The sequence below is a fragment of the Lathyrus oleraceus genome, unplaced genomic scaffold (genome assembly GCF_024323335.1).
Source record: "Lathyrus oleraceus cultivar Zhongwan6 unplaced genomic scaffold, CAAS_Psat_ZW6_1.0 chrUn0412, whole genome shotgun sequence".
Lineage (NCBI taxonomy): Eukaryota > Viridiplantae > Streptophyta > Magnoliopsida > Fabales > Fabaceae > Lathyrus > Lathyrus oleraceus.
This window is the reverse complement of record NW_026112803.1, coordinates 1-61,519: the sequence shown is the minus strand read 5'-3', so window position 1 is coordinate 61,519 and position 61,519 is coordinate 1. Positions and strand designations below refer to the sequence as shown.

The following is a 61,519-nucleotide window of genomic DNA, read 5'->3' as shown; positions in this document are numbered from 1 at the left end:
TTTTTTAAATCTACAACACTTTAAAGATTTAAATTTATTCTTATACAAAAAGACTTAATTTCATCAATCATTGACTTTGTATATATTTTCAAAAAAAAACTAATATCTCTGTAAATATATTAGGATGTCATAAGTGCCAAATAAGACAAAATAAATGTATCAACATGTATCATCTTTTTATTATTATATTTCTCCTAATTTTATACAAATAAACTTATTTATAGTAACTAACTATATTTTATTGTAGTAGCTAAACATAAATTTTACTTAATCATATAAGTAAAAAGATAACTTTTGGAGAACGATTTCTCAACATGTACTTTTATTTTATTTTAATGTGTTAATATTTCCCTTCCATGGTATTTTAATGTGCTAAGAACCCCTTCCATGATATTTATCTCTCAAGTATAATATTTCCCTATTTTGGGCTTTTGACTTGAATCCAACTTTTCAACATTAAGCATTCAAACAAGGCTTAAAAGGCAACATATTTTTGCCATAAAAAAATTTTGTTAATAAAATTGAGGTGTGACTTTCAACAATAACAGTGACTTGTGAGTTGTCGTTGTAACATTGAGCTTCAGACAACTAAATTGATCTAAATCCGTTGCGTTTTACACAAAATATGACACCAACTTCAATTTAAATAACCCTTTTCAAAATTTTAATTTATCAATTTACACAAAGTGAAACATTAGTTAATTATGGTTTCTTCATATGCTAATAACTCTGTGTTTCTCTTACTTTGCTTATGCTTAACCTTTAGTACAATTGCATTTGGAGGAAATTTCAACACTGATTTTAACATTCTATTTGGAGATAAAAGGGCTAACATACAAGATGGTGGCAATTGTATGACACTTACAATGGATAAATATTCTGGCTCTGGCATTGGTACTCAGAATGAATATTTGTTTGGACGATTTGATATGCAAATCAAACTTGTGCCAGGAAACTCTGCAGGCACTGTCACTGCATATTATGTATGTACTTTGTTACAAAACTACACTCATATATGCAAACTTTAATTCACATTTGTTATAGTTTTAAATGACAATTGCATATATATTCCAAATTTTAATATTTCGGTAAATGTGATGATGTGGCAAAATTCGTTGTGATGTTGTTAAAGAGACTAATAAAACCATTATATTGCATATTACAACTTCCTATAATTAAAAATTCACACAATTGGCACATCGGTGACGCTTAGATCGAGGTCAAACAATGCATGAATCAAGTAGATTTGGATATTTTAAATTCTAAAAATATTGAGTTTGAAATATATTGTTTGATCTTGATTCAACTTGTCATCGATGAGCTAGCCACTTGAATGTGTAAGATTTATGACATTAGCCAATTCAAATCGTTATATGTGGCAAAACTTATAGATATGGAAAACAAGTTATTACTATTATGGTTGCGCACACACATAACACATTGCATAATATAAGAAACTTTTACTTATTGTATGGCTATTTAATTTCGCATATATGCATATATGCAGCTAAGTTCTCAAGGACCACACCATGATGAGATTGATATGGAATTTTTGGGTAACTTGTCTGGTGATCCATATATTCTCTCAACCAATTTTTATGCCAATGGTGATGGAGGTCATGAGGTACAATTCTATCTTTGGTTTGATCCCACAAACGACTTTCACACTTACTCTATTGATTGGAATCCTCAACGCATAATGTAAGTTTTTCATTGTTTAAGTAAATTTTCATAAACTTTATTAGAAATATTTTTTATTGGTGTTTCACATTTCCCTTCATTAAAGGTACATAATTTTATTCGAGACATGTCATCCACTAAATGTGGCGCCTCTCACAGTTGAATTCAAATTTTGGATCACCGTCTAACCTTAATTTCTACTAGACCTAATACCCGAGTTAATACATATCACAAAAATCAAGATTAAATTATACTAGATTTTAATACATTAACCATCAATAATACCTATTAGAAATTCAATGTGAATTAGAACCTCAACAAATTGACCAAAATTGATGATTGCGTACAATCACATCGCACATAATCCAAATCCTAAGATTACATGATTCTATCATTATCATTAATCTATGTCCCTTGATCTAAGTGACAATATCTTGATCTCCATAACAAAAATTCTTTCTAAAACAATGAAAAAAATATAATTCAATATATGGAACAAACAATGTATATATACATATAACTATATCATGTGTTTGGCATCTATGCAGAATATTGGTGGATAACATACCCATAAGAGTGATACATAATAGACAAAACATTGGTGTTCCATTCCCAACAAGGCAACCAATGAAATTATACACAACACTATGGAATGGAGATTCATGGGCAACAAGAGGGGGACAAGTGAAAATTGATTGGTCAAAGTCTCCATTCACGGCTGGATTTAGAAACTTCAGTGCTAATGCGTGCATGCCTAGTCCATCAAATAATTGCTTAGGTTTCAATGGCGGAGAAGATAAAGGTCTTAATGGTGAAACAAGGAAGAAGCTCAAAGAGATTTATTCAAAATTGATTGTTTATGACTATTGTCGTGATTTTATACGTTTTGCTCGTGGTCTGCCTAATGAATGCCGCAATCGCTTAACAGATCACCCAGATGAATATTAGAAATTGCATGTAGTCACGATGCATATTATGATCAAATATATACCGTGAAGTAAAAATTTTGTTGTTTTCGATAAGTTAAAATATGTAATATTTATTTGTCGATGAGTTCTTAATTTTGTATTCATTAAAAAGATGGGTACGCCGACTATTGATGCCTCTTGCAAAATTAATTCAAAATTCAAATTTATTTAAGTTTAATTAAATTTATAAAACCTAACATTGCATAATTGTGTATTGGATAGTATGACCAATAAAATTTTATGGTATTGGATTGTTCACTATATATTTTGTTATACTTTATTGATTTAATGTTTTTTTGTGTGCAAAATCATATATAATATATTGTCACGTGAAATTTACTATGGTTGATAAGGTTGATACATTGTTTTAAATAACACTACTCTTATATTTAAACTCTTTTGCTTATGAAAATACATTGATTGAACCATATTTATACTATAGCTCTTTAGTTTAGATTGGTGAGCTATTGTTTTGTTTTACATAAAAAAAATCTCATGTTTGAATTTGAAAATCAAAACTTAAAAAAAGTTTATAAGCAATCACTTTCATCAACCGACTAAGACGTCTTTCAATTAAGTGCAAAATTTTAAGAGTCTATGCAATACACAAAGCATACAATGCCATAAAAATAGAAGGAAAAAAATATGGTTATTTCTACCGGCATTCACATGCTTTAGTTAGAATAGATGAATTAGGTTCAATGAAACCTTTCAAAAAAGTTGGAAGAAAATAAATGACAACATTAGTGGTGTAGCTATTCAATGAAACATTTCCCACCCAAAAGAGAATTTTGATAAAATCCATTCTACATACTTTTAAGTTTCAAGGACAATTTTTAACAACTATATTCAAAATATTAATACTATTTATGATACTGTATGTTTCTATCTCTAAATTTAATACTTTTTACTTTCAATACTTAGCACACATTTCAAAAGTACACAGAAAATATACCTACACAATAAAAAATGTATATTTAAATAAGGTTTCTCAATTTTTAAAACATTAATTAGCATCTTGTACTCCCTGTAGATAATACAATTAGCAAATTTACTACATGTTTTAAGGGGTCTAGATTTATTTTTTTGGATTACTTTTGGTTTATTTGTTCTCTTATATAGAAAATTGGTAGTATTTTAATGTAAATTAGTTTTAAAAGCATAACTTTGAGAGTTTTTTTTGGTAACATTCTTTCCGATTCAAGCATTTTTGTCAATATTACCGTCCCTGCAAATATACGAGAAGAAATGAGTGTGTATAGCAATAACAATAACTAGTGTTACTATAAGAGTGAGAGAGTTCCCTTTCCTTTAGAATAAATAAAGTCCAGTGACGACTCTGTATGTATTTCGATCTTTCCTTACACTCGGGTATTTTTCGCAGTGCAAAAATGAGCATTGAGTGAACTTGAAGTAAATTTTAAGCATTTAGCTTGATGAACTTCCCAAATAAATCTTGAATCTAGATGATTTTATGTCTTGATGAAAAAAGAGAAAAATTACATTCACGAAATTTAACAATTAAGCTGAATTAGTAAACAAAACTTACATTCTTGTTGCAAAAGTGGTGAGGAAGTTATGAAAATATGAGGAAGTTGTGAAAATGAAAGGAGAAAAGGTTGGGAGGAAGACGAAACAGAGAGGGAAGAACACAAATATGGAGAGAAAAAATGAGTCCATGAGGAGTGTGGGGGTGCTGCAACCTGTCTAACAAATAAACATTTCAGCATTGGGAATATCACGTCACAATTAAAGTGATTGTTGGTTGTTGCATCGTGAATCCCATGTCACCAATTCAAAATTCATTGCGACATGATTATCTTATCACTAGATGCCAACGTGCCAGAATGGTCATAATTTTATGACGTGATTTCAATGACACTAATTTGAAATATTTTGTGACGTGATTATCTCCTCACTAGCTGCCAGCGTGACAATTTTAAATTTTTTATTAGCGGCGTTTTTTGCACGCCACTAAAAGGTTTACACACATTCTAAATTTCACCAGCTAAAGTTTAATTTTTTATTATTTTCTAACTATAGCGGCGTGTTTTTCATGTGACAACTGCCTTTTATTAGTGACGTGAATTTCATGTGACTATATCGTGTGGTTCGAGCACAGTTTTCTTGTAGTGTAGTTAGACAAATCTCTTTCTCCATGCTTATTATGTTGGTTAGAATTCTTGCATGTGAGATTTTGTGGGTATTCAATGAGAATTTTATGTTGAAAATGGTATAGTTATCAAGAAAATTTTTTATGCACAATTTCGGTTGGTTATTAGTGATTTATGTGTAACATGAACCGATGCATTAATTAATGAACCGATGTATTAATTAATGAACCGATGCATGTTACACATTGACTTGCAATATTTGAAAAATTGTCAATAATGAACCAGTTCATTAAATAATGAACTGGTGCACGTTTGTCAAAACCTGAACATGAACCAATTCATTAACTAATGAACCGATGCATATTTTTCGAGACTGCAATGTGAACTAGTTCATTAATTAATGAACCAATGCATATTATCTAGAATATAAATGGAGCGGTGTATAGGTAAGATGAACGGGTGCATGATGATAAATATTTAGAATTTTTGTTCTTAAAACTTGCAGAAACTTAATCAATAATATATTAACTCCACCAATGTAATAATCATGATTTTAATACTTCTTTGATCTGTATTATTTAATCAAGTTTTATAGATAAGGGGTCACAAACTCACTTAGATATTGGAAAACCTCAATCTAGGATCAAAAGATATTTAAAAGATTACAGCCAAGGGAATTATAAGATTCAAGATTAGAGGATCATTAGTTTATCTAATGGATTCTTAGAATATATCAGTTGATCAAAGAGATATTCCCCATCATGAAGTGTTAATCTATGTGCACAATAAATACTCATTTTGATTATGTTATTTAGCTAATGCTACATGGGACTCCGACAGACCTTTTGGAATCCATTTACGACGATGTTAAGCTAGGAAAGCTAGGAAGGAGACTGATTTGCATCCTATATCAGTCAAATACAATAGACCTCTGAGACAACTCACCTCATAGTGTATATCATTTCAAATGAACAGGACAATAATAGTGTGAAATAATGATACATTCATTATTATGCTATGACATTCAGGGGGGCTAAGAATTATGTTTAGATCAATAAATCGATGGAAATTATGATAACTAATTAAAAATTAGGTTCCCATTATGTCTTAGGTTAGTAGGAACTCGCCGAGACAAAGTGATTGTCACACTCCTCACATTTTGTTTTCAAATAAGGAATCTATAAAGGGTAGGAAGGCTGTCAAGTGATCTTGAGAATTGAACAATTAGTTTTTCTCTAAAATTTCCATTTAAATCTGTTTATGAATTATCAAACTTATTATGTATTTGATTTTTTGTTGGATTTATTGTGATGTACTTTATGCGTAATGATTTAATACATTTTGATGTTTTAATTCGAACAGAGTTGTTTGTAATTTTAATGTACCTAGTACTTAGTTAAACTGGAGAAAATATTTTGAAAGTACAAGTTTTTTGTTGCCGCTAAATTTTACATTCAAATGGATAATTTCAAAAATAAATACAATTATTTTTTTACAGAGAGAGGGAGTCATTTTACCATTCTCTTAACTAATGACAAATCTATTTAAGATAAAAGACTATGGGAGAAAGCATCCCCATATTAATTTTGATGACTATGCTAATTAGATAAGACATGAATCATTCATAAAAAATTAACAATATTTTTTAATTTTTAATTATGGAATTTTCTTTATCCTCTATAAAATAATGAAATTTTAGGCCTAAAAAACAGAAAAAGATAATATTGATTAATTTGTCGGTATTTTTGAGGATTGTTAACTATTTCAAATCATTTATCTAGAAATTACGAGTATAAAGATAATGTTATATATTTTGCACGAAAATTTTCCTCGTAATGTAATGTTTTTGATCTATTCGTAACACTATGTCTATTTTGAAGATATACCATTTTTTGGTCAGTGAGACTATTAATTTAGATTCTCTTTTTTTGTGTGACCGTTGTGATGTGGTTGAATCGTTACGATAATTAATTTCTAGATTTGATGTTAATTGTGCTTTGACGAATAGTAGTTTTTTAGGTAACACTCAATTTAACATTTTGATGCCTCATGATAAAGTAATTTGTGAATGAGCTGAAGTTAGATGTAAACTAATAAAAATTAAAGATTAAATAGTTAATTTTTAAGCTAATGATATTTTAAGATCTTATTAATGACAGGTCTTCAAAAGAAGTCAGTTGGAACATGCAATACGAACTGTTATAAAAAAGAATATACTAAAACTGAAAAGAGAAAATATATAGAGAGACTAAAAATGAAAGTAAATATTTTAAGAGGACCTAAAATATATTTAACCCAAAATATATTATATCAACAAAATAAATCACGATATTTTACTTATATAAAATATAAATTAAAGGAACACAAAACATAAAGATTAATAATATCTATTCAATAAATATATTTTTTTAAATCTACAACACTTTAAAGATTTAAATTTATTCTTATACAAAAAGACTTAAATTTCATCAATAATTGACTTTGTATATATTTTCAAAAAAAAACTAAATATCTCTGTAAAATATTTAGGATGTCATAAGTGCCAAAATAAGACAAAATAAATGTATCAAACATGTAATCATCTTTTTATTATTATATTTCTCCTAATTTTATACAAATAAACTTATTTATAGTAACTAACTATATTTTATTGTAGTAGCTAAACATAAATTTTACTTAATCATATAAGTAAAAAGATAACTTTTGGAGAACGATTTCTCAACATGTACTTTTATTTTATTTTAATGTGTTAATATTTCCCTTCCATGGTATTTTAATGTGCTAAGAACCCCTTCCATGATATTTATCTCTCAAGTATAATATTTCCCTATTTTGGGCTTTTGACTTGAATCCAACTTTTCAACATTAAGCATTCAAACAAGGCTTAAAAGGAACAAATATTTTTGCCATAAAAAAATTTTGTTAATAAAATTGAGGTGTGACTTTCAACAATAACAGTGACTTGTGAGTTGTCGTTGTAACATTGAGCTTCAGACAACTAAATTGATCTAAATCCGTTGCGTTTTACACAAAATATGACACCAACTTCAATTTAAATAACCCTTTTCAAAATTTTAATTTATCAATTTACACAAAGTGAAACATTAGTTAATTATGGTTTCTTCATATGCTAATAACTCTGTGTTTCTCTTACTTTGCTTATGCTTAACCTTTAGTACAATTGCATTTGGAGGAAATTTCAACACTGATTTTAACATTCTATTTGGAGATAAAAGGGCTAACATACAAGATGGTGGCAATTGTATGACACTTACAATGGATAAATATTCTGGCTCTGGCATTGGTACTCAGAATGAATATTTGTTTGGACGATTTGATATGCAAATCAAACTTGTGCCAGGAAACTCTGCAGGCACTGTCACTGCATATTATGTATGTACTTTGTTACAAAACTACACTCATATATGCAAACTCTTAATTCACATTTGTTATAGTTTTAAATGACAATTGCATATATATTCCAAATTTTAATATTTCGGTAAATGTGATTGATGTGGCAAAATTACGTTTGTGATGTTGTTAAAGAGACTAATAAAACCATTATATTGCATATTACAACTTCCTATAATTAAAAATTCACACAATTGGCACATCGGTGACGCTTAGATCGAGGTCAAACAATGCATGAATCAAGTAGATTTGGATATTTTAAATTCTAAAAATATTGAGTTTGAAATATATATTGTTTGATCTTGATTCAACTTGTCATCGATGAGCTAGCCACTTGAATGTGTAAGATTTATGACATTAGCCAATTCAAATCGTTATATTGTGGCAAAACTTATAGATATGGAAAACAAGTTATTACTATTATGGTTGCGCACACACATAACACATTGCATAATATAAGAAACTTTTACTTATTGTATGGCTATTTAATTTCGCATATATGCATATATGCAGCTAAGTTCTCAAGGACCACACCATGATGAGATTGATATGGAATTTTTGGGTAACTTGTCTGGTGATCCATATATTCTCTCAACCAATTTTTATGCCAATGGTGATGGAGGTCATGAGGTACAATTCTATCTTTGGTTTGATCCCACAAACGACTTTCACACTTACTCTATTGATTGGAATCCTCAGCGCATAATGTAAGTTTTTCATTGTTTAAGTAAATTTTCATAAACTTTATTAGAAATATTTTTTATTTGGTGTTTCACATTTCCCTTCATTAAAGGTACATAATTTTATTCGAGACATGTCATCCACTAAATGTGGCGCCTCTCACAGTTGAATTCAAATTTTGGATCACCGTCTAACCTTAATTTCTACTAGACCTAATACCCGAGTTAATACATATCACAAAAATCAAGATTAAATTATACTAGATTTTAATACATTAACCATCAATAATACCTATTAGAAATTCAATGTGAATTAGAACCTCAACAAATTGACCAAAATTGATGATTGCGTACAATCACATCGCACATAATCCAAATCCTAAGATTACATGATTCTATCATTATCATTAATCTATGTCCCTTGATCTAAGTGACAATATCTTGATCTCCATAACAAAAATTCTTTCTAAAACAATGAAAAAAATATAATTCAATATATGGAACAAACAATGTATATATACATATAACTATATCATGTGTTTGGCATCTATGCAGAATATTGGTGGATAACATACCCATAAGAGTGATACATAATAGACAAAACATTGGTGTTCCATTCCCAACAAGGCAACCAATGAAATTATACACAACACTATGGAATGGAGATTCATGGGCAACAAGAGGGGGACAAGTGAAAATTGATTGGTCAAAGTCTCCATTCACGGCTGGATTTAGAAACTTCAGTGCTAATGCGTGCATGCCTAGTCCATCAAATAATTGCTTAGGTTTCAATGGCGGAGAAGATAAAGGTCTTAATGGTGAAACAAGGAAGAAGCTCAAAGAGATTTATTCAAAATTGATTGTTTATGACTATTGTCGTGATTTTATACGTTTTGCTCGTGGTCTGCCTAATGAATGCCGCAATCGCTTAACAGATCACCCAGATGAATATTAGAAATTGCATGTAGTCACGATGCATATTATGATCAAATATATACCGTGAAGTAAAAATTTTGTTGTTTTCGATAAGTTAAAATATGTAATATTTATTTGTCGATGAGTTCTTAATTTTGTATTCATTAAAAAGATGGGTACGCCGACTATTGATGCCTCTTGCAAAATTAATTCAAAATTCAAATTTATTTAAGTTTAATTAAATTTATAAAACCTAACATTGCATAATTGTGTATTGGATAGTATGACCAATAAAATTTTATGGTATTGGATTGTTCACTATATATTTTGTTATACTTTATTGATTTAATGTTTTTTTGTGTGCAAAATCATATATAATATATTGTCACGTGAAATTTACTATGGTTGATAAGGTTGATACATTGTTTTAAATAACACTACTCTTATATTTAAACTCTTTTGCTTATGAAAATACATTGATTGAACCATATTTATACTATAGCTCTTTAGTTTAGATTGGTGAGCTATTGTTTTGTTTTACATAAAAAAAATCTCATGTTTGAATTTGAAAATCAAAACTTAAAAAAAGTTTATAAGCAATCACTTTCATCAACCGACTAAGACGTCTTTCAATTAAGTGCAAAATTTTAAGAGTCTATGCAATACACAAAGCATACAATGCCATAAAAATAGAAGGAAAAAAATATGGTTATTTCTACCGGCATTCACATGCTTTAGTTAGAATAGATGAATTAGGTTCAATGAAACCTTTCAAAAAAGTTGGAAGAAAATAAATGACAACATTAGTGGTGTAGCTATTCAATGAAACATTTCCCACCCAAAAGAGAATTTTGATAAAATCCATTCTACATACTTTTAAGTTTCAAGGACAATTTTTAACAACTATATTCAAAATATTAATACTATTTATGATACTGTATGTTTCTATCTCTAAATTTAATACTTTTTACTTTCAATACTTAGCACACATTTCAAAAGTACACAGAAAATATACCTACACAATAAAAAATGTATATTTAAATAAGGTTTCTCAATTTTTAAAACATTAATTAGCATCTTGTACTCCCTGTAGATAATACAATTAGCAAATTTACTACATGTTTTAAGGGGTCTAGATTTATTTTTTTGGATTACTTTTGGTTTATTTGTTCTCTTATATAGAAAATTGGTAGTATTTTAATGTAAATTAGTTTTAAAAGCATAACTTTGAGAGTTTTTTTTGGTAACATTCTTTCCGATTCAAGCATTTTTGTCAATATTACCGTCCCTGCAAATATACGAGAAGAAATGAGTGTGTATAGCAATAACAATAACTAGTGTTACTATAAGAGTGAGAGAGTTCCCTTTCCTTTAGAATAAATAAAGTCCAGTGACGACTCTGTATGTATTTCGATCTTTCCTTACACTCGGGTATTTTTCGCAGTGCAAAAATGAGCATTGAGTGAACTTGAAGTAAATTTTAAGCATTTAGCTTGATGAACTTCCCAAATAAATCTTGAATCTAGATGATTTTATGTCTTGATGAAAAAAGAGAAAATTACATTCACGAAATTTAACAATTAAGCTGAATTAGTAAACAAAACTTACATTCTTGTTGCAAAAGTGGTGAGGAAGTTATGAAAATATGAGGAAGTTGTGAAAATGAAAGGAGAAAAGGGTTGGGAGGAAGACGAAACAGAGAGGGAAGAACACAAAATATGGAGAGAAAAAATGAGTCCATGAGGAGTGTGGGGGTGCTGCAACCTGTCTAACAAATAAACATTTCAGCATTGGGAATATCACGTCACAATTAAAGTGATTGTTGGTTGTTGCATCGTGAATCCCATGTCACCAATTCAAAATTCATTGCGACATGATTATCTTATCACTAGATGCCAACGTGCCAGAATGGTCATAATTTTATGACGTGATTTCAATGACACTAATTTGAAATATTTTGTGACGTGATTATCTCCTCACTAGCTGCCAGCGTGACAATTTTAAATTTTTTATTAGCGGCGTTTTTTGCACGCCACTAAAAGGTTTACACACATTCTAAATTTCACCAGCTAAAGTTTAATTTTTTTATTATTTTCTAACTATAGCGGCGTGTTTTTCATGTGACAACTGCCTTTTATTAGTGACGTGAATTTCATGTGACTATATCGTGTGGTTCGAGCACAGTTTTCTTGTAGTGTAGTTAGACAAATCTCTTTCTCCATGCTTATTATGTTGGTTAGAATTCTTGCATGTGAGATTTTGTGGGTATTCAATGAGAATTTTATGTTGAAAATGGTATAGTTATCAAGAAAATTTTTTATGCACAATTTCGGTTGGTTATTAGTGATTTATGTGTAACATGAACCGATGCATTAATTAATGAACCGATGTATTAATTAATGAACCGATGCATGTTACACATTGACTTGCAATATTTGAAAAATTGTCAATAATGAACCAGTTCATTAAATAATGAACTGGTGCACGTTTGTCAAAACCTGAACATGAACCAATTCATTAACTAATGAACCGATGCATATTTTTCGAGACTGCAATGTGAACTAGTTCATTAATTAATGAACCAATGCATATTATCTAGAATATAAATGGAGCGGTGTATAGGTAAGATGAACGGGTGCATGATGATAAATATTTAGAATTTTTGTTCTTAAAACTTGCAGAAACTTAATCAATAATATATTAACTCCACCAATGTAATAATCATGATTTTAATACTTCTTTGATCTGTATTATTTAATCAAGTTTTATAGATAAGGGGTCACAAACTCACTTAGATATTGGAAAACCTCAATCTAGGATCAAAAGATATTTAAAAGATTACAGCCAAGGGAATTATAAGATTCAAGATTAGAGGATCATTAGTTTATCTAATGGATTCTTAGAATATATCAGTTGATCAAAGAGATATTCCCCATCATGAAGTGTTAATCTATGTGCACAATAAATACTCATTTTGATTATGTTATTTAGCTAATGCTACATGGGACTCCGACAGACCTTTTGGAATCCATTTACGACGATGTTAAGCTAGGAAAGCTAGGAAGGAGACTGATTTGCATCCTATATCAGTCAAATACAATAGACCTCTGAGACAACTCACCTCATAGTGTATATCATTTCAAATGAACAGGACAATAATAGTGTGAAATAATGATACATTCATTATTATGCTATGACATTCAGGGGGGCTAAGAATTATGTTTAGATCAATAAATCGATGGAAATTATGATAACTAATTAAAAATTAGGTTCCCATTATGTCTTAGGTTAGTAGGAACTCGCCGAGACAAAGTGATTGTCACACTCCTCACATTTTGTTTTCAAATAAGGAATCTATAAAGGGTAGGAAGGCTGTCAAGTGATCTTGAGAATTGAACAATTAGTTTTTCTCTAAAATTTCCATTTAAATCTGTTTATGAATTATCAAACTTATTATGTATTTGATTTTTTGTTGGATTTATTGTGATGTACTTTATGCGTAATGATTTAATACATTTTGATGTTTTAATTCGAACAGAGTTGTTTGTAATTTTAATGTACCTAGTACTTAGTTAAACTGGAGAAAATATTTTGAAAGTACAAGTTTTTTGTTGCCGCTAAATTTTACATTCAAATGGATAATTTCAAAAATTAAATACAATTATTTTTTTACAGAGAGAGGGAGTCATTTTACCATTCTCTTAACTAATGACAAATCTATTTAAGATAAAAGACTATGGGAGAAAGCATCCCCATATTAATTTTGATGACTATGCTAATTAGATAAGACATGAATCATTCATAAAAAAATTAACAATATTTTTTAATTTTTAATTATGGAATTTTCTTTATCCTCTATAAAATAATGAAATTTTAGGCCTAAAAAACAGAAAAAGATAATATTGATTAATTTGTCGGTATTTTTGAGGATTGTTAACTATTTCAAATCATTTATCTAGAAATTACGAGTATAAAGATAATGTTATATATTTTGCACGAAAATTTTCCTCGTAATGTAATGTTTTTGATCTATTCGTAACACTATGTCTATTTTGAAGATATACCATTTTTTGGTCAGTGAGACTATTAATTTAGATTCTCTTTTTTTGTGTGACCGTTGTGATGTGGTTGAATCGTTACGATAATTAATTTCTAGATTTGATGTTAATTGTGCTTTGACGAATAGTAGTTTTTTAGGTAACACTCAATTTAACATTTTGATGCCTCATGATAAAGTAATTTGTGAATGAGCTGAAGTTAGATGTAAACTAATAAAAATTAAAGATTAAATAGTTAATTTTTAAGCTAATGATATTTTAAGATCTTATTAATGACAGGTCTTCAAAAGAAGTCAGTTGGAACATGCAATACGAACTGTTATAAAAAAGAATATACTAAAACTGAAAAGAGAAAATATATAGAGAGACTAAAAATGAAAGTAAATATTTTAAGAGGACCTAAAATATATTTAACCCAAAATATATTATATCAACAAAATAAATCACGATATTTTACTTATATAAAATATAAATTAAAGGAACACAAAACATAAAGATTAATAATATCTATTCAATAAATATATTTTTTTAAATCTACAACACTTTAAAGATTTAAATTTATTCTTATACAAAAAGACTTAAATTTCATCAATAATTGACTTTGTATATATTTTCAAAAAAAAACTAAATATCTCTGTAAAATATTTAGGATGTCATAAGTGCCAAAATAAGACAAAATAAATGTATCAAACATGTAATCATCTTTTTATTATTATATTTCTCCTAATTTTATACAAATAAACTTATTTATAGTAACTAACTATATTTTATTGTAGTAGCTAAACATAAATTTTACTTAATCATATAAGTAAAAAGATAACTTTTGGAGAACGATTTCTCAACATGTACTTTTATTTTATTTTAATGTGTTAATATTTCCCTTCCATGGTATTTTAATGTGCTAAGAACCCCTTCCATGATATTTATCTCTCAAGTATAATATTTCCCTATTTTGGGCTTTTGACTTGAATCCAACTTTTCAACATTAAGCATTCAAACAAGGCTTAAAAGGAACAAATATTTTTGCCATAAAAAAATTTTGTTAATAAAATTGAGGTGTGACTTTCAACAATAACAGTGACTTGTGAGTTGTCGTTGTAACATTGAGCTTCAGACAACTAAATTGATCTAAATCCGTTGCGTTTTACACAAAATATGACACCAACTTCAATTTAAATAACCCTTTTCAAAATTTTAATTTATCAATTTACACAAAGTGAAACATTAGTTAATTATGGTTTCTTCATATGCTAATAACTCTGTGTTTCTCTTACTTTGCTTATGCTTAACCTTTAGTACAATTGCATTTGGAGGAAATTTCAACACTGATTTTAACATTCTATTTGGAGATAAAAGGGCTAACATACAAGATGGTGGCAATTGTATGACACTTACAATGGATAAATATTCTGGCTCTGGCATTGGTACTCAGAATGAATATTTGTTTGGACGATTTGATATGCAAATCAAACTTGTGCCAGGAAACTCTGCAGGCACTGTCACTGCATATTATGTATGTACTTTGTTACAAAACTACACTCATATATGCAAACTCTTAATTCACATTTGTTATAGTTTTAAATGACAATTGCATATATATTCCAAATTTTAATATTTCGGTAAATGTGATTGATGTGGCAAAATTACGTTTGTGATGTTGTTAAAGAGACTAATAAAACCATTATATTGCATATTACAACTTCCTATAATTAAAAATTCACACAATTGGCACATCGGTGACGCTTAGATCGAGGTCAAACAATGCATGAATCAAGTAGATTTGGATATTTTAAATTCTAAAAATATTGAGTTTGAAATATATATTGTTTGATCTTGATTCAACTTGTCATCGATGAGCTAGCCACTTGAATGTGTAAGATTTATGACATTAGCCAATTCAAATCGTTATATTGTGGCAAAACTTATAGATATGGAAAACAAGTTATTACTATTATGGTTGCGCACACACATAACACATTGCATAATATAAGAAACTTTTACTTATTGTATGGCTATTTAATTTCGCATATATGCATATATGCAGCTAAGTTCTCAAGGACCACACCATGATGAGATTGATATGGAATTTTTGGGTAACTTGTCTGGTGATCCATATATTCTCTCAACCAATTTTTATGCCAATGGTGATGGAGGTCATGAGGTACAATTCTATCTTTGGTTTGATCCCACAAACGACTTTCACACTTACTCTATTGATTGGAATCCTCAGCGCATAATGTAAGTTTTTCATTGTTTAAGTAAATTTTCATAAACTTTATTAGAAATATTTTTTATTTGGTGTTTCACATTTCCCTTCATTAAAGGTACATAATTTTATTCGAGACATGTCATCCACTAAATGTGGCGCCTCTCACAGTTGAATTCAAATTTTGGATCACCGTCTAACCTTAATTTCTACTAGACCTAATACCCGAGTTAATACATATCACAAAAATCAAGATTAAATTATACTAGATTTTAATACATTAACCATCAATAATACCTATTAGAAATTCAATGTGAATTAGAACCTCAACAAATTGACCAAAATTGATGATTGCGTACAATCACATCGCACATAATCCAAATCCTAAGATTACATGATTCTATCATTATCATTAATCTATGTCCCTTGATCTAAGTGACAATATCTTGATCTCCATAACAAAAATTCTTTCTAAAACAATGAAAAAAATATAATTCAATATATGGAACAAACAATGTATATATACATATAACTATATCATGTGTTTGGCATCTATGCAGAATATTGGTGGATAACATACCCATAAGAGTGATACATAATAGACAAAACATTGGTGTTCCATTCCCAACAAGGCAACCAATGAAATTATACACAACACTATGGAATGGAGATTCATGGGCAACAAGAGGGGGACAAGTGAAAATTGATTGGTCAAAGTCTCCATTCACGGCTGGATTTAGAAACTTCAGTGCTAATGCGTGCATGCCTAGTCCATCAAATAATTGCTTAGGTTTCAATGGCGGAGAAGATAAAGGTCTTAATGGTGAAACAAGGAAGAAGCTCAAAGAGATTTATTCAAAATTGATTGTTTATGACTATTGTCGTGATTTTATACGTTTTGCTCGTGGTCTGCCTAATGAATGCCGCAATCGCTTAACAGATCACCCAGATGAATATTAGAAATTGCATGTAGTCACGATGCATATTATGATCAAATATATACCGTGAAGTAAAAATTTTGTTGTTTTCGATAAGTTAAAATATGTAATATTTATTTGTCGATGAGTTCTTAATTTTGTATTCATTAAAAAGATGGGTACGCCGACTATTGATGCCTCTTGCAAAATTAATTCAAAATTCAAATTTATTTAAGTTTAATTAAATTTATAAAACCTAACATTGCATAATTGTGTATTGGATAGTATGACCAATAAAATTTTATGGTATTGGATTGTTCACTATATATTTTGTTATACTTTATTGATTTAATGTTTTTTTGTGTGCAAAATCATATATAATATATTGTCACGTGAAATTTACTATGGTTGATAAGGTTGATACATTGTTTTAAATAACACTACTCTTATATTTAAACTCTTTTGCTTATGAAAATACATTGATTGAACCATATTTATACTATAGCTCTTTAGTTTAGATTGGTGAGCTATTGTTTTGTTTTACATAAAAAAAATCTCATGTTTGAATTTGAAAATCAAAACTTAAAAAAAGTTTATAAGCAATCACTTTCATCAACCGACTAAGACGTCTTTCAATTAAGTGCAAAATTTTAAGAGTCTATGCAATACACAAAGCATACAATGCCATAAAAATAGAAGGAAAAAAATATGGTTATTTCTACCGGCATTCACATGCTTTAGTTAGAATAGATGAATTAGGTTCAATGAAACCTTTCAAAAAAGTTGGAAGAAAATAAATGACAACATTAGTGGTGTAGCTATTCAATGAAACATTTCCCACCCAAAAGAGAATTTTGATAAAATCCATTCTACATACTTTTAAGTTTCAAGGACAATTTTTAACAACTATATTCAAAATATTAATACTATTTATGATACTGTATGTTTCTATCTCTAAATTTAATACTTTTTACTTTCAATACTTAGCACACATTTCAAAAGTACACAGAAAATATACCTACACAATAAAAAATGTATATTTAAATAAGGTTTCTCAATTTTTAAAACATTAATTAGCATCTTGTACTCCCTGTAGATAATACAATTAGCAAATTTACTACATGTTTTAAGGGGTCTAGATTTATTTTTTTGGATTACTTTTGGTTTATTTGTTCTCTTATATAGAAAATTGGTAGTATTTTAATGTAAATTAGTTTTAAAAGCATAACTTTGAGAGTTTTTTTTGGTAACATTCTTTCCGATTCAAGCATTTTTGTCAATATTACCGTCCCTGCAAATATACGAGAAGAAATGAGTGTGTATAGCAATAACAATAACTAGTGTTACTATAAGAGTGAGAGAGTTCCCTTTCCTTTAGAATAAATAAAGTCCAGTGACGACTCTGTATGTATTTCGATCTTTCCTTACACTCGGGTATTTTTCGCAGTGCAAAAATGAGCATTGAGTGAACTTGAAGTAAATTTTAAGCATTTAGCTTGATGAACTTCCCAAATAAATCTTGAATCTAGATGATTTTATGTCTTGATGAAAAAAGAGAAAAATTACATTCACGAAATTTAACAATTAAGCTGAATTAGTAAACAAAACTTACATTCTTGTTGCAAAAGTGGTGAGGAAGTTATGAAAATATGAGGAAGTTGTGAAAATGAAAGGAGAAAAGGGTTGGGAGGAAGACGAAACAGAGAGGGAAGAACACAAAATATGGAGAGAAAAAATGAGTCCATGAGGAGTGTGGGGGTGCTGCAACCTGTCTAACAAATAAACATTTCAGCATTGGGAATATCACGTCACAATTAAAGTGATTGTTGGTTGTTGCATCGTGAATCCCATGTCACCAATTCAAAATTCATTGCGACATGATTATCTTATCACTAGATGCCAACGTGCCAGAATGGTCATAATTTTATGACGTGATTTCAATGACACTAATTTGAAATATTTTGTGACGTGATTATCTCCTCACTAGCTGCCAGCGTGACAATTTTAAATTTTTTATTAGCGGCGTTTTTTGCACGCCACTAAAAGGTTTACACACATTCTAAATTTCACCAGCTAAAGTTTAATTTTTTTATTATTTTCTAACTATAGCGGCGTGTTTTTCATGTGACAACTGCCTTTTATTAGTGACGTGAATTTCATGTGACTATATCGTGTGGTTCGAGCACAGTTTTCTTGTAGTGTAGTTAGACAAATCTCTTTCTCCATGCTTATTATGTTGGTTAGAATTCTTGCATGTGAGATTTTGTGGGTATTCAATGAGAATTTTATGTTGAAAATGGTATAGTTATCAAGAAAATTTTTTATGCACAATTTCGGTTGGTTATTAGTGATTTATGTGTAACATGAACCGATGCATTAATTAATGAACCGATGTATTAATTAATGAACCGATGCATGTTACACATTGACTTGCAATATTTGAAAAATTGTCAATAATGAACCAGTTCATTAAATAATGAACTGGTGCACGTTTGTCAAAACCTGAACATGAACCAATTCATTAACTAATGAACCGATGCATATTTTTCGAGACTGCAATGTGAACTAGTTCATTAATTAATGAACCAATGCATATTATCTAGAATATAAATGGAGCGGTGTATAGGTAAGATGAACGGGTGCATGATGATAAATATTTAGAATTTTTGTTCTTAAAACTTGCAGAAACTTAATCAATAATATATTAACTCCACCAATGTAATAATCATGATTTTAATACTTCTTTGATCTGTATTATTTAATCAAGTTTTATAGATAAGGGGTCACAAACTCACTTAGATATTGGAAAACCTCAATCTAGGATCAAAAGATATTTAAAAGATTACAGCCAAGGGAATTATAAGATTCAAGATTAGAGGATCATTAGTTTATCTAATGGATTCTTAGAATATATCAGTTGATCAAAGAGATATTCCCCATCATGAAGTGTTAATCTATGTGCACAATAAATACTCATTTTGATTATGTTATTTAGCTAATGCTACATGGGACTCCGACAGACCTTTTGGAATCCATTTACGACGATGTTAAGCTAGGAAAGCTAGGAAGGAGACTGATTTGCATCCTATATCAGTCAAATACAATAGACCTCTGAGACAACTCACCTCATAGTGTATATCATTTCAAATGAACAGGACAATAATAGTGTGAAATAATGATACATTCATTATTATGCTATGACATTCAGGGGGGCTAAGAATTATGTTTAGATCAATAAATCGATGGAAATTATGATAACTAATTAAAAATTAGGTTCCCATTATGTCTTAGGTTAGTAGGAACTCGCCGAGACAAAGTGATTGTCACACTCCTCACATTTTGTTTTCAAATAAGGAATCTATAAAGGGTAGGAAGGCTGTCAAGTGATCTTGAGAATTGAACAATTAGTTTTTCTCTAAAATTTCCATTTAAATCTGTTTATGAATTATCAAACTTATTATGTATTTGATTTTTTGTTGGATTTATTGTGATGTACTTTATGCGTAATGATTTAATACATTTTGATGTTTTAATTCGAACAGAGTTGTTTGTAATTTTAATGTACCTAGTACTTAGTTAAACTGGAGAAAATATTTTGAAAGTACAAGTTTTTTGTTGCCGCTAAATTTTACATTCAAATGGATAATTTCAAAAATTAAATACAATTATTTTTTTACAGAGAGAGGGAGTCATTTTACCATTCTCTTAACTAATGACAAATCTATTTAAGATAAAAGACTATGGGAGAAAGCATCCCCATATTAATTTTGATGACTATGCTAATTAGATAAGACATGAATCATTCATAAAAAAATTAACAATATTTTTTAATTTTTAATTATGGAATTTTCTTTATCCTCTATAAAATAATGAAATTTTAGGCCTAAAAAACAGAAAAAGATAATATTGATTAATTTGTCGGTATTTTTGAGGATTGTTAACTATTTCAAATCATTTATCTAGAAATTACGAGTATAAAGATAATGTTATATATTTTGCACGAAAATTTTCCTCGTAATGTAATGTTTTTGATCTATTCGTAACACTATGTCTATTTTGAAGATATACCATTTTTTGGTCAGTGAGACTATTAATTTAGATTCTCTTTTTTTGTGTGACCGTTGTGATGTGGTTGAATCGTTACGATAATTAATTTCTAGATTTGATGTTAATTGTGCTTTGACGAATAGTAGTTTTTTAGGTAACACTCAATTTAACATTTTGATGCCTCATGATAAAGTAATTTGTGAATGAGCTGAAGTTAGATGTAAACTAATAAAAATTAAAGATTAAATAGTTAATTTTTAAGCTAATGATATTTTAAGATCTTATTAATGACAGGTCTTCAAAAGAAGTCAGTTGGAACATGCAATACGAACTGTTATAAAAAAGAATATACTAAAACTGAAAAGAGAAAATATATAGAGAGACTAAAAATGAAAGTAAATATTTTAAGAGGACCTAAAATATATTTAACCCAAAATATATTATATCAACAAAATAAATCACGATATTTTACTTATATAAAATATAAATTAAAGGAACACAAAACATAAAGATTAATAATATCTATTCAATAAATATATTTTTTTAAATCTACAACACTTTAAAGATTTAAATTTATTCTTATACAAAAAGACTTAAATTTCATCAATAATTGACTTTGTATATATTTTCAAAAAAAAACTAAATATCTCTGTAAAATATTTAGGATGTCATAAGTGCCAAAATAAGACAAAATAAATGTATCAAACATGTAATCATCTTTTTATTATTATATTTCTCCTAATTTTATACAAATAAACTTATTTATAGTAACTAACTATATTTTATTGTAGTAGCTAAACATAAATTTTACTTAATCATATAAGTAAAAAGATAACTTTTGGAGAACGATTTCTCAACATGTACTTTTATTTTATTTTAATGTGTTAATATTTCCCTTCCATGGTATTTTAATGTGCTAAGAACCCCTTCCATGATATTTATCTCTCAAGTATAATATTTCCCTATTTTGGGCTTTTGACTTGAATCCAACTTTTCAACATTAAGCATTCAAACAAGGCTTAAAAGGAACAAATATTTTTGCCATAAAAAAATTTTGTTAATAAAATTGAGGTGTGACTTTCAACAATAACAGTGACTTGTGAGTTGTCGTTGTAACATTGAGCTTCAGACAACTAAATTGATCTAAATCCGTTGCGTTTTACACAAAATATGACACCAACTTCAATTTAAATAACCCTTTTCAAAATTTTAATTTATCAATTTACACAAAGTGAAACATTAGTTAATTATGGTTTCTTCATATGCTAATAACTCTGTGTTTCTCTTACTTTGCTTATGCTTAACCTTTAGTACAATTGCATTTGGAGGAAATTTCAACACTGATTTTAACATTCTATTTGGAGATAAAAGGGCTAACATACAAGATGGTGGCAATTGTATGACACTTACAATGGATAAATATTCTGGCTCTGGCATTGGTACTCAGAATGAATATTTGTTTGGACGATTTGATATGCAAATCAAACTTGTGCCAGGAAACTCTGCAGGCACTGTCACTGCATATTATGTATGTACTTTGTTACAAAACTACACTCATATATGCAAACTCTTAATTCACATTTGTTATAGTTTTAAATGACAATTGCATATATATTCCAAATTTTAATATTTCGGTAAATGTGATTGATGTGGCAAAATTACGTTTGTGATGTTGTTAAAGAGACTAATAAAACCATTATATTGCATATTACAACTTCCTATAATTAAAAATTCACACAATTGGCACATCGGTGACGCTTAGATCGAGGTCAAACAATGCATGAATCAAGTAGATTTGGATATTTTAAATTCTAAAAATATTGAGTTTGAAATATATATTGTTTGATCTTGATTCAACTTGTCATCGATGAGCTAGCCACTTGAATGTGTAAGATTTATGACATTAGCCAATTCAAATCGTTATATTGTGGCAAAACTTATAGATATGGAAAACAAGTTATTACTATTATGGTTGCGCACACACATAACACATTGCATAATATAAGAAACTTTTACTTATTGTATGGCTATTTAATTTCGCATATATGCATATATGCAGCTAAGTTCTCAAGGACCACACCATGATGAGATTGATATGGAATTTTTGGGTAACTTGTCTGGTGATCCATATATTCTCTCAACCAATTTTTATGCCAATGGTGATGGAGGTCATGAGGTACAATTCTATCTTTGGTTTGATCCCACAAACGACTTTCACACTTACTCTATTGATTGGAATCCTCAGCGCATAATGTAAGTTTTTCATTGTTTAAGTAAATTTTCATAAACTTTATTAGAAATATTTTTTATTTGGTGTTTCACATTTCCCTTCATTAAAGGTACATAATTTTATTCGAGACATGTCATCCACTAAATGTGGCGCCTCTCACAGTTGAATTCAAATTTTGGATCACCGTCTAACCTTAATTTCTACTAGACCTAATACCCGAGTTAATACATATCACAAAAATCAAGATTAAATTATACTAGATTTTAATACATTAACCATCAATAATACCTATTAGAAATTCAATGTGAATTAGAACCTCAACAAATTGACCAAAATTGATGATTGCGTACAATCACATCGCACATAATCCAAATCCTAAGATTACATGATTCTATCATTATCATTAATCTATGTCCCTTGATCTAAGTGACAATATCTTGATCTCCATAACAAAAATTCTTTCTAAAACAATGAAAAAAATATAATTCAATATATGGAACAAACAATGTATATATACATATAACTATATCATGTGTTTGGCATCTATGCAGAATATTGGTGGATAACATACCCATAAGAGTGATACATAATAGACAAAACATTGGTGTTCCATTCCCAACAAGGCAACCAATGAAATTATACACAACACTATGGAATGGAGATTCATGGGCAACAAGAGGGGGACAAGTGAAAATTGATTGGTCAAAGTCTCCATTCACGGCTGGATTTAGAAACTTCAGTGCTAATGCGTGCATGCCTAGTCCATCAAATAATTGCTTAGGTTTCAATGGCGGAGAAGATAAAGGTCTTAATGGTGAAACAAGGAAGAAGCTCAAAGAGATTTATTCAAAATTGATTGTTTATGACTATTGTCGTGATTTTATACGTTTTGCTCGTGGTCTGCCTAATGAATGCCGCAATCGCTTAACAGATCACCCAGATGAATATTAGAAATTGCATGTAGTCACGATGCATATTATGATCAAATATATACCGTGAAGTAAAAATTTTGTTGTTTTCGATAAGTTAAAATATGTAATATTTATTTGTCGATGAGTTCTTAATTTTGTATTCATTAAAAAGATGGGTACGCCGACTATTGATGCCTCTTGCAAAATTAATTCAAAATTCAAATTTATTTAAGTTTAATTAAATTTATAAAACCTAACATTGCATAATTGTGTATTGGATAGTATGACCAATAAAATTTTATGGTATTGGATTGTTCACTATATATTTTGTTATACTTTATTGATTTAATGTTTTTTTGTGTGCAAAATCATATATAATATATTGTCACGTGAAATTTACTATGGTTGATAAGGTTGATACATTGTTTTAAATAACACTACTCTTATATTTAAACTCTTTTGCTTATGAAAATACATTGATTGAACCATATTTATACTATAGCTCTTTAGTTTAGATTGGTGAGCTATTGTTTTGTTTTACATAAAAAAAATCTCATGTTTGAATTTGAAAATCAAAACTTAAAAAAAGTTTATAAGCAATCACTTTCATCAACCGACTAAGACGTCTTTCAATTAAGTGCAAAATTTTAAGAGTCTATGCAATACACAAAGCATACAATGCCATAAAAATAGAAGGAAAAAAATATGGTTATTTCTACCGGCATTCACATGCTTTAGTTAGAATAGATGAATTAGGTTCAATGAAACCTTTCAAAAAAGTTGGAAGAAAATAAATGACAACATTAGTGGTGTAGCTATTCAATGAAACATTTCCCACCCAAAAGAGAATTTTGATAAAATCCATTCTACATACTTTTAAGTTTCAAGGACAATTTTTAACAACTATATTCAAAATATTAATACTATTTATGATACTGTATGTTTCTATCTCTAAATTTAATACTTTTTACTTTCAATACTTAGCACACATTTCAAAAGTACACAGAAAATATACCTACACAATAAAAAATGTATATTTAAATAAGGTTTCTCAATTTTTAAAACATTAATTAGCATCTTGTACTCCCTGTAGATAATACAATTAGCAAATTTACTACATGTTTTAAGGGGTCTAGATTTATTTTTTTGGATTACTTTTGGTTTATTTGTTCTCTTATATAGAAAATTGGTAGTATTTTAATGTAAATTAGTTTTAAAAGCATAACTTTGAGAGTTTTTTTTGGTAACATTCTTTCCGATTCAAGCATTTTTGTCAATATTACCGTCCCTGCAAATATACGAGAAGAAATGAGTGTGTATAGCAATAACAATAACTAGTGTTACTATAAGAGTGAGAGAGTTCCCTTTCCTTTAGAATAAATAAAGTCCAGTGACGACTCTGTATGTATTTCGATCTTTCCTTACACTCGGGTATTTTTCGCAGTGCAAAAATGAGCATTGAGTGAACTTGAAGTAAATTTTAAGCATTTAGCTTGATGAACTTCCCAAATAAATCTTGAATCTAGATGATTTTATGTCTTGATGAAAAAAGAGAAAAATTACATTCACGAAATTTAACAATTAAGCTGAATTAGTAAACAAAACTTACATTCTTGTTGCAAAAGTGGTGAGGAAGTTATGAAAATATGAGGAAGTTGTGAAAATGAAAGGAGAAAAGGGTTGGGAGGAAGACGAAACAGAGAGGGAAGAACACAAAATATGGAGAGAAAAAATGAGTCCATGAGGAGTGTGGGGGTGCTGCAACCTGTCTAACAAATAAACATTTCAGCATTGGGAATATCACGTCACAATTAAAGTGATTGTTGGTTGTTGCATCGTGAATCCCATGTCACCAATTCAAAATTCATTGCGACATGATTATCTTATCACTAGATGCCAACGTGCCAGAATGGTCATAATTTTATGACGTGATTTCAATGACACTAATTTGAAATATTTTGTGACGTGATTATCTCCTCACTAGCTGCCAGCGTGACAATTTTAAATTTTTTATTAGCGGCGTTTTTTGCACGCCACTAAAAGGTTTACACACATTCTAAATTTCACCAGCTAAAGTTTAATTTTTTTATTATTTTCTAACTATAGCGGCGTGTTTTTCATGTGACAACTGCCTTTTATTAGTGACGTGAATTTCATGTGACTATATCGTGTGGTTCGAGCACAGTTTTCTTGTAGTGTAGTTAGACAAATCTCTTTCTCCATGCTTATTATGTTGGTTAGAATTCTTGCATGTGAGATTTTGTGGGTATTCAATGAGAATTTTATGTTGAAAATGGTATAGTTATCAAGAAAATTTTTTATGCACAATTTCGGTTGGTTATTAGTGATTTATGTGTAACATGAACCGATGCATTAATTAATGAACCGATGTATTAATTAATGAACCGATGCATGTTACACATTGACTTGCAATATTTGAAAAATTGTCAATAATGAACCAGTTCATTAAATAATGAACTGGTGCACGTTTGTCAAAACCTGAACATGAACCAATTCATTAACTAATGAACCGATGCATATTTTTCGAGACTGCAATGTGAACTAGTTCATTAATTAATGAACCAATGCATATTATCTAGAATATAAATGGAGCGGTGTATAGGTAAGATGAACGGGTGCATGATGATAAATATTTAGAATTTTTGTTCTTAAAACTTGCAGAAACTTAATCAATAATATATTAACTCCACCAATGTAATAATCATGATTTTAATACTTCTTTGATCTGTATTATTTAATCAAGTTTTATAGATAAGGGGTCACAAACTCACTTAGATATTGGAAAACCTCAATCTAGGATCAAAAGATATTTAAAAGATTACAGCCAAGGGAATTATAAGATTCAAGATTAGAGGATCATTAGTTTATCTAATGGATTCTTAGAATATATCAGTTGATCAAAGAGATATTCCCCATCATGAAGTGTTAATCTATGTGCACAATAAATACTCATTTTGATTATGTTATTTAGCTAATGCTACATGGGACTCCGACAGACCTTTTGGAATCCATTTACGACGATGTTAAGCTAGGAAAGCTAGGAAGGAGACTGATTTGCATCCTATATCAGTCAAATACAATAGACCTCTGAGACAACTCACCTCATAGTGTATATCATTTCAAATGAACAGGACAATAATAGTGTGAAATAATGATACATTCATTATTATGCTATGACATTCAGGGGGGCTAAGAATTATGTTTAGATCAATAAATCGATGGAAATTATGATAACTAATTAAAAATTAGGTTCCCATTATGTCTTAGGTTAGTAGGAACTCGCCGAGACAAAGTGATTGTCACACTCCTCACATTTTGTTTTCAAATAAGGAATCTATAAAGGGTAGGAAGGCTGTCAAGTGATCTTGAGAATTGAACAATTAGTTTTTCTCTAAAATTTCCATTTAAATCTGTTTATGAATTATCAAACTTATTATGTATTTGATTTTTTGTTGGATTTATTGTGATGTACTTTATGCGTAATGATTTAATACATTTTGATGTTTTAATTCGAACAGAGTTGTTTGTAATTTTAATGTACCTAGTACTTAGTTAAACTGGAGAAAATATTTTGAAAGTACAAGTTTTTTGTTGCCGCTAAATTTTACATTCAAATGGATAATTTCAAAAATTAAATACAATTATTTTTTTACAGAGAGAGGGAGTCATTTTACCATTCTCTTAACTAATGACAAATCTATTTAAGATAAAAGACTATGGGAGAAAGCATCCCCATATTAATTTTGATGACTATGCTAATTAGATAAGACATGAATCATTCATAAAAAAATTAACAATATTTTTTAATTTTTAATTATGGAATTTTCTTTATCCTCTATAAAATAATGAAATTTTAGGCCTAAAAAACAGAAAAAGATAATATTGATTAATTTGTCGGTATTTTTGAGGATTGTTAACTATTTCAAATCATTTATCTAGAAATTACGAGTATAAAGATAATGTTATATATTTTGCACGAAAATTTTCCTCGTAATGTAATGTTTTTGATCTATTCGTAACACTATGTCTATTTTGAAGATATACCATTTTTTGGTCAGTGAGACTATTAATTTAGATTCTCTTTTTTTGTGTGACCGTTGTGATGTGGTTGAATCGTTACGATAATTAATTTCTAGATTTGATGTTAATTGTGCTTTGACGAATAGTAGTTTTTTAGGTAACACTCAATTTAACATTTTGATGCCTCATGATAAAGTAATTTGTGAATGAGCTGAAGTTAGATGTAAACTAATAAAAATTAAAGATTAAATAGTTAATTTTTAAGCTAATGATATTTTAAGATCTTATTAATGACAGGTCTTCAAAAGAAGTCAGTTGGAACATGCAATACGAACTGTTATAAAAAAGAATATACTAAAACTGAAAAGAGAAAATATATAGAGAGACTAAAAATGAAAGTAAATATTTTAAGAGGACCTAAAATATATTTAACCCAAAATATATTATATCAACAAAATAAATCACGATATTTTACTTATATAAAATATAAATTAAAGGAACACAAAACATAAAGATTAATAATATCTATTCAATAAATATATTTTTTTAAATCTACAACACTTTAAAGATTTAAATTTATTCTTATACAAAAAGACTTAAATTTCATCAATAATTGACTTTGTATATATTTTCAAAAAAAAACTAAATATCTCTGTAAAATATTTAGGATGTCATAAGTGCCAAAATAAGACAAAATAAATGTATCAAACATGTAATCATCTTTTTATTATTATATTTCTCCTAATTTTATACAAATAAACTTATTTATAGTAACTAACTATATTTTATTGTAGTAGCTAAACATAAATTTTACTTAATCATATAAGTAAAAAGATAACTTTTGGAGAACGATTTCTCAACATGTACTTTTATTTTATTTTAATGTGTTAATATTTCCCTTCCATGGTATTTTAATGTGCTAAGAACCCCTTCCATGATATTTATCTCTCAAGTATAATATTTCCCTATTTTGGGCTTTTGACTTGAATCCAACTTTTCAACATTAAGCATTCAAACAAGGCTTAAAAGGAACAAATATTTTTGCCATAAAAAAATTTTGTTAATAAAATTGAGGTGTGACTTTCAACAATAACAGTGACTTGTGAGTTGTCGTTGTAACATTGAGCTTCAGACAACTAAATTGATCTAAATCCGTTGCGTTTTACACAAAATATGACACCAACTTCAATTTAAATAACCCTTTTCAAAATTTTAATTTATCAATTTACACAAAGTGAAACATTAGTTAATTATGGTTTCTTCATATGCTAATAACTCTGTGTTTCTCTTACTTTGCTTATGCTTAACCTTTAGTACAATTGCATTTGGAGGAAATTTCAACACTGATTTTAACATTCTATTTGGAGATAAAAGGGCTAACATACAAGATGGTGGCAATTGTATGACACTTACAATGGATAAATATTCTGGCTCTGGCATTGGTACTCAGAATGAATATTTGTTTGGACGATTTGATATGCAAATCAAACTTGTGCCAGGAAACTCTGCAGGCACTGTCACTGCATATTATGTATGTACTTTGTTACAAAACTACACTCATATATGCAAACTCTTAATTCACATTTGTTATAGTTTTAAATGACAATTGCATATATATTCCAAATTTTAATATTTCGGTAAATGTGATTGATGTGGCAAAATTACGTTTGTGATGTTGTTAAAGAGACTAATAAAACCATTATATTGCATATTACAACTTCCTATAATTAAAAATTCACACAATTGGCACATCGGTGACGCTTAGATCGAGGTCAAACAATGCATGAATCAAGTAGATTTGGATATTTTAAATTCTAAAAATATTGAGTTTGAAATATATATTGTTTGATCTTGATTCAACTTGTCATCGATGAGCTAGCCACTTGAATGTGTAAGATTTATGACATTAGCCAATTCAAATCGTTATATTGTGGCAAAACTTATAGATATGGAAAACAAGTTATTACTATTATGGTTGCGCACACACATAACACATTGCATAATATAAGAAACTTTTACTTATTGTATGGCTATTTAATTTCGCATATATGCATATATGCAGCTAAGTTCTCAAGGACCACACCATGATGAGATTGATATGGAATTTTTGGGTAACTTGTCTGGTGATCCATATATTCTCTCAACCAATTTTTATGCCAATGGTGATGGAGGTCATGAGGTACAATTCTATCTTTGGTTTGATCCCACAAACGACTTTCACACTTACTCTATTGATTGGAATCCTCAGCGCATAATGTAAGTTTTTCATTGTTTAAGTAAATTTTCATAAACTTTATTAGAAATATTTTTTATTTGGTGTTTCACATTTCCCTTCATTAAAGGTACATAATTTTATTCGAGACATGTCATCCACTAAATGTGGCGCCTCTCACAGTTGAATTCAAATTTTGGATCACCGTCTAACCTTAATTTCTACTAGACCTAATACCCGAGTTAATACATATCACAAAAATCAAGATTAAATTATACTAGATTTTAATACATTAACCATCAATAATACCTATTAGAAATTCAATGTGAATTAGAACCTCAACAAATTGACCAAAATTGATGATTGCGTACAATCACATCGCACATAATCCAAATCCTAAGATTACATGATTCTATCATTATCATTAATCTATGTCCCTTGATCTAAGTGACAATATCTTGATCTCCATAACAAAAATTCTTTCTAAAACAATGAAAAAAATATAATTCAATATATGGAACAAACAATGTATATATACATATAACTATATCATGTGTTTGGCATCTATGCAGAATATTGGTGGATAACATACCCATAAGAGTGATACATAATAGACAAAACATTGGTGTTCCATTCCCAACAAGGCAACCAATGAAATTATACACAACACTATGGAATGGAGATTCATGGGCAACAAGAGGGGGACAAGTGAAAATTGATTGGTCAAAGTCTCCATTCACGGCTGGATTTAGAAACTTCAGTGCTAATGCGTGCATGCCTAGTCCATCAAATAATTGCTTAGGTTTCAATGGCGGAGAAGATAAAGGTCTTAATGGTGAAACAAGGAAGAAGCTCAAAGAGATTTATTCAAAATTGATTGTTTATGACTATTGTCGTGATTTTATACGTTTTGCTCGTGGTCTGCCTAATGAATGCCGCAATCGCTTAACAGATCACCCAGATGAATATTAGAAATTGCATGTAGTCACGATGCATATTATGATCAAATATATACCGTGAAGTAAAATTTTGTTGTTTTCGATAAGTTAAAATATGTAATATTTATTTGTCGATGAGTTCTTAATTTTGTATTCATTAAAAAGATGGGTACGCCGACTATTGATGCCTCTTGCAAAATTAATTCAAAATTCAAATTTATTTAAGTTTAATTAAATTTATAAAACCTAACATTGCATAATTGTGTATTGGATAGTATGACCAATAAAATTTTATGGTATTGGATTGTTCACTATATATTTTGTTATACTTTATTGATTTAATGTTTTTTTGTGTGCAAAATCATATATAATATATTGTCACGTGAAATTTACTATGGTTGATAAGGTTGATACATTGTTTTAAATAACACTACTCTTATATTTAAACTCTTTTGCTTATGAAAATACATTGATTGAACCATATTTATACTATAGCTCTTTAGTTTAGATTGGTGAGCTATTGTTTTGTTTTACATAAAAAAAATCTCATGTTTGAATTTGAAAATCAAAACTTAAAAAAAGTTTATAAGCAATCACTTTCATCAACCGACTAAGACGTCTTTCAATTAAGTGCAAAATTTTAAGAGTCTATGCAATACACAAAGCATACAATGCCATAAAAATAGAAGGAAAAAAATATGGTTATTTCTACCGGCATTCACATGCTTTAGTTAGAATAGATGAATTAGGTTCAATGAAACCTTTCAAAAAAGTTGGAAGAAAATAAATGACAACATTAGTGGTGTAGCTATTCAATGAAACATTTCCCACCCAAAAGAGAATTTTGATAAAATCCATTCTACATACTTTTAAGTTTCAAGGACAATTTTTAACAACTATATTCAAAATATTAATACTATTTATGATACTGTATGTTTCTATCTCTAAATTTAATACTTTTTACTTTCAATACTTAGCACACATTTCAAAAGTACACAGAAAATATACCTACACAATAAAAAATGTATATTTAAATAAGGTTTCTCAATTTTTAAAACATTAATTAGCATCTTGTACTCCCTGCAGATAATACAATTAGCAAATTTACTACATGTTTTAAGGGGTCTAGATTTATTTTTTTGGATTACTTTTGGTTTATTTGTTCTCTTATATAGAAAATTGGTAGTATTTTAATGTAAATTAGTTTTAAAAGCATAACTTTGAGAGTTTTTTTTGGTAACATTCTTTCCGATTCAAGCATTTTTGTCAATATTACCGTCCCTGCAAATATACGAGAAGAAATGAGTGTGTATAGCAATAACAATAACTAGTGTTACTATAAGAGTGAGAGAGTTCCCTTTCCTTTAGAATAAATAAAGTCCAGTGACGACTCTGTATGTATTTCGATCTTTCCTTACACTCGGGTATTTTTCGCAGTGCAAAAATGAGCATTGAGTGAACTTGAAGTAAATTTTAAGCATTTAGCTTGATGAACTTCCCAAATAAATCTTGAATCTAGATGATTTTATGTCTTGATGAAAAAAGAGAAAAATTACATTCACGAAATTTAACAATTAAGCTGAATTAGTAAACAAAACTTACATTCTTGTTGCAAAAGTGGTGAGGAAGTTATGAAAATATGAGGAAGTTGTGAAAATGAAAGGAGAAAAGGGTTGGGAGGAAGACGAAACAGAGAGGGAAGAACACAAAATATGGAGAGAAAAAATGAGTCCATGAGGAGTGTGGGGGTGCTGCAACCTGTCTAACAAATAAACATTTCAGCATTGGGAATATCACGTCACAATTAAAGTGATTGTTGGTTGTTGCATCGTGAATCCCATGTCACCAATTCAAAATTCATTGCGACATGATTATCTTATCACTAGATGCCAACGTGCCAGAATGGTCATAATTTTATGACGTGATTTCAATGACACTAATTTGAAATATTTTGTGACGTGATTATCTCCTCACTAGCTGCCAGCGTGACAATTTTAAATTTTTTATTAGCGGCGTTTTTTGCACGCCACTAAAAGGTTTACACACATTCTAAATTTCACCAGCTAAAGTTTAATTTTTTTATTATTTTCTAACTATAGCGGCGTGTTTTTCATGTGACAACTGCCTTTTATTAGTGACGTGAATTTCATGTGACTATATCGTGTGGTTCGAGCACAGTTTTCTTGTAGTGTAGTTAGACAAATCTCTTTCTCCATGCTTATTATGTTGGTTAGAATTCTTGCATGTGAGATTTTGTGGGTATTCAATGAGAATTTTATGTTGAAAATGGTATAGTTATCAAGAAAATTTTTTATGCACAATTTCGGTTGGTTATTAGTGATTTATGTGTAACATGAACCGATGCATTAATTAATGAACCGATGTATTAATTAATGAACCGATGCATGTTACACATTGACTTGCAATATTTGAAAAATTGTCAATAATGAACCAGTTCATTAAATAATGAACTGGTGCACGTTTGTCAAAACCTGAACATGAACCAATTCATTAACTAATGAACCGATGCATATTTTTCGAGACTGCAATGTGAACTAGTTCATTAATTAATGAACCAATGCATATTATCTAGAATATAAATGGAGCGGTGTATAGGTAAGATGAACGGGTGCATGATGATAAATATTTAGAATTTTTGTTCTTAAAACTTGCAGAAACTTAATCAATAATATATTAACTCCACCAATGTAATAATCATGATTTTAATACTTCTTTGATCTGTATTATTTAATCAAGTTTTATAGATAAGGGGTCACAAACTCACTTAGATATTGGAAAACCTCAATCTAGGATCAAAAGATATTTAAAAGATTACAGCCAAGGGAATTATAAGATTCAAGATTAGAGGATCATTAGTTTATCTAATGGATTCTTAGAATATATCAGTTGATCAAAGAGATATTCCCCATCATGAAGTGTTAATCTATGTGCACAATAAATACTCATTTTGATTATGTTATTTAGCTAATGCTACATGGGACTCCGACAGACCTTTTGGAATCCATTTACGACGATGTTAAGCTAGGAAAGCTAGGAAGGAGACTGATTTGCATCCTATATCAGTCAAATACAATAGACCTCTGAGACAACTCACCTCATAGTGTATATCATTTCAAATGAACAGGACAATAATAGTGTGAAATAATGATACATTCATTATTATGCTATGACATTCAGGGGGGCTAAGAATTATGTTTAGATCAATAAATCGATGGAAATTATGATAACTAATTAAAAATTAGGTTCCCATTATGTCTTAGGTTAGTAGGAACTCGCCGAGACAAAGTGATTGTCACACTCCTCACATTTTGTTTTCAAATAAGGAATCTATAAAGGGTAGGAAGGCTGTCAAGTGATCTTGAGAATTGAACAATTAGTTTTTCTCTAAAATTTCCATTTAAATCTGTTTATGAATTATCAAACTTATTATGTATTTGATTTTTTGTTGGATTTATTGTGATGTACTTTATGCGTAATGATTTAATACATTTTGATGTTTTAATTCGAACAGAGTTGTTTGTAATTTTAATGTACCTAGTACTTAGTTAAACTGGAGAAAATATTTTGAAAGTACAAGTTTTTTGTTGCCGCTAAATTTTACATTCAAATGGATAATTTCAAAAATTAAATACAATTATTTTTTTACAGAGAGAGGGAGTCATTTTACCATTCTCTTAACTAATGACAAATCTATTTAAGATAAAAGACTATGGGAGAAAGCATCCCCATATTAATTTTGATGACTATGCTAATTAGATAAGACATGAATCATTCATAAAAAAATTAACAATATTTTTTAATTTTTAATTATGGAATTTTCTTTATCCTCTATAAAATAATGAAATTTTAGGCCTAAAAAACAGAAAAAGATAATATTGATTAATTTGTCGGTATTTTTGAGGATTGTTAACTATTTCAAATCATTTATCTAGAAATTACGAGTATAAAGATAATGTTATATATTTTGCACGAAAATTTTCCTCGTAATGTAATGTTTTTGATCTATTCGTAACACTATGTCTATTTTGAAGATATACCATTTTTTGGTCAGTGAGACTATTAATTTAGATTCTCTTTTTTTGTGTGACCGTTGTGATGTGGTTGAATCGTTACGATAATTAATTTCTAGATTTGATGTTAATTGTGCTTTGACGAATAGTAGTTTTTTAGGTAACACTCAATTTAACATTTTGATGCCTCATGATAAAGTAATTTGTGAATGAGCTGAAGTTAGATGTAAACTAATAAAAATTAAAGATTAAATAGTTAATTTTTAAGCTAATGATATTTTAAGATCTTATTAATGACAGGTCTTCAAAAGAAGTCAGTTGGAACATGCAATACGAACTGTTATAAAAAAGAATATACTAAAACTGAAAAGAGAAAATATATAGAGAGACTAAAAATGAAAGTAAATATTTTAAGAGGACCTAAAATATATTTAACCCAAAATATATTATATCAACAAAATAAATCACGATATTTTACTTATATAAAATATAAATTAAAGGAACACAAAACATAAAGATTAATAATATCTATTCAATAAATATATTTTTTTAAATCTACAACACTTTAAAGATTTAAATTTATTCTTATACAAAAAGACTTAAATTTCATCAATAATTGACTTTGTATATATTTTCAAAAAAAAACTAAATATCTCTGTAAAATATTTAGGATGTCATAAGTGCCAAAATAAGACAAAATAAATGTATCAAACATGTAATCATCTTTTTATTATTATATTTCTCCTAATTTTATACAAATAAACTTATTTATAGTAACTAACTATATTTTATTGTAGTAGCTAAACATAAATTTTACTTAATCATATAAGTAAAAAGATAACTTTTGGAGAACGATTTCTCAACATGTACTTTTATTTTATTTTAATGTGTTAATATTTCCCTTCCATGGTATTTTAATGTGCTAAGAACCCCTTCCATGATATTTATCTCTCAAGTATAATATTTCCCTATTTTGGGCTTTTGACTTGAATCCAACTTTTCAACATTAAGCATTCAAACAAGGCTTAAAAGGAACAAATATTTTTGCCATAAAAAAATTTTGTTAATAAAATTGAGGTGTGACTTTCAACAATAACAGTGACTTGTGAGTTGTCGTTGTAACATTGAGCTTCAGACAACTAAATTGATCTAAATCCGTTGCGTTTTACACAAAATATGACACCAACTTCAATTTAAATAACCCTTTTCAAAATTTTAATTTATCAATTTACACAAAGTGAAACATTAGTTAATTATGGTTTCTTCATATGCTAATAACTCTGTGTTTCTCTTACTTTGCTTATGCTTAACCTTTAGTACAATTGCATTTGGAGGAAATTTCAACACTGATTTTAACATTCTATTTGGAGATAAAAGGGCTAACATACAAGATGGTGGCAATTGTATGACACTTACAATGGATAAATATTCTGGCTCTGGCATTGGTACTCAGAATGAATATTTGTTTGGACGATTTGATATGCAAATCAAACTTGTGCCAGGAAACTCTGCAGGCACTGTCACTGCATATTATGTATGTACTTTGTTACAAAACTACACTCATATATGCAAACTCTTAATTCACATTTGTTATAGTTTTAAATGACAATTGCATATATATTCCAAATTTTAATATTTCGGTAAATGTGATTGATGTGGCAAAATTACGTTTGTGATGTTGTTAAAGAGACTAATAAAACCATTATATTGCATATTACAACTTCCTATAATTAAAAATTCACACAATTGGCACATCGGTGACGCTTAGATCGAGGTCAAACAATGCATGAATCAAGTAGATTTGGATATTTTAAATTCTAAAAATATTGAGTTTGAAATATATATTGTTTGATCTTGATTCAACTTGTCATCGATGAGCTAGCCACTTGAATGTGTAAGATTTATGACATTAGCCAATTCAAATCGTTATATTGTGGCAAAACTTATAGATATGGAAAACAAGTTATTACTATTATGGTTGCGCACACACATAACACATTGCATAATATAAGAAACTTTTACTTATTGTATGGCTATTTAATTTCGCATATATGCATATATGCAGCTAAGTTCTCAAGGACCACACCATGATGAGATTGATATGGAATTTTTGGGTAACTTGTCTGGTGATCCATATATTCTCTCAACCAATTTTTATGCCAATGGTGATGGAGGTCATGAGGTACAATTCTATCTTTGGTTTGATCCCACAAACGACTTTCACACTTACTCTATTGATTGGAATCCTCAGCGCATAATGTAAGTTTTTCATTGTTTAAGTAAATTTTCATAAACTTTATTAGAAATATTTTTTATTTGGTGTTTCACATTTCCCTTCATTAAAGGTACATAATTTTATTCGAGACATGTCATCCACTAAATGTGGCGCCTCTCACAGTTGAATTCAAATTTTGGATCACCGTCTAACCTTAATTTCTACTAGACCTAATACCCGAGTTAATACATATCACAAAAATCAAGATTAAATTATACTAGATTTTAATACATTAACCATCAATAATACCTATTAGAAATTCAATGTGAATTAGAACCTCAACAAATTGACCAAAATTGATGATTGCGTACAATCACATCGCACATAATCCAAATCCTAAGATTACATGATTCTATCATTATCATTAATCTATGTCCCTTGATCTAAGTGACAATATCTTGATCTCCATAACAAAAATTCTTTCTAAAACAATGAAAAAAATATAATTCAATATATGGAACAAACAATGTATATATACATATAACTATATCATGTGTTTGGCATCTATGCAGAATATTGGTGGATAACATACCCATAAGAGTGATACATAATAGACAAAACATTGGTGTTCCATTCCCAACAAGGCAACCAATGAAATTATACACAACACTATGGAATGGAGATTCATGGGCAACAAGAGGGGGACAAGTGAAAATTGATTGGTCAAAGTCTCCATTCACGGCTGGATTTAGAAACTTCAGTGCTAATGCGTGCATGCCTAGTCCATCAAATAATTGCTTAGGTTTCAATGGCGGAGAAGATAAAGGTCTTAATGGTGAAACAAGGAAGAAGCTCAAAGAGATTTATTCAAAATTGATTGTTTATGACTATTGTCGTGATTTTATACGTTTTGCTCGTGGTCTGCCTAATGAATGCCGCAATCGCTTAACAGATCACCCAGATGAATATTAGAAATTGCATGTAGTCACGATGCATATTATGATCAAATATATACCGTGAAGTAAAAATTTTGTTGTTTTCGATAAGTTAAAATATGTAATATTTATTTGTCGATGAGTTCTTAATTTTGTATTCATTAAAAAGATGGGTACGCCGACTATTGATGCCTCTTGCAAAATTAATTCAAAATTCAAATTTATTTAAGTTTAATTAAATTTATAAAACCTAACATTGCATAATTGTGTATTGGATAGTATGACCAATAAAATTTTATGGTATTGGATTGTTCACTATATATTTTGTTATACTTTATTGATTTAATGTTTTTTTGTGTGCAAAATCATATATAATATATTGTCACGTGAAATTTACTATGGTTGATAAGGTTGATACATTGTTTTAAATAACACTACTCTTATATTTAAACTCTTTTGCTTATGAAAATACATTGATTGAACCATATTTATACTATAGCTCTTTAGTTTAGATTGGTGAGCTATTGTTTTGTTTTACATAAAAAAAATCTCATGTTTGAATTTGAAAATCAAAACTTAAAAAAAGTTTATAAGCAATCACTTTCATCAACCGACTAAGACGTCTTTCAATTAAGTGCAAAATTTTAAGAGTCTATGCAATACACAAAGCATACAATGCCATAAAAATAGAAGGAAAAAAATATGGTTATTTCTACCGGCATTCACATGCTTTAGTTAGAATAGATGAATTAGGTTCAATGAAACCTTTCAAAAAAGTTGGAAGAAAATAAATGACAACATTAGTGGTGTAGCTATTCAATGAAACATTTCCCACCCAAAAGAGAATTTTGATAAAATCCATTCTACATACTTTTAAGTTTCAAGGACAATTTTTAACAACTATATTCAAAATATTAATACTATTTATGATACTGTATGTTTCTATCTCTAAATTTAATACTTTTTACTTTCAATACTTAGCACACATTTCAAAAGTACACAGAAAATATACCTACACAATAAAAAATGTATATTTAAATAAGGTTTCTCAATTTTTAAAACATTAATTAGCATCTTGTACTCCCTGCAGATAATACAATTAGCAAATTTACTACATGTTTTAAGGGGTCTAGATTTATTTTTTTGGATTACTTTTGGTTTATTTGTTCTCTTATATAGAAAATTGGTAGTATTTTAATGTAAATTAGTTTTAAAAGCATAACTTTGAGAGTTTTTTTTGGTAACATTCTTTCCGATTCAAGCATTTTTGTCAATATTACCGTCCCTGCAAATATACGAGAAGAAATGAGTGTGTATAGCAATAACAATAACTAGTGTTACTATAAGAGTGAGAGAGTTCCCTTTCCTTTAGAATAAATAAAGTCCAGTGACGACTCTGTATGTATTTCGATCTTTCCTTACACTCGGGTATTTTTCGCAGTGCAAAAATGAGCATTGAGTGAACTTGAAGTAAATTTTAAGCATTTAGCTTGATGAACTTCCCAAATAAATCTTGAATCTAGATGATTTTATGTCTTGATGAAAAAAGAGAAAAATTACATTCACGAAATTTAACAATTAAGCTGAATTAGTAAACAAAACTTACATTCTTGTTGCAAAAGTGGTGAGGAAGTTATGAAAATATGAGGAAGTTGTGAAAATGAAAGGAGAAAAGGGTTGGGAGGAAGACGAAACAGAGAGGGAAGAACACAAAATATGGAGAGAAAAAATGAGTCCATGAGGAGTGTGGGGGTGCTGCAACCTGTCTAACAAATAAACATTTCAGCATTGGGAATATCACGTCACAATTAAAGTGATTGTTGGTTGTTGCATCGTGAATCCCATGTCACCAATTCAAAATTCATTGCGACATGATTATCTTATCACTAGATGCCAACGTGCCAGAATGGTCATAATTTTATGACGTGATTTCAATGACACTAATTTGAAATATTTTGTGACGTGATTATCTCCTCACTAGCTGCCAGCGTGACAATTTTAAATTTTTTATTAGCGGCGTTTTTTGCACGCCACTAAAAGGTTTACACACATTCTAAATTTCACCAGCTAAAGTTTAATTTTTTTATTATTTTCTAACTATAGCGGCGTGTTTTTCATGTGACAACTGCCTTTTATTAGTGACGTGAATTTCATGTGACTATATCGTGTGGTTCGAGCACAGTTTTCTTGTAGTGTAGTTAGACAAATCTCTTTCTCCATGCTTATTATGTTGGTTAGAATTCTTGCATGTGAGATTTTGTGGGTATTCAATGAGAATTTTATGTTGAAAATGGTATAGTTATCAAGAAAATTTTTATGCACAATTTCGGTTGGTTATTAGTGATTTATGTGTAACATGAACCGATGCATTAATTAATGAACCGATGTATTAATTAATGAACCGATGCATGTTACACATTGACTTGCAATATTTGAAAAATTGTCAATAATGAACCAGTTCATTAAATAATGAACTGGTGCACGTTTGTCAAAACCTGAACATGAACCAATTCATTAACTAATGAACCGATGCATATTTTTCGAGACTGCAATGTGAACTAGTTCATTAATTAATGAACCAATGCATATTATCTAGAATATAAATGGAGCGGTGTATAGGTAAGATGAACGGGTGCATGATGATAAATATTTAGAATTTTTGTTCTTAAAACTTGCAGAAACTTAATCAATAATATATTAACTCCACCAATGTAATAATCATGATTTTAATACTTCTTTGATCTGTATTATTTAATCAAGTTTTATAGATAAGGGGTCACAAACTCACTTAGATATTGGAAAACCTCAATCTAGGATCAAAAGATATTTAAAAGATTACAGCCAAGGGAATTATAAGATTCAAGATTAGAGGATCATTAGTTTATCTAATGGATTCTTAGAATATATCAGTTGATCAAAGAGATATTCCCCATCATGAAGTGTTAATCTATGTGCACAATAAATACTCATTTTGATTATGTTATTTAGCTAATGCTACATGGGACTCCGACAGACCTTTTGGAATCCATTTACGACGATGTTAAGCTAGGAAAGCTAGGAAGGAGACTGATTTGCATCCTATATCAGTCAAATACAATAGACCTCTGAGACAACTCACCTCATAGTGTATATCATTTCAAATGAACAGGACAATAATAGTGTGAAATAATGATACATTCATTATTATGCTATGACATTCAGGGGGGCTAAGAATTATGTTTAGATCAATAAATCGATGGAAATTATGATAACTAATTAAAAATTAGGTTCCCATTATGTCTTAGGTTAGTAGGAACTCGCCGAGACAAAGTGATTGTCACACTCCTCACATTTTGTTTTCAAATAAGGAATCTATAAAGGGTAGGAAGGCTGTCAAGTGATCTTGAGAATTGAACAATTAGTTTTTCTCTAAAATTTCCATTTAAATCTGTTTATGAATTATCAAACTTATTATGTATTTGATTTTTTGTTGGATTTATTGTGATGTACTTTATGCGTAATGATTTAATACATTTTGATGTTTTAATTCGAACAGAGTTGTTTGTAATTTTAATGTACCTAGTACTTAGTTAAACTGGAGAAAATATTTTGAAAGTACAAGTTTTTTGTTGCCGCTAAATTTTACATTCAAATGGATAATTTCAAAAATTAAATACAATTATTTTTTTACAGAGAGAGGGAGTCATTTTACCATTCTCTTAACTAATGACAAATCTATTTAAGATAAAAGACTATGGGAGAAAGCATCCCCATATTAATTTTGATGACTATGCTAATTAGATAAGACATGAATCATTCATAAAAAAATTAACAATATTTTTTAATTTTTAATTATGGAATTTTCTTTATCCTCTATAAAATAATGAAATTTTAGGCCTAAAAAACAGAAAAAGATAATATTGATTAATTTGTCGGTATTTTTGAGGATTGTTAACTATTTCAAATCATTTATCTAGAAATTACGAGTATAAAGATAATGTTATATATTTTGCACGAAAATTTTCCTCGTAATGTAATGTTTTTGATCTATTCGTAACACTATGTCTATTTTGAAGATATACCATTTTTTGGTCAGTGAGACTATTAATTTAGATTCTCTTTTTTTGTGTGACCGTTGTGATGTGGTTGAATCGTTACGATAATTAATTTCTAGATTTGATGTTAATTGTGCTTTGACGAATAGTAGTTTTTTAGGTAACACTCAATTTAACATTTTGATGCCTCATGATAAAGTAATTTGTGAATGAGCTGAAGTTAGATGTAAACTAATAAAAATTAAAGATTAAATAGTTAATTTTTAAGCTAATGATATTTTAAGATCTTATTAATGACAGGTCTTCAAAAGAAGTCAGTTGGAACATGCAATACGAACTGTTATAAAAAAGAATATACTAAAACTGAAAAGAGAAAATATATAGAGAGACTAAAAATGAAAGTAAATATTTTAAGAGGACCTAAAATATATTTAACCCAAAATATATTATATCAACAAAATAAATCACGATATTTTACTTATATAAAATATAAATTAAAGGAACACAAAACATAAAGATTAATAATATCTATTCAATAAATATATTTTTTTAAATCTACAACACTTTAAAGATTTAAATTTATTCTTATACAAAAAGACTTAAATTTCATCAATAATTGACTTTGTATATATTTTCAAAAAAAAACTAAATATCTCTGTAAAATATTTAGGATGTCATAAGTGCCAAAATAAGACAAAATAAATGTATCAAACATGTAATCATCTTTTTATTATTATATTTCTCCTAATTTTATACAAATAAACTTATTTATAGTAACTAACTATATTTTATTGTAGTAGCTAAACATAAATTTTACTTAATCATATAAGTAAAAAGATAACTTTTGGAGAACGATTTCTCAACATGTACTTTTATTTTATTTTAATGTGTTAATATTTCCCTTCCATGGTATTTTAATGTGCTAAGAACCCCTTCCATGATATTTATCTCTCAAGTATAATATTTCCCTATTTTGGGCTTTTGACTTGAATCCAACTTTTCAACATTAAGCATTCAAACAAGGCTTAAAAGGAACAAATATTTTTGCCATAAAAAAATTTTGTTAATAAAATTGAGGTGTGACTTTCAACAATAACAGTGACTTGTGAGTTGTCGTTGTAACATTGAGCTTCAGACAACTAAATTGATCTAAATCCGTTGCGTTTTACACAAAATATGACACCAACTTCAATTTAAATAACCCTTTTCAAAATTTTAATTTATCAATTTACACAAAGTGAAACATTAGTTAATTATGGTTTCTTCATATGCTAATAACTCTGTGTTTCTCTTACTTTGCTTATGCTTAACCTTTAGTACAATTGCATTTGGAGGAAATTTCAACACTGATTTTAACATTCTATTTGGAGATAAAAGGGCTAACATACAAGATGGTGGCAATTGTATGACACTTACAATGGATAAATATTCTGGCTCTGGCATTGGTACTCAGAATGAATATTTGTTTGGACGATTTGATATGCAAATCAAACTTGTGCCAGGAAACTCTGCAGGCACTGTCACTGCATATTATGTATGTACTTTGTTACAAAACTACACTCATATATGCAAACTCTTAATTCACATTTGTTATAGTTTTAAATGACAATTGCATATATATTCCAAATTTTAATATTTCGGTAAATGTGATTGATGTGGCAAAATTACGTTTGTGATGTTGTTAAAGAGACTAATAAAACCATTATATTGCATATTACAACTTCCTATAATTAAAAATTCACACAATTGGCACATCGGTGACGCTTAGATCGAGGTCAAACAATGCATGAATCAAGTAGATTTGGATATTTTAAATTCTAAAAATATTGAGTTTGAAATATATATTGTTTGATCTTGATTCAACTTGTCATCGATGAGCTAGCCACTTGAATGTGTAAGATTTATGACATTAGCCAATTCAAATCGTTATATTGTGGCAAAACTTATAGATATGGAAAACAAGTTATTACTATTATGGTTGCGCACACACATAACACATTGCATAATATAAGAAACTTTTACTTATTGTATGGCTATTTAATTTCGCATATATGCATATATGCAGCTAAGTTCTCAAGGACCACACCATGATGAGATTGATATGGAATTTTTGGGTAACTTGTCTGGTGATCCATATATTCTCTCAACCAATTTTTATGCCAATGGTGATGGAGGTCATGAGGTACAATTCTATCTTTGGTTTGATCCCACAAACGACTTTCACACTTACTCTATTGATTGGAATCCTCAGCGCATAATGTAAGTTTTTCATTGTTTAAGTAAATTTTCATAAACTTTATTAGAAATATTTTTTATTTGGTGTTTCACATTTCCCTTCATTAAAGGTACATAATTTTATTCGAGACATGTCATCCACTAAATGTGGCGCCTCTCACAGTTGAATTCAAATTTTGGATCACCGTCTAACCTTAATTTCTACTAGACCTAATACCCGAGTTAATACATATCACAAAAATCAAGATTAAATTATACTAGATTTTAATACATTAACCATCAATAATACCTATTAGAAATTCAATGTGAATTAGAACCTCAACAAATTGACCAAAATTGATGATTGCGTACAATCACATCGCACATAATCCAAATCCTAAGATTACATGATTCTATCATTATCATTAATCTATGTCCCTTGATCTAAGTGACAATATCTTGATCTCCATAACAAAAATTCTTTCTAAAACAATGAAAAAAATATAATTCAATATATGGAACAAACAATGTATATATACATATAACTATATCATGTGTTTGGCATCTATGCAGAATATTGGTGGATAACATACCCATAAGAGTGATACATAATAGACAAAACATTGGTGTTCCATTCCCAACAAGGCAACCAATGAAATTATACACAACACTATGGAATGGAGATTCATGGGCAACAAGAGGGGGACAAGTGAAAATTGATTGGTCAAAGTCTCCATTCACGGCTGGATTTAGAAACTTCAGTGCTAATGCGTGCATGCCTAGTCCATCAAATAATTGCTTAGGTTTCAATGGCGGAGAAGATAAAGGTCTTAATGGTGAAACAAGGAAGAAGCTCAAAGAGATTTATTCAAAATTGATTGTTTATGACTATTGTCGTGATTTTATACGTTTTGCTCGTGGTCTGCCTAATGAATGCCGCAATCGCTTAACAGATCACCCAGATGAATATTAGAAATTGCATGTAGTCACGATGCATATTATGATCAAATATATACCGTGAAGTAAAAATTTTGTTGTTTTCGATAAGTTAAAATATGTAATATTTATTTGTCGATGAGTTCTTAATTTTGTATTCATTAAAAAGATGGGTACGCCGACTATTGATGCCTCTTGCAAAATTAATTCAAAATTCAAATTTATTTAAGTTTAATTAAATTTATAAAACCTAACATTGCATAATTGTGTATTGGATAGTATGACCAATAAAATTTTATGGTATTGGATTGTTCACTATATATTTTGTTATACTTTATTGATTTAATGTTTTTTTGTGTGCAAAATCATATATAATATATTGTCACGTGAAATTTACTATGGTTGATAAGGTTGATACATTGTTTTAAATAACACTACTCTTATATTTAAACTCTTTTGCTTATGAAAATACATTGATTGAACCATATTTATACTATAGCTCTTTAGTTTAGATTGGTGAGCTATTGTTTTGTTTTACATAAAAAAAATCTCATGTTTGAATTTGAAAATCAAAACTTAAAAAAAGTTTATAAGCAATCACTTTCATCAACCGACTAAGACGTCTTTCAATTAAGTGCAAAATTTTAAGAGTCTATGCAATACACAAAGCATACAATGCCATAAAAATAGAAGGAAAAAAATATGGTTATTTCTACCGGCATTCACATGCTTTAGTTAGAATAGATGAATTAGGTTCAATGAAACCTTTCCTTACACTCGGGTATTTTTCGCAGTACAAAAATGAGCATTGAGTGAACTTGAAGTAAATTTTAAGCATTTAGCTTGATGAACTTCCCAAATAAATCTTGAATCTAGATGATTTTATGTCTTGATGAAAAAAGAGAAAAATTACATTCACGAAATTTAACAATTAAGCTGAATTAGTAAACAAAACTTACATTCTTGTTGCAAAAGTGGTGAGGAAGTTATGAAAATATGAGGAAGTTGTGAAAATGAAAGGAGAAAAGGGTTGGGAGGAAGACGAAACAGAGAGGGAAGAACACAAAATATGGAGAGAAAAAATGAGTCCATGAGGAGTGTGGGGGTGCTGCAACCTGTCTAACAAATAAACATTTCAGCATTGGGAATATCACGTCACAATTAAAGTGATTGTTGGTTGTTGCATCGTGAATCCCATGTCACCAATTCAAAATTCATTGCGACATGATTATCTTATCACTAGATGCCAACGTGCCAGAATGGTCATAATTTTATGACGTGATTTCAATGACACTAATTTGAAATATTTTGTGACGTGATTATCTCCTCACTAGCTGCCAGCGTGACAATTTTAAATTTTTTATTAGCGGCGTTTTTTGCACGCCACTAAAAGGTTTACACACATTCTAAATTTCACCAGCTAAAGTTTAATTTTTTATTATTTTCTAACTATAGCGGCGTGTTTTTCATGTGACAACTGCCTTTTATTAGTGACGTGAATTTCATGTGACTATATCGTGTGGTTCGAGCACAGTTTTCTTGTAGTGTAGTTAGACAAATCTCTTTCTCCATGCTTATTATGTTGGTTAGAATTCTTGCATGTGAGATTTTGTGGGTATTCAATGAGAATTTTATGTTGAAAATGGTATAGTTATCAAGAAAATTTTTATGCACAATTTCGGTTGGTTATTAGTGATTTATGTGTAACATGAACCGATGCATTAATTAATGAACCGATGTATTAATTAATGAACCGATGCATGTTACACATTGACTTGCAATATTTGAAAAATTGTCAATAATGAACCAGTTCATTAAATAATGAACTGGTGCACGTTTGTCAAAACCTGAACATGAACCAATTCATTAACTAATGAACCGATGCATATTTTTCGAGACTGCAATGTGAACTAGTTCATTAATTAATGAACCAATGCATATTATCTAGAATATAAATGGAGCGGTGTATAGGTAAGATGAACGGGTGCATGATGATAAATATTTAGAATTTTTGTTCTTAAAACTTGCAGAAACTTAATCAATAATATATTAACTCCACCAATGTAATAATCATGATTTTAATACTTCTTTGATCTGTATTATTTAATCAAGTTTTATAGATAAGGGGTCACAAACTCACTTAGATATTGGAAAACCTCAATCTAGGATCAAAAGATATTTAAAAGATTACAGCCAAGGGAATTATAAGATTCAAGATTAGAGGATCATTAGTTTATCTAATGGATTCTTAGAATATATCAGTTGATCAAAGAGATATTCCCCATCATGAAGTGTTAATCTATGTGCACAATAAATACTCATTTTGATTATGTTATTTAGCTAATGCTACATGGGACTCCGACAGACCTTTTGGAATCCATTTACGACGATGTTAAGCTAGGAAAGCTAGGAAGGAGACTGATTTGCATCCTATATCAGTCAAATACAATAGACCTCTGAGACAACTCACCTCATAGTGTATATCATTTCAAATGAACAGGACAATAATAGTGTGAAATAATGATACATTCATTATTATGCTATGACATTCAGGGGGGCTAAGAATTATGTTTAGATCAATAAATCGATGGAAATTATGATAACTAATTAAAAATTAGGTTCCCATTATGTCTTAGGTTAGTAGGAACTCGCCGAGACAAAGTGATTGTCACACTCCTCACATTTTGTTTTCAAATAAGGAATCTATAAAGGGTAGGAAGGCTGTCAAGTGATCTTGAGAATTGAACAATTAGTTTTTCTCTAAAATTTCCATTTAAATCTGTTTATGAATTATCAAACTTATTATGTATTTGATTTTTTGTTGGATTTATTGTGATGTACTTTATGCGTAATGATTTAATACATTTTGATGTTTTAATTCGAACAGAGTTGTTTGTAATTTTAATGTACCTAGTACTTAGTTAAACTGGAGAAAATATTTTGAAAGTACAAGTTTTTTGTTGCCGCTAAATTTTACATTCAAATGGATAATTTCAAAAATTAAATACAATTATTTTTTTACAGAGAGAGGGAGTCATTTTACCATTCTCTTAACTAATGACAAATCTATTTAAGATAAAAGACTATGGGAGAAAGCATCCCCATATTAATTTTGATGACTATGCTAATTAGATAAGACATGAATCATTCATAAAAAAATTAACAATATTTTTTAATTTTTAATTATGGAATTTTCTTTATCCTCTATAAAATAATGAAATTTTAGGCCTAAAAAACAGAAAAAGATAATATTGATTAATTTGTCGGTATTTTTGAGGATTGTTAACTATTTCAAATCATTTATCTAGAAATTACGAGTATAAAGATAATGTTATATATTTTGCACGAAAATTTTCCTCGTAATGTAATGTTTTTGATCTATTCGTAACACTATGTCTATTTTGAAGATATACCATTTTTTGGTCAGTGAGACTATTAATTTAGATTCTCTTTTTTTGTGTGACCGTTGTGATGTGGTTGAATCGTTACGATAATTAATTTCTAGATTTGATGTTAATTGTGCTTTGACGAATAGTAGTTTTTTAGGTAACACTCAATTTAACATTTTGATGCCTCATGATAAAGTAATTTGTGAATGAGCTGAAGTTAGATGTAAACTAATAAAAATTAAAGATTAAATAGTTAATTTTTAAGCTAATGATATTTTAAGATCTTATTAATGACAGGTCTTCAAAAGAAGTCAGTTGGAACATGCAATACGAACTGTTATAAAAAAGAATATACTAAAACTGAAAAGAGAAAATATATAGAGAGACTAAAAATGAAAGTAAATATTTTAAGAGGACCTAAAATATATTTAACCCAAAATATATTATATCAACAAAATAAATCACGATATTTTACTTATATAAAATATAAATTAAAGGAACACAAAACATAAAGATTAATAATATCTATTCAATAAATATATTTTTTTAAATCTACAACACTTTAAAGATTTAAATTTATTCTTATACAAAAAGACTTAAATTTCATCAATAATTGACTTTGTATATATTTTCAAAAAAAAACTAAATATCTCTGTAAAATATTTAGGATGTCATAAGTGCCAAAATAAGACAAAATAAATGTATCAAACATGTAATCATCTTTTTATTATTATATTTCTCCTAATTTTATACAAATAAACTTATTTATAGTAACTAACTATATTTATTGTAGTAGCTAAACATAAATTTTACTTAATCATATAAGTAAAAAGATAACTTTTGGAGAACGATTTCTCAACATGTACTTTTATTTTATTTTAATGTGTTAATATTTCCCTTCCATGGTATTTTAATGTGCTAAGAACCCCTTCCATGATATTTATCTCTCAAGTATAATATTTCCCTATTTTGGGCTTTTGACTTGAATCCAACTTTTCAACATTAAGCATTCAAACAAGGCTTAAAAGGAACAAATATTTTTGCCATAAAAAAATTTTGTTAATAAAATTGAGGTGTGACTTTCAACAATAACAGTGACTTGTGAGTTGTCGTTGTAACATTGAGCTTTAGACAACTAAATTGATCTAAATCCGTTGCGTTTTACACAAAATATGACACCAACTTCAATTTAAATAACCCTTTTCAAAATTTTAATTTATCAATTTACACAAAGTGAAACATTAGTTAATTATGGTTTCTTCATATGCTAATAACTCTGTGTTTCTCTTACTTTGCTTATGCTTAACCTTTAGTACAATTGCATTTGGAGGAAATTTCAACACTGATTTTAACATTCTATTTGGAGATAAAAGGGCTAACATACAAGATGGTGGCAATTGTATGACACTTACAATGGATAAATATTCTGGCTCTGGCATTGGTACTCAGAATGAATATTTGTTTGGACGATTTGATATGCAAATCAAACTTGTGCCAGGAAACTCTGCAGGCACTGTCACTGCATATTATGTATGTACTTTGTTACAAAACTACACTCATATATGCAAACTCTTAATTCACATTTGTTATAGTTTTAAATGACAATTGCATATATATTCCAAATTTTAATATTTCGGTAAATGTGATTGATGTGGCAAAATTACGTTTGTGATGTTGTTAAAGAGACTAATAAAACCATTATATTGCATATTACAACTTCCTATAATTAAAAATTCACACAATTGGCACATCGGTGACGCTTAGATCGAGGTCAAACAATGCATGAATCAAGTAGATTTGGATATTTTAAATTCTAAAAATATTGAGTTTGAAATATATATTGTTTGATCTTGATTCAACTTGTCATCGATGAGCTAGCCACTTGAATGTGTAAGATTTATGACATTAGCCAATTCAAATCGTTATATTGTGGCAAAACTTATAGATATGGAAAACAAGTTATTACTATTATGGTTGCGCACACACATAACACATTGCATAATATAAGAAACTTTTACTTATTGTATGGCTATTTAATTTCGCATATATGCATATATGCAGCTAAGTTCTCAAGGACCACACCATGATGAGATTGATATGGAATTTTTGGGTAACTTGTCTGGTGATCCATATATTCTCTCAACCAATTTTTATGCCAATGGTGATGGAGGTCATGAGGTACAATTCTATCTTTGGTTTGATCCCACAAACGACTTTCACACTTACTCTATTGATTGGAATCCTCAGCGCATAATGTAAGTTTTTCATTGTTTAAGTAAATTTTCATAAACTTTATTAGAAATATTTTTATTTGGTGTTTCACATTTCCCTTCATTAAAGGTACATAATTTTATTCGAGACATGTCATCCACTAAATGTGGCGCCTCTCACAGTTGAATTCAAATTTTGGATCACCGTCTAACCTTAATTTCTACTAGACCTAATACCCGAGTTAATACATATCACAAAAATCAAGATTAAATTATACTAGATTTTAATACATTAACCATCAATAATACCTATTAGAAATTCAATGTGAATTAGAACCTCAACAAATTGACCAAAATTGATGATTGCGTACAATCACATCGCACATAATCCAAATCCTAAGATTACATGATTCTATCATTATCATTAATCTATGTCCCTTGATCTAAGTGACAATATCTTGATCTCCATAACAAAAATTCTTTCTAAAACAATGAAAAAAATATAATTCAATATATGGAACAAACAATGTATATATACATATAACTATATCATGTGTTTGGCATCTATGCAGAATATTGGTGGATAACATACCCATAAGAGTGATACATAATAGACAAAACATTGGTGTTCCATTCCCAACAAGGCAACCAATGAAATTATACACAACACTATGGAATGGAGATTCATGGGCAACAAGAGGGGGACAAGTGAAAATTGATTGGTCAAAGTCTCCATTCACGGCTGGATTTAGAAACTTCAGTGCTAATGCGTGCATGCCTAGTCCATCAAATAATTGCTTAGGTTTCAATGGCGGAGAAGATAAAGGTCTTAATGGTGAAACAAGGAAGAAGCTCAAAGAGATTTATTCAAAATTGATTGTTTATGACTATTGTCGTGATTTTATACGTTTTGCTCGTGGTCTGCCTAATGAATGCCGCAATCGCTTAACAGATCACCCAGATGAATATTAGAAATTGCATGTAGTCACGATGCATATTATGATCAAATATATACCGTGAAGTAAAAATTTTGTTGTTTTCGATAAGTTAAAATATGTAATATTTATTTGTCGATGAGTTCTTAATTTTGTATTCATTAAAAAGATGGGTACGCCGACTATTGATGCCTCTTGCAAAATTAATTCAAAATTCAAATTTATTTAAGTTTAATTAAATTTATAAAACCTAACATTGCATAATTGTGTATTGGATAGTATGACCAATAAAATTTTATGGTATTGGATTGTTCACTATATATTTTGTTATACTTTATTGATTTAATGTTTTTTTGTGTGCAAAATCATATATAATATATTGTCACGTGAAATTTACTATGGTTGATAAGGTTGATACATTGTTTTAAATAACACTACTCTTATATTTAAACTCTTTTGCTTATGAAAATACATTGATTGAACCATATTTATACTATAGCTCTTTAGTTTAGATTGGTGAGCTATTGTTTTGTTTTACATAAAAAAAATCTCATGTTTGAATTTGAAAATCAAAACTTAAAAAAAGTTTATAAGCAATCACTTTCATCAACCGACTAAGACGTCTTTCAATTAAGTGCAAAATTTTAAGAGTCTATGCAATACACAAAGCATACAATGCCATAAAAATAGAAGGAAAAAAATATGGTTATTTCTACCGGCATTCACATGCTTTAGTTAGAATAGATGAATTAGGTTCAATGAAACCTTTCAAAAAAGTTGGAAGAAAATAAATGACAACATTAGTGGTGTAGCTATTCAATGAAACATTTCCCACCCAAAAGAGAATTTTGATAAAATCCATTCTACATACTTTTAAGTTTCAAGGACAATTTTTAACAACTATATTCAAAATATTAATACTATTTATGATACTGTATGTTTCTATCTCTAAATTTAATACTTTTTACTTTCAATACTTAGCACACATTTCAAAAGTACACAGAAAATATACCTACACAATAAAAAATGTATATTTAAATAAGGTTTCTCAATTTTTAAAACATTAATTAGCATCTTGTACTCCCTGCAGATAATACAATTAGCAAATTTACTACATGTTTTAAGGGGTCTAGATTTATTTTTTTGGATTACTTTTGGTTTATTTGTTCTCTTATATAGAAAATTGGTAGTATTTTAATGTAAATTAGTTTTAAAAGCATAACTTTGAGAGTTTTTTTTGGTAACATTCTTTCCGATTCAAGCATTTTTGTCAATATTACCGTCCCTGCAAATATACGAGAAGAAATGAGTGTGTATAGCAATAACAATAACTAGTGTTACTATAAGAGTGAGAGAGTTCCCTTTCCTTTAGAATAAATAAAGTCCAGTGACGACTCTGTATGTATTTCGATCTTTCCTTACACTCGGGTATTTTTCGCAGTGCAAAAATGAGCATTGAGTGAACTTGAAGTAAATTTTAAGCATTTAGCTTGATGAACTTCCCAAATAAATCTTGAATCTAGATGATTTTATGTCTTGATGAAAAAAGAGAAAAATTACATTCACGAAATTTAACAATTAAGCTGAATTAGTAAACAAAACTTACATTCTTGTTGCAAAAGTGGTGAGGAAGTTATGAAAATATGAGGAAGTTGTGAAAATGAAAGGAGAAAAGGGTTGGGAGGAAGACGAAACAGAGAGGGAAGAACACAAAATATGGAGAGAAAAAATGAGTCCATGAGGAGTGTGGGGGTGCTGCAACCTGTCTAACAAATAAACATTTCAGCATTGGGAATATCACGTCACAATTAAAGTGATTGTTGGTTGTTGCATCGTGAATCCCATGTCACCAATTCAAAATTCATTGCGACATGATTATCTTATCACTAGATGCCAACGTGCCAGAATGGTCATAATTTTATGACGTGATTTCAATGACACTAATTTGAAATATTTGTGACGTGATTATCTCCTCACTAGCTGCCAGCGTGACAATTTTAAATTTTTTATTAGCGGCGTTTTTTGCACGCCACTAAAAGGTTTACACACATTCTAAATTTCACCAGCTAAAGTTTAATTTTTTTATTATTTTCTAACTATAGCGGCGTGTTTTTCATGTGACAACTGCCTTTTATTAGTGACGTGAATTTCATGTGACTATATCGTGTGGTTCGAGCACAGTTTTCTTGTAGTGTAGTTAGACAAATCTCTTTCTCCATGCTTATTATGTTGGTTAGAATTCTTGCATGTGAGATTTTGTGGGTATTCAATGAGAATTTTATGTTGAAAATGGTATAGTTATCAAGAAATTTTTATGCACAATTTCGGTTGGTTATTAGTGATTTATGTGTAACATGAACCGATGCATTAATTAATGAACCGATGTATTAATTAATGAACCGATGCATGTTACACATTGACTTGCAATATTTGAAAAATTGTCAATAATGAACCAGTTCATTAAATAATGAACTGGTGCACGTTTGTCAAAACCTGAACATGAACCAATTCATTAACTAATGAACCGATGCATATTTTCGAGACTGCAATGTGAACTAGTTCATTAATTAATGAACCAATGCATATTATCTAGAATATAAATGGAGCGGTGTATAGGTAAGATGAACGGGTGCATGATGATAAATATTTAGAATTTTTGTTCTTAAAACTTGCAGAAACTTAATCAATAATATATTAACTCCACCAATGTAATAATCATGATTTTAATACTTCTTTGATCTGTATTATTTAATCAAGTTTTATAGATAAGGGGTCACAAACTCACTTAGATATTGGAAAACCTCAATCTAGGATCAAAAGATATTAAAAGATTACAGCCAAGGGAATTATAAGATTCAAGATTAGAGGATCATTAGTTTATCTAATGGATTCTTAGAATATATCAGTTGATCAAAGAGATATTCCCCATCATGAAGTGTTAATCTATGTGCACAATAAATACTCATTTTGATTATGTTATTTAGCTAATGCTACATGGGACTCCGACAGACCTTTTGGAATCCATTTACGACGATGTTAAGCTAGGAAAGCTAGGAAGGAGACTGATTTGCATCCTATATCAGTCAAATACAATAGACCTCTGAGACAACTCACCTCATAGTGTATATCATTTCAAATGAACAGGACAATAATAGTGTGAAATAATGATACATTCATTATTATGCTATGACATTCAGGGGGGCTAAGAATTATGTTTAGATCAATAAATCGATGGAAATTATGATAACTAATTAAAAATTAGGTTCCCATTATGTCTTAGGTTAGTAGGAACTCGCCGAGACAAAGTGATTGTCACACTCCTCACATTTTGTTTTCAAATAAGGAATCTATAAAGGGTAGGAAGGCTGTCAAGTGATCTTGAGAATTGAACAATTAGTTTTTCTCTAAAATTTCCATTTAAATCTGTTTATGAATTATCAAACTTATTATGTATTTGATTTTTGTTGGATTTATTGTGATGTACTTTATGCGTAATGATTTAATACATTTGATGTTTTAATTCGAACAGAGTTGTTTGTAATTTTAATGTACCTAGTACTTAGTTAAACTGGAGAAAATATTTTGAAAGTACAAGTTTTTTGTTGCCGCTAAATTTTACATTCAAATGGATAATTTCAAAAATTAAATACAATTATTTTTTTACAGAGAGAGGGAGTCATTTTACCATTCTCTTAACTAATGACAAATCTATTTAAGATAAAAGACTATGGGAGAAAGCATCCCCATATTAATTTGATGACTATGCTAATTAGATAAGACATGAATCATTCATAAAAAAATTAACAATATTTTTAATTTTTAATTATGGATTTTCTTTATCCTCTATAAATAATGAAATTTTAGGCCTAAAAAACAGAAAAAGATAATATTGATTAATTTGTCGGTATTTTTGAGGATTGTTAACTATTTCAAATCATTTATCTAGAAATTACGAGTATAAAGATAATGTTATATATTTGCACGAAAATTTCCTCGTAATGTAATGTTTTGATCTATTCGTAACACTATGTCTATTTTGAAGATATACCATTTTTGGTCAGTGAGACTATTAATTTAGATTCTCTTTTTTTGTGTGACCGTTGTGATGTGGTTGAATCGTTACGATAATTATTTCTAGATTTGATGTAATTGTGCTTTGACGAATAGTAGTTTTTTAGGTAACACTCAATTTAACATTTTGATGCTCATGATAAAGTAATTTGTGAATGAGCTGAAGTTAGATGTAAACTAATAAAAATTAAAGATTAAATAGTATTTTAAGCTAATGATATTTTAAGATCTTATTAATGACAGGTCTTCAAAAGAAGTCAGTTGGAACATGCAATACGAACTGTTATAAAAAAGAATATACTAAAACTGAAAAGAGAAATATATAGAGAGACTAAAAATGAAAGTAAATATTTTAAGAGGACCTAAAATATATTAACCAAAATATATTATATCAACAAAATAAATCACGATATTTACTTATATAAAATATAAATTAAAGGAACACAAAACATAAAGATAATAATATCTATTCAATAAATATATTTTTTAAATCTACAACACTTTAAAGATTTAAATTTATTCTTATACAAAAAGACTTAAATTTCATCAATAATTGACTTTGTATATATTTTCAAAAAAAAACTAAATATCTCTGTAAAATATTAGGATGTCATAAGTGCCAAATAAGACAAAATAAATGTATCAAACATGTAATCATCTTTTATTATTATATTTCTCCTAATTTTATACAAATAAACTTATTTATAGTAACTAACTATATTTATTGTAGTAGCTAAACATAAATTTTACTTAATCATATAAGTAAAAAGATAACTTTTGGAGAACGATTTCTCAACATGTACTTTTATTTTTTTAATGTGTTAATATTTCCCTTCCATGGTATTTTAATGTGCTAAGACCCCTTCCATGATATTTATCTCTCAAGTATAATATTTCCCTATTTTGGGCTTTGACTTGAATCCAACTTTCAACATTAAGCATTCAAACAAGGCTTAAAAGGAACAAATATTTTTGCCATAAAAAAATTTTGTTAATAAAATTGAGGTGTGACTTTCAACAATAACAGTGACTTGTGAGTTGTCGTTGTAACATTGAGCTTTAGACAACTAAATTGATCTAAATCCGTTGCGTTTTACACAAATATGACACCAACTTCAATTTAAATAACCCTTTCAAAATTTTAATTTATCAATTTACACAAAGTGAAACATTAGTTAATTATGGTTTTTTCATATGCTAATAACTCTGTGTTTCTCTTACTTTGCTTATGCTTAACCTTTAGTACAATTGCATTTGGAGGAAATTTCAACACTGATTTTAACATTCTATTTGGAGATAAAAGGGCTAACATACAAGATGGTGGCAATTGTATGACACTTACAATGGATAAATATTCTGGCTCTGGCATTGGTACTCAGAATGAATATTTGTTTGGACGATTTGATATGCAAATCAAACTTGTGCCAGGAAACTCTGCAGGCACTGTCACTGCATATATGTATGTACTTTGTTACAAAACTACACTCATATATGCAAACTCTTAATTCACATTGTTATAGTTTTAAATGACAATTGCATATATATTCCAAATTTTAATATTTCGGTAAATGTGATTGATGTGGCAAAATTACGTTTGTGATGTTGTTAAAGAGACTAATAAAACCATTATATTGCATATTACAACTTCCTATAATTAAAAATTCACACAATTGGCACATCGGTGACGCTTAGATCGAGGTCAAACAATGCATGAATCAAGTAGATTTGGATATTTTAAATTCTAAAAATATTGATTTGAAATATATATTGTTTGATCTTGATTCAACTTGTCATCGATGAGCTAGCCACTTGAATGTGTAAGATTTATGACATTAGCCAATTCAAATCGTATATTGTGGCAAAACTTATAGATATGGAAAACAAGTTATTACTATTATGGTTGCGCACACACATAAACACATTGCATAATATAAGAAACTTTTACTTATTGTATGGCTATTTAATTTCGCATATATGCATATATGCAGCTAAGTTCTCAAGGACCACACCATGATGAGATTGATATGGAATTTTGGGTAACTTGTCTGGTGATCCATATATTCTCTCAACCAATTTTTATGCCAATGGTGATGGAGGTCATGAGGTACAATTCTATCTTTGGTTTGATCCCACAAACGACTTTCACACTTACTCTATTGATTGGAATCCTCAGCGCATAATGTAAGTTTTTCATTGTTTAAGTAAATTTTCATAAACTTATTAGAAATATTTTTTATTGGTGTTTCACATTTCCCTTCATTAAAGGTACATAATTTTATTCGAGACATGTCATCCACTAAATGTGCGCCTCTCACAGTTGAATTCAAATTTTGGATCACCGTCTAACCTTAATTTCTACTAGACCTAATACCCGAGTTAATACATATCACAAAAATCAAGATTAAATTATACTAGATTTTAATACATTAACCATCAATAATACCTATTAGAAATTCAATGTGAATTAGAACCTCAACAAATTGACCAAAATTGATGATTGCGTACAATCACATCGCACATAATCCAAATCCTAAGATTACATGATTCTATCATTATCATTAATCTATGTCCCTTGATCTAAGTGACAATATCTTGATCTCCATAACAAAAATTCTTTCTAAAACAATGAAAAAAATATAATTCAATATATGGAACAAACAATGTATATATACATATAACTATATCATGTGTTTGGCATCTATGCAGAATATTGGTGGATACATACCCATAAGAGTGATACATAATAGACAAAACATTGGTGTTCCATTCCCAACAAGGCAACCAATGAAATTATACACAACACTATGGAATGGAGATTCATGGGCAACAAGAGGGGGACAAGTGAAAATTGATTGGTCAAAGTCTCCATTCACGGCTGGATTTAGAAACTTCAGTGCTAATGCGTGCATGCCTAGTCCATCAAATAATTGCTTAGGTTTCAATGGCGGAGAAGATAAGGTCTTAATGGTGAAACAAGGAAGAAGCTCAAAGAGATTTATTCAAAATTGATTGTTTATGACTATTGTCGTGATTTTATACGTTTTGCTCGTGGTCTGCCTAATGAATGCCGCAATCGCTTAACAGATCACCCAGATGAATATTAGAAATTGCATGTAGTCACGATGCATATTATGATCAAATATATACCGTGAAGTAAAATTTGTTGTTTTCGATAAGTTAAAATATGTAATATTTATTGTCGATGAGTTCTTAATTTTGTATTCATTAAAAAGATGGGTACGCCGACTATGATGCCTCTTGCAAAATTAATTTCAAATTCAAATTTATTTAAGTTAATTAAATTTATAAAACCTAACATTGCATAATTGTGTATTGGATAGTATGACCAATAAAATTTTATGGTATTGGATTGTTCACTATATATTTTGTTATACTTTATTGATTTAATGTTTTTTTGTGTGCAAAATCATATATAATATATTGTCACGTGAAATTTACTATGGTTGATAAGGTTGATACATTGTTTTAAATAACACTACTCTTATATTTAAACTCTTTTGCTTATGAAAATACATTGATTGAACCATATTTATACTATAGCTCTTTAGTTTAGATTGGTGAGCTATTGTTTTGTTTTACATAAAAAAAATCTCATGTTTGAATTTGAAAATCAAAACTTAAAAAAATTTATAGCAATCACTTCATCAACCGACTAAGACGTCTTTCAATTAAGTGCAAAATTTAAGAGTCTATGCAATACACAAAGCATACAATGCCATAAAAATAGAAGGAAAAAAATATGGTTATTTCTACCGGCATTCACATGCTTTAGTTAGAATAGATGAATTAGGTTCAATGAAACTTTCAAAAAAGTTGGAAGAAAATAAATGACAACATTAGTGGTGTAGCTATTCAATGAAACATTTCCCACCCAAAAGAGAATTTTGATAAAATCCATTCTACATACTTTTAAGTTTCAAGGACAATTTTTAACAACTATATTCAAAAATAATACTATTTATGATACTGTATGTTTCTATCTCTAAATTAATACTTTTTATTCAATACTTAGCACACATTTCAAAAGTACACAGAAAATATACCTACACAATAAAAAATGTATATTTAAATAAGTTTCTCAATTTTTAAACATTAATTAGCATCTTGTACTCCCTGTAGATAATACAATTAGCAAATTTACTACATGTTTTAAGGGTCTAGATTTATTTTTTTGGATTACTTTTGGTTATTTGTTTTATATAGAAAATTGGTAGTATTTTAATGTAAATTAGTTTTAAAAGCATAACTTTGAGAGTTTTTTTTGGTAACATTCTTCCGATTCAAGCATTTTTGTCATATTACCGTCCCTGCAAATATACGAGAAGAAATGAGTGTGTATAGCAATAACAATAACTAGTGTTACTATAAGAGTGAGAGTTCCCTTTCCTTTAGAATAAATAAGTCCAGTGACGACTCTGTATGTATTTCGATCTTTCCTTACACTCGGGTATTTTTCGCAGGGCAAAAATGAGCATTGAGTGAACTTGAAGTAAATTTTAAGCATTTAGCTTGATGAACTTCCAAATAAATCTTGAATCTAGATGATTTTATGTCTTGATGAAAAAAAAAAAGAGAAAATTACATCACGAAATTTAACAATTAAGCTGAATTAGTAAACAAAACTTACATTCTTGTTGCAAAAGTGGTGAGGAAGTTATGAAAATATGAGGAAGTTGTGAAAATGAAAGGAGAAAAGGGTGGGAGAAGACGAAACAGAGAGGGAAGAACACAAAATATGGAGAGAAAAAAATGAGTCCATGAGGAGTGTGGGGGTGTTGCAACCTGTCTAACAAATAAACATTTCAGAATTGGGAATATCACGTCACAATTAAAGTGATTGTTGGTTGTTGCATCGTGAATCCCATGTCACCAATTCAAAATTCATTGCGACATGATTATCTTATCACTAGATGCCAACGTGCAGAATGGTCATAATTTTATGACGTGATTTCAATGACACTAATTTGAAATATTTGTGACGTGATTATCTCCTCATAGCTGCCAGCGTGACAATTTTAAATTTTTTATTAGCGGCGTTTTTGCACGCCACTAAAAGGTTTACACACATTCTAAATTTCACCAGCTAAAGTTTAATTTTTTTTATTTTCTAACTATAGCGGCGTGTTTTCTATGGACAACTGCCTTTTATTAGTGACGTGAATTTCATGTGACTATATCGTGTGGTCGAGCACAGTTTTCT

The 61,519-nt window shown here is 29.0% G+C and overlaps 8 protein-coding genes and 1 pseudogene across 8 annotated transcripts; all 9 read left to right on the top strand.

The window, feature by feature from the left end:
- Positions 1 to 551: 551 nt before the first annotated feature.
- On the top strand, positions 552 to 2,810 carry LOC127114175 (xyloglucan endotransglucosylase protein 1). Its single transcript, XM_051046532.1, has 3 exons — positions 552 to 983; positions 1,508 to 1,701; positions 2,229 to 2,810. Exons 1-3 carry the CDS (start codon positions 705 to 707, stop codon positions 2,626 to 2,628), a joined length of 873 nt encoding a protein of 290 aa, XP_050902489.1. The 5' UTR covers positions 552 to 704; the 3' UTR covers positions 2,629 to 2,810.
- Positions 2,811 to 7,876: 5,066 nt separating this feature from the next.
- LOC127114182 (xyloglucan endotransglucosylase protein 1) lies at positions 7,877 to 9,808 on the top strand. The gene is made up of 3 exons (XM_051046539.1): positions 7,877 to 8,155; positions 8,687 to 8,880; positions 9,409 to 9,808. Exons 1-3 carry the CDS (start codon positions 7,877 to 7,879, stop codon positions 9,806 to 9,808), a joined length of 873 nt encoding a protein of 290 aa, XP_050902496.1.
- A 5,252-nt stretch (positions 9,809 to 15,060) lies between these two features.
- LOC127114181 (xyloglucan endotransglucosylase protein 1) lies at positions 15,061 to 16,992 on the top strand. The gene is made up of 3 exons (XM_051046538.1): positions 15,061 to 15,339; positions 15,871 to 16,064; positions 16,593 to 16,992. The coding sequence occupies exons 1-3, from the start codon at positions 15,061 to 15,063 to the stop codon at positions 16,990 to 16,992; spliced, it is 873 nt and encodes a 290-aa protein (XP_050902495.1).
- A 5,253-nt stretch (positions 16,993 to 22,245) lies between these two features.
- LOC127114180 (xyloglucan endotransglucosylase protein 1) lies at positions 22,246 to 24,177 on the top strand. The gene is made up of 3 exons (XM_051046537.1): positions 22,246 to 22,524; positions 23,056 to 23,249; positions 23,778 to 24,177. Exons 1-3 carry the CDS (start codon positions 22,246 to 22,248, stop codon positions 24,175 to 24,177), a joined length of 873 nt encoding a protein of 290 aa, XP_050902494.1.
- A 5,253-nt stretch (positions 24,178 to 29,430) lies between these two features.
- On the top strand, positions 29,431 to 31,362 carry LOC127114179 (xyloglucan endotransglucosylase protein 1). Its single transcript, XM_051046536.1, has 3 exons — positions 29,431 to 29,709; positions 30,241 to 30,434; positions 30,963 to 31,362. The coding sequence occupies exons 1-3, from the start codon at positions 29,431 to 29,433 to the stop codon at positions 31,360 to 31,362; spliced, it is 873 nt and encodes a 290-aa protein (XP_050902493.1).
- Positions 31,363 to 36,614: 5,252 nt separating this feature from the next.
- On the top strand, positions 36,615 to 38,546 carry LOC127114178 (xyloglucan endotransglucosylase protein 1). The gene is made up of 3 exons (XM_051046535.1): positions 36,615 to 36,893; positions 37,425 to 37,618; positions 38,147 to 38,546. The coding sequence occupies exons 1-3, from the start codon at positions 36,615 to 36,617 to the stop codon at positions 38,544 to 38,546; spliced, it is 873 nt and encodes a 290-aa protein (XP_050902492.1).
- Positions 38,547 to 43,798: 5,252 nt separating this feature from the next.
- LOC127114177 (xyloglucan endotransglucosylase protein 1) lies at positions 43,799 to 45,730 on the top strand. The gene is made up of 3 exons (XM_051046534.1): positions 43,799 to 44,077; positions 44,609 to 44,802; positions 45,331 to 45,730. Exons 1-3 carry the CDS (start codon positions 43,799 to 43,801, stop codon positions 45,728 to 45,730), a joined length of 873 nt encoding a protein of 290 aa, XP_050902491.1.
- Positions 45,731 to 50,333: 4,603 nt separating this feature from the next.
- On the top strand, positions 50,334 to 52,264 carry LOC127114176 (xyloglucan endotransglucosylase protein 1). Its single transcript, XM_051046533.1, has 3 exons — positions 50,334 to 50,612; positions 51,144 to 51,337; positions 51,865 to 52,264. Exons 1-3 carry the CDS (start codon positions 50,334 to 50,336, stop codon positions 52,262 to 52,264), a joined length of 873 nt encoding a protein of 290 aa, XP_050902490.1.
- Positions 52,265 to 57,563: 5,299 nt separating this feature from the next.
- On the top strand, positions 57,564 to 59,407 carry LOC127114174 (xyloglucan endotransglucosylase protein 1-like; annotated as a pseudogene).
- The last annotated feature ends 2,112 nt before the right edge of the window (positions 59,408 to 61,519 follow it).

Excerpts from the sequence above, each read along its gene's own strand:
- LOC127114175 (XM_051046532.1), top strand. The coding sequence starts at position 705 with ATGGTTTCTTCATATGCTAATAACTCTGTGTTTCTCTTACTTTGCTTA. Across the intron at positions 984-1,507 it reads GCACTGTCACTGCATATTAT|CTAAGTTCTCAAGGACCACA; the intron begins GTATGTACTTTG and ends GCATATATGCAG. Across the intron at positions 1,702-2,228 it reads TGGAATCCTCAACGCATAAT|AATATTGGTGGATAACATAC; the intron begins GTAAGTTTTTCA and ends GCATCTATGCAG.
- LOC127114182 (XM_051046539.1), top strand. The coding sequence starts at position 7,877 with ATGGTTTCTTCATATGCTAATAACTCTGTGTTTCTCTTACTTTGCTTA. Across the intron at positions 8,156-8,686 it reads GCACTGTCACTGCATATTAT|CTAAGTTCTCAAGGACCACA; the intron begins GTATGTACTTTG and ends GCATATATGCAG. Across the intron at positions 8,881-9,408 it reads TGGAATCCTCAGCGCATAAT|AATATTGGTGGATAACATAC; the intron begins GTAAGTTTTTCA and ends GCATCTATGCAG.
- LOC127114181 (XM_051046538.1), top strand. The coding sequence starts at position 15,061 with ATGGTTTCTTCATATGCTAATAACTCTGTGTTTCTCTTACTTTGCTTA. Across the intron at positions 15,340-15,870 it reads GCACTGTCACTGCATATTAT|CTAAGTTCTCAAGGACCACA; the intron begins GTATGTACTTTG and ends GCATATATGCAG. Across the intron at positions 16,065-16,592 it reads TGGAATCCTCAGCGCATAAT|AATATTGGTGGATAACATAC; the intron begins GTAAGTTTTTCA and ends GCATCTATGCAG.
- LOC127114180 (XM_051046537.1), top strand. The coding sequence starts at position 22,246 with ATGGTTTCTTCATATGCTAATAACTCTGTGTTTCTCTTACTTTGCTTA. Across the intron at positions 22,525-23,055 it reads GCACTGTCACTGCATATTAT|CTAAGTTCTCAAGGACCACA; the intron begins GTATGTACTTTG and ends GCATATATGCAG. Across the intron at positions 23,250-23,777 it reads TGGAATCCTCAGCGCATAAT|AATATTGGTGGATAACATAC; the intron begins GTAAGTTTTTCA and ends GCATCTATGCAG.
- LOC127114179 (XM_051046536.1), top strand. The coding sequence starts at position 29,431 with ATGGTTTCTTCATATGCTAATAACTCTGTGTTTCTCTTACTTTGCTTA. Across the intron at positions 29,710-30,240 it reads GCACTGTCACTGCATATTAT|CTAAGTTCTCAAGGACCACA; the intron begins GTATGTACTTTG and ends GCATATATGCAG. Across the intron at positions 30,435-30,962 it reads TGGAATCCTCAGCGCATAAT|AATATTGGTGGATAACATAC; the intron begins GTAAGTTTTTCA and ends GCATCTATGCAG.
- LOC127114178 (XM_051046535.1), top strand. The coding sequence starts at position 36,615 with ATGGTTTCTTCATATGCTAATAACTCTGTGTTTCTCTTACTTTGCTTA. Across the intron at positions 36,894-37,424 it reads GCACTGTCACTGCATATTAT|CTAAGTTCTCAAGGACCACA; the intron begins GTATGTACTTTG and ends GCATATATGCAG. Across the intron at positions 37,619-38,146 it reads TGGAATCCTCAGCGCATAAT|AATATTGGTGGATAACATAC; the intron begins GTAAGTTTTTCA and ends GCATCTATGCAG.
- LOC127114177 (XM_051046534.1), top strand. The coding sequence starts at position 43,799 with ATGGTTTCTTCATATGCTAATAACTCTGTGTTTCTCTTACTTTGCTTA. Across the intron at positions 44,078-44,608 it reads GCACTGTCACTGCATATTAT|CTAAGTTCTCAAGGACCACA; the intron begins GTATGTACTTTG and ends GCATATATGCAG. Across the intron at positions 44,803-45,330 it reads TGGAATCCTCAGCGCATAAT|AATATTGGTGGATAACATAC; the intron begins GTAAGTTTTTCA and ends GCATCTATGCAG.
- LOC127114176 (XM_051046533.1), top strand. The coding sequence starts at position 50,334 with ATGGTTTCTTCATATGCTAATAACTCTGTGTTTCTCTTACTTTGCTTA. Across the intron at positions 50,613-51,143 it reads GCACTGTCACTGCATATTAT|CTAAGTTCTCAAGGACCACA; the intron begins GTATGTACTTTG and ends GCATATATGCAG. Across the intron at positions 51,338-51,864 it reads TGGAATCCTCAGCGCATAAT|AATATTGGTGGATAACATAC; the intron begins GTAAGTTTTTCA and ends GCATCTATGCAG.